At 55.7% G+C, this 69,458-nt stretch overlaps 1 protein-coding gene, 1 long non-coding RNA gene and 2 other non-coding genes across 7 annotated transcripts; 3 read left to right on the forward strand and 1 right to left on the reverse strand.

Annotated features, from left to right (window-relative positions):
* Positions 1-725: 725 nt before the first annotated feature.
* On the forward strand, positions 726-12,075 carry LOC129010508 (uncharacterized). The gene is made up of 3 exons (XR_008493014.1): positions 726-886; positions 9,375-9,455; positions 11,350-12,075. It is a non-coding gene; the product is annotated as an uncharacterized LOC129010508 (long non-coding RNA).
* LOC129011017 (U6 spliceosomal RNA) lies at positions 6,987-7,090 on the reverse strand. Its single transcript, XR_008493160.1, has one exon. It is a non-coding gene; the product is annotated as a U6 spliceosomal RNA (small nuclear RNA).
* Positions 12,076-16,890: 4,815 nt separating the features above from the next.
* Positions 16,891-16,994, forward strand: LOC129010972 (U6 spliceosomal RNA). Its single transcript, XR_008493122.1, has one exon. It is a non-coding gene; the product is annotated as a U6 spliceosomal RNA (small nuclear RNA).
* Positions 16,995-23,019: 6,025 nt separating this feature from the next.
* MMP17 (matrix metallopeptidase 17) lies at positions 23,020-46,819 on the forward strand. 4 transcript variants are annotated; one of them, XM_054444807.1, is made up of 10 exons: positions 23,020-23,283; positions 32,630-32,762; positions 33,046-33,175; positions 35,125-35,408; positions 36,165-36,341; positions 38,521-38,605; positions 39,706-39,788; positions 39,885-40,037; positions 44,856-45,113; positions 45,978-46,819. In XM_054444807.1, exons 1-10 carry the CDS (start codon positions 23,122-23,124, stop codon positions 46,322-46,324), a joined length of 1,812 nt encoding a protein of 603 aa, XP_054300782.1. In that variant the 5' UTR covers positions 23,020-23,121; the 3' UTR covers positions 46,325-46,819. The 4 variants fall into 4 exon arrangements, with proteins under 4 accessions (XP_054300782.1, XP_063502902.1, XP_063502903.1 ...); XM_063646832.1 differs by lacking the exon at positions 23,020-23,283 and adding an exon at positions 25,267-25,309; XM_063646833.1 differs by lacking the exon at positions 23,020-23,283 and adding an exon at positions 26,738-26,756 and having other exon boundaries at positions 32,630-32,766.
* The last annotated feature ends 22,639 nt before the right edge of the window (positions 46,820-69,458 follow it).

Genomic DNA, 69,458 nt, shown 5'->3' on the forward strand with positions numbered 1-69,458 from the left:
TATGTGAGGAACTCTTACAATTCAGTAATAAAAAGAAAATAACTCAATTAAAAAATGGTCAAAAGATCTGAATAGACATTCCTCCACATAACATATACAGATGCCAATCAGCACAGGAAAAGAGGCGCAACATCATTAGCCGTCAGGGAAGGGCAACGCAAACCGCAGTGAGGCGCCGCCACACACCCGTTACGACGGCCGTAATCAAGCAGACGGCAGTGAGGCGCCACCACACACCCGTTACGACGGCCGTAATCAAGCAGACGGCAGTGAGGCGCCGCCACACACCCGTTACGACGGCCGTAATCAAGCAGACGGCAGTGAGGCGCCGCCACACACCCGTTACGACGGCCGTAATCAAGCAGACGGCAGTGAGGCGCCGCCACACACCCGTTACGACGGCCGTAATCAAGCAGACGGCAGTGAGGCGCCGCCACACACCCGTTACGACGGCCGTAATCAAGCAGACGGCAGTGAGGCGCCGCCACACACCCGTTACGACGGCCGTAATCAAGCAGACGGCAGTGAGGCGCCGCCACACACCCGTTACGACGGCCGTAATCAAGCAGACGGCAGTGAGGCGCCGCCACACACCCGTTACGACGGCCGTAATCAAGCAGACGGCAGTGAGGCGCCGCCACACACCCGTTACGACGGCCGTAATCAAGCAGACGGCAGTGAGGCGCCGCCACACACCCGTTACGACGGCCGTAATCAAGCAGACGGCAGTGAGGCGCCGCCACACACCCGTTACGACGGCCGTAATCAAGCAGACGGCAGTGAGGCGCCACCACACACCCGTTAGGACGTCTGTAATCAAGAAGACAGCACAGGTGTTGGCAAGAGTCGGGGGTGTTGGAGAAATTGGAACGCTCATACACTCCAGGTGGGATGTAAAATGGTACAGTGCTTTGGAAACAGTCCGGCTCTTCCTCAAAAGGTTGAACATGCAACCTGGCAATCCTGCTCCTCAGCATCTACCTAAGATCCCATTTATGTGAAATGTCCAGAATAGGTACATTCATAAGCACTAGTGGTTGCCTAGGGCTGGGGGGATTGGGGAGAAATGAGGAGTGACTGCTGATGGCTGCAAGGTTCTTTTTGAAGTGCTAAAAACATTCTAAAACAGGCTGGTGATGGTTGCACAACTCTGTGAATACACTGAAAACTTTTTTTTTTTGAGACAGAGTTTCCCTCTTGTCACCCAGGCTGCAGTGCAATGGCGCGATCTTGGCTCACTGCAACCTCCACCTCCTGGGTTCAAGCAATTCTCCTGCCTCAGCCCCCTGAGTAGCTGGGATTACAGGTGCCTGCCACCACGCCAAGCTAATTTTTGCTTTTTGCTTTGTTTTTTTGAGATGGAGTCTCCATCTGTCGCCCAGGCTGGAGTACAGTGGCACAATCTCGACTCACTGCAACCTCCGCCTCCTGGGTTCAAGGGATTCCCCTGCCTCAGCCTCCTGAGTAGCTGGGATTACAGGCCGTGCCACCCCTGGCTAATTTTTGTATTTTTAGTAGAGACAGGGTTTCGCCATGTTGGTCATGCTGGTCTCGAACTCCTGTCTGCATGATCCGTGTGCCTCATAATAAACTTTTTAAAGAGACATTTGTGGCTGGGCGTGGTGGCTCACACCTGTAATCCCAGCACTTTGGGAGGCCGAGGCGGATGGATCGCCTGAGGTCAGGAGTTCAAGACCAGCCTGGCCAACATGGTGAAACCCCGTCTCTACTAAAAATACAAAAAATTAGCTGGGCGTGATGGCGGGCGCCTGTAATCCCAGCTACTCAGGAGGCTGAGGTGGGAGAATCACTTGAACCCGGAAGGTGGAGGTTGCAGTCAGCCGAGATCCCACCACTGTACTCCAGCCTCGGTGAGTGTGAGACCCTGTCTCAAAAAAAAAAAAAAAAAAAAGAGAGAGAAACATTTGTATTCGATCTTTTAACTGTTTCCAGTTGGCGTCTTAGAAACGTTACTCAAGCCAGACAGAACCTTCTCGGTAAAGCATGCACCCCGCCGGGACCTGGAAACAGAAGGCTGTGTGGGTGGCGTGTGAGGCAGGGGACGACCCGCCCTGAGCTGCCGCTCCCTGCCCGGGCCTCTTCCGCCTCAGTTTCCTCAGCTGCAGGGAGCTGCCTGGACAACCTGGCGCCTCCCAGTTGCTTTCGCCTCCTGCGTTGTCCGGGCAGAGCCTCGCCGCTGCCCCCCTTTGACTGGAGATCTAAGCGCTGCCTTAGGCTCCTTTCCCGTGAGCAGCAGAAGCCAGTTCTCCTGCCCCAACCACGGGAATCACCGCCAGGCGCGGGCGGTTCCCTGGAGGGCAGGGAGGGCTGGGGCCCCGGCCGCTCCAGAGGGTCCCAGAGCAGGAGGGACGCATCGACGACCATCCCAGCACCGGTGCAGCACGAGGCCCAGGCTGCCTACGCCTTTTTTCAACTCCTTTCAGAATTCAAATTGCAGGAATCGGGCTTTCACTGAGCACAATACGGCCTCTCTTCCCCTGGCTGAAAGCAGCCAGCACCCTGGTGTACCTCGTGGGGCCAGGTCAGCCCCCAAGAAGGTGTTCCCGCAAGAAGGTGCACAGCGTCCTGGAGGGCCAGCCGTTCTTCCCACTCCATAAACACGAGCGTCAGGGATTGCACACCTGCTGCACCGGGCTGGGTTCCAGCCCCGGACTGAGAGCCCGAGCGGGTGGTGGAATGCGGCTCTTCACCATGTGAAAAGTTGCTTTAATTACAAGTTCATTAGCTATTCAGCCGGGGCAGCTTAGGGAAACATGAAAGTCAAATGTTGAAAAAGAGTTTGAGAAAGCACTGCAGACGATTTTCCGTTGATTCACATCTCAAACTCTGCAGAGCTGAGCCACCTCTGTCTTCCCCTTGGACGGATTCTGCCGTGGGTTACCAGAGGACCATGGAAACAAGGCCAGCTGATGCTGGCTTTAACCTAATCTGGAAATAACCCAGGTTTCTTTCCGAGTACAGCAGGTCCTGCCAGCTCTTGAAAAATTGTGCGGCCTGGTGCGGTGGCTCACGCCTGTAATCCCAGCATTTTGGGAGGCCAAGGCAGGTGAATCACCTGAGGTCAGGAGTTCGAGGCCAGCCTGGCCAACATAGTGAAACCCCGTCTCTACTAAAAATACAAAAACTAGCCAGGCATAGTGTCGGGCGGCTGTAATCCCAGCTACTTGGGAGGCTGAGGCAGGAAAATCACTTGAACCCGGGAGGCGGAGGTGGCGGTGAGCCAAGACTGCACCACTGCCCTCCAGCCTGGGCAACAGAGTGAGACTCCATCTCAAAAAAAAAAAAAAAATTGTGCAAAAGCAGAAACAAGCTTGCAGTAGCCAGTGTCCCTTTCGGCCACCACCACCCAGGACCCACCAGCTTCTGGAGGGTGGCAGGTCTGTTTTCTTCGGAGATTGGCCCCAGCTCCCAGGAAAGCGGAGAGCCTGGCACCCCGCAGGGGCTTAGCATGCATGCGGATGAAGTGCCCTCTGGGTGCCAGCCAGGCACCACCCGGCCTCCATTCAGCTGACAGATGGATCCCAAGCATGTCCTTTCCCCAAGCAGTATCCTGGGAAGATAGGGACGCAAAAGAGGGCTCAGCCTCAGGCCTGCGTGTGCTTCAGAGAGCTCTCAGAATATGCTTTCGGGAGAGCAGGGTGGGGAGGCTGGAAGCAGAGAGGCCCGAGTCAAGTCCACAGCAGAGGGGGCCTGGGCAAGAGTGCACAGAGCAGCGGGAGGCCCCAGAGGGACTCAGAAAGCTGCTTCCTGGGCTCCACAGTTGGGAAGAGGGGAGAGCAAGAGAGAGGGACAAAGAGACTCCCAGGGTGGCGGATAAGCAAGGGGAGAGGTTAGCATGGTCCATGTGGTGATGCAGGAGGGTTGGAGACGTCAGTGCGAACTCATGTGCAGCTGAACAGAGCTACAGGTGGTTGCACAGGAAAATATTTGTGTATGTGTATGTGCAGGGCTTAGTACACACACATTTCTTTCAGCTGACCAGTGAGGTCCAAGCAGCAACAAACACACCTAGTGCCGAGATCTTGATTTTGTGAAAGTTGTTGTCAGAATCACTTCTGTTTTAAAAAACCAAATAAAACCAAACACTCTGGCAAACAGGCCTCAGGAAGACCATGAAGAGACAGGCTCTCGTGCATAAATGCCTGAAAACAAAAACTATCAGAAAAGACTGCAAAAATGGACTGAGATGGACTCATGAAAAAAACGAAAAGAAAAAAATGAAAAAAGTGCAAAAAACACAACCTTGCTCAAAGGCCATTGAAACCTTACACAAAACTATTGTGAAAATATCTACCCAGCAATTGCCTGTCTAATCTTGGACTGGCATTGCCTTTGTTATTGATCTTTGTAGCCAAAGATAATTTTTTTTTTGAGATGGATTTTCACTCTTGTTGCCCAGGCTGGAGTGCAATGGTGCAATCTTGGCTCATTGAAACCTCTGCCTCCTGGGTTCAAGCGATTCTCCTGCCTCTGCCTCCCAAGTAGCTGGGATTACAGGCCTGCACTATCACACCTGGCTAATTTTGTATTTTTTAGTAGAGATGGGTTTTCTCCATGTTGGTCAGGCTGGTCTCGAACTCCCGACTTCAGGTGATCCGCCCACCTCAGCCTTCCAAAGTGCTGGGATTACAGGCGTGAGCCACTGTGCCCAGCCCACCAAAGATAATTACCTCAAAACAATTATGTCATCTTCCTCATTCGTTCTGTAAAGGCTTCATCTTCCTTCACCCCCACCCCCCACCCCCAATAATGCACATAGTTCACTATGGCACACGTATTCCCACTGGAATTCCCCATTCCCAAATAAATATCATTTTCATGCCAGGCATGGTGGCTCACACCTGTAATCCCAGCACTTTGGGAGGCCAAGGTGGGTGGATCACCTGAGGTCAGGAGTTCGAGACCAGCCTGACCAACATGGAGACACCCCATCTTTACTAAAAATACAAAACTAGCCGGGTGTGGTGGTGCATGCCTGTAATCCCAGTTACTCGGGAGGCTGAGGCAGGAGAATCTCTTGAACCCAGGAGGCAGACGTTGCAGTGAGCCAAGATCACGCCACTACACTCCAGCCTGGGCAACAAGAGTGAAACTCCATGTCAGTTTTCTTTTAAAAAGCCTCTCCCTGATATTTCAGTTGAGATAAATGGTGTCAGAAGTGGGACCTGAAAAGTGGTCACTGTTGGAAGGAAGCCATGGCTCTTAGAACTGGCAATTCCCACCTGAGCTGTTCACTTCTGCCTCTTGCCTTTTCTGCCCTGCTGAATCTTCTCTCAGGCCAGGCCTCCCTCTTTTTAGGTAGAAGCTCTCCACTGTATTCCAGATTTGGTTTGGTTATAAGGTTGCCTTAATAAAGGCCCTTACATTCCTCCTAGGATCAAAAAAGAAAGACAAGTGTCTTTCTGGTTTCTAGAGAACTCAGATTCTGTCTGCAAGGTGCGAGGTGCGAGGTCTTCTCTGGTAAACTCACTTTTGGTCACTGCTCCTAGCTGAATATTTCATTTGATCTACATGCCTGGGTCAAAATTTTTTGCAAATCCTGATTATAGTTTGGTTACATGCATGATTTGGCCATTTTCCCTTCTTTGTTTCTAAAAATCTTCCAAGAACAAAAATAAACATTCTAAATGGTGGGCACAGGGTGGCTAATTAAAAACCACTGGGTTCCACATTGAATTCATAATTGGAAAAAATATGTACTAGAAGATACAAAGAAAAAACTTTTTTAAAGCTGCTGGGCCAGTCACCACCATCTAAAACACTGGTCAAACTCCAAACATTCTCTGACAGGATTTACAGAATTTTCTTTGCTCTAAAGATACTAATAAGAAACAGAATGGGATTCTTAAATATGAAGACATGCCAAGTTTTCTGGGACTCCAGACACCTACATATTATAGCCTATTCTCATGCACATTTTTTTAACTGGTGGACAAATTACATCAAGAAAAATTAAAAGCTCAAATTATCATTATTCAAACAGTCTCATAAAAAAAAAAAGCCTTCAACTATAGAGCTAACGTGGAGAGCCTTCTAAGTTCCCTATTTTTTTCTGCTTACTTTGAATCTGCTGACTTTTCTAATGGGGTTGAGATAAAACTCACAGCTTTGGCATTCCAGCCAATATTTTTTGTAATTGTTGTAAGAAAGACGAGTGGGTGTGGCAGCTCACACTTGTAAACCCAGCACTTTGGGAGGCTGAGGCAGGAGGATTGCTTAAACCTGGGAGTTTGAGACCAGCCTGGGCAACATAGTGAGACTCCATCTCTACAAAAAATAAACAAAAAATTAGCCAGGTGTGGTGGTGCACAGCTGTTTGGGAGGCTGAGGTGGGAGGATCACTTGAGCCCAAGAGGTGGAGGTTGCAGTGAGCTGAGATTGCAGCACTGCATTCTAGCCTGAGCAACAACATATTAAGACCCTGTCTGGAAAAAAATAAACAAAAATAAACAAAAGGTTACATCCATGTAAACTTTTTAAAAAAACTCTTTTTTTTTCCTTGAGACAAGGTCTGGCTCTATTGCCCAGGTTGGAGTGCGGTGGAGTTTAGGACATTCACGAGGTGGCGTCTGCACAACCTTGTAAATGTCCTAAATGCGTGGAAGTGTACACCCTGAAATGGTGAGTTTTTTTTTTTTTTTTGAGACGGAATCTCGCTCTGTTGCCCCAGCTGGAGTGGAGTAGCACAATCTCTGCTCACTGCAACCTCTGCCTCCTGGGTTCAAGCAATTCTCCTGCCTCAGCCTCCCGAGTAGCTGGGATTACAGGTGCCCACGACCACACCTGGCTAATTTTTGTATTTTTTGGTAAAGATGGGGTTTTGCCATGTTGCCCAGGCTGGTCTCAAACTCCTGACCTCAGGTGATCCACCCCCCATTGGCCTCCCAAAGTGCTGGGATTACAGGAGTGAGCCACCGCACTTGGCCAAAAAACAATTTTTTAATATTTATAATTTTATTATTTTAAAAAATATGGAAGTCTTCACGAATTTGCATGTCATCCTTGTGCAAGGGCCCTGCTAACTCCTCTGTCGCTCCAATTTTAGTGTCTGTGCTGCCGCAGCCAGTGCTGTATAACTATCTCTGTCTTGCTTTCAAAGTCTTTTGATTATCACTTCAGTGAAATAAACGACTGTTATTTCAGAATGACCTATGATCACGTTTCGTTCAATTGTTTTAAACCTTCTGACATCTTTAGCAGCTTCTCCAAGAACAAAATTCTAAATTAAGTTTTTCTGACCTAGGCTTAACTTTGGGATTTTCTAGTTGGGCCCCAGGAGAACCTTAAAAACTTCTCTCATTTTGTAGAGGCATTAAATGATTAGGCTTATTTAGTAAATTATGTGAGAGACATTATCAAATAATAAATTATATTAGGCATTCTGTCAGTTACATTTATGTTATTAATACAAATGTTTCATGGCTGGGCGTGGTGGCTCACACCTGTAATTCCAGCATTTTGGGAGGCTGAAGTGGGTGGATCACCTGAGGTCAGGAGTTCAAGACCAGCCTGGCCAACATGGTGAAACCCCATCTCTACTAAAAATACAAAAATCAGCCAGGCGTGGTGGTGCACACCTGTAATCCCAGCTATTCAGGAGGCTGAGGCAGGAGAATCACTTTAACCCGGGAGGCGGAGGTTGCAGTGAGCCAAGATTGTGCCACTGCATTCCAGACTGAGCGACAGAACGAGACTCCGTCTCAAATAAATAAATAATGTTTCAAAATTGTATAAAACTTAAAATCTAATATCATTAGTCATAATTTTAGCTGTTATAGTAAATCTTCTTTAAAGTTATATTTATGTAAATATATTAATGTGAATATCCTATAGATTATGTACAGATGATCAGTCTGACGGCCCCACATGAACAGTGAGATTCGCCATTCCACAGTCTTCATTTACAGCAATCTGCAGTGTTGAGAGCCTCCAGCCGTCACACTCACTCACAGGCAAGTCTCTTAAAACCTGATTTCCTGCCGGGCGCGGTGGCCACACCTGTAATCTCAGCACTTTGGGAGGCCAAGGCAGGTGAATCACTTGAGGTCAGGAGTTTGAGACCAGCCTGGCCAACATGGTGAAACCCCGTCTCTACTAAAAATACAAAAATTAGTCAGGTGTGGTGGCAGGCACCTGTAATCCCAGCTACTCGGGAGGCTGAGGCAGGAGAATCGCTTGAACCCGGGAGAGGGAGATTGCAGTGAGCCGAGATCGCACCACTAGACTCCAGCCTGGGCAACAACAGAGCAAGACTCCATCAAAAAAAAAAAAACCTGATTTCCTGCAACAAAAATGAAATGACTCAAGAAATTACAACTGGCAGAGAACAAAGAGGGTAGAGAAGTGGATATTTTGCAGAAGTCACACAAGGCCAAGCTCAGTGTAGAAACATGGAAAAATACAGTATCTGACGCCAAACTAACCAGGAGCATGTCCTAACAACAGCACTCACTACCTACAAAACTATGGGCATGGCGCTTTTGATATCATTCTGTGATAAAAACCTCAGTGAGGTCAGGCACAGTGGCTCACAACTGTAATTCCACTGCTTAGAAAGGCCCAGGTGGGAGGATGGCTCAAAGCTAAGAATTTGAGACCAGCCTGGGCCACAGAGCAAGATCCCAACTCTAAAAATAAAATTAAATTTAAAATTTAACAAAACAAAACAAAACTTGGCCAGGCATGATGGCTCACACCAATAATCCTAGCATTTTGTGAGGCTGAGGTAGGTGGATAGCTTGAACCCAGGAGTTTGAGACCAGCCTGGACAACGTGGCAAAACCCCATCTCTATAAAATTTAAAAAAAAAAAAAAGAGCAGGATGTGGTGGTGTGTGCCTGTAGTCCCAGCTCCTTGGGAGGCTGAGGTGGGAGGATCGCCTGGGCGACAGAGCGAGACCCCACCTCAAAAAGAAAAAAAACTTAAACGAGCTGTTGGGTAAAACTTTCAGTGTAATGGAAGGAAGATACACCAGGCTGGAAATCAGAATGCTTTCCAGGCACTCACTCATCCTGGCGTGGGGCTCAGGCTTGGCTCTGCCGCAGTCCACACCATCTCCTCAACACAGAACTATGGCAGCCCCCGACCCAAAGCCAGCAAAGCCCCTCAGCCAGAGCTCCCTTCACAGGTACAGGTGGTGGGAGTTCACCGTCGGCTCATCATCCCAACAGTCTAAGGAGGGCACAGCAGCCTGGACTCCAACGGGAGGTGCAGTGAGGGAAAGCGCACTCGCCCAGGCTCCCCCAGTTGTGGTGATGGAAATCCAAGCGTGGGGCCATTTAAAAGAGTAGTCGTGACAGCTTAGGAAGGAGTGACTGAAGTTTTCTTTCTTTCCTCCCTGGCAATATCTTTAGGGGCCTCTCCGAGTTTCTTGCTGAAGACATCCACGGGTCTTAACGAGGCCGGTCCACCGCAGTCCTGTGATTCGAGGCACAGTAAGTGGCCCCTTACTTTCCTTCTCTACTTGACTTTTCTGGATTCGAAAGAGCGTTTGTCAAACCTACAAAAAGATGATGACTGATGGTTTCTACAAGGATGTGAACCATGGAGAGTGATCCCATGCCACCCAGGATGGGGTTGAACATTGACATTGCTACAGACCTCTATTAGGTGGAAATAGCACTGAACCCCCAAAGGAATCTAACAACATGTAAGACAGGATATTTTTTGGCCGGGCGTGGTGGCTCACGCCTGTAATCCCAGCACTTTGGGAGGCCAAGGCGGGCAGATCACGTGAGGTCATGAATTCGAAACCAGCCTGGCCAATATGGTGAAACCCCGTCTCTACTAAAAAATACAGAAAAAAAATTAGCCGGGCGTGGTGGCAGGCACCTGTAATCCCAGCTACTCGGGAGGCTGAGGCAGGAGAAGGGCGTGAATCCGGGAGGCAGAGGTTGCAGTGAGCCGAGATGGCACCACCGCACTCCAGCTCGGGCAACAGAGAGAGACTCCGTCAAAAAAAAAAAAAAGACAGGATTTTTTTTTTTTTTTTTTTTTTTTTTTGAGGTGGAGTTTCGCTCTTGTTGCCCAGGCTGGAGTGCAGTGGCGCTATCTCAGCTCACTGCAACCTCTGCCTCCCAGGTTCAAGCGATTCTCCTGCCTCAGCCTCCTGACTAGCTGGGATTACAGGCGCCTGCCACCGCACTCGGCTAATTTTTTTAGTTTTTAGTAGAGATGAGGTTTCACCATCTTGGCCAGACTGGTCTTGAACTCCTGATCTCAGGTGATCCGCCCACCTTGTCCTCCCAAAGTGCTGGGATTACAGGCATGAGCCACCGTACCTGGCCCCACATGGTCAAGGCATTGACTAAAATGTGATATTTGAAAATGTACACAGGGCCAAGAGCAGTGGCTCACGCCTGTAATCCCAGCACTTTGGGAGGCTGAGGCAGGCGGATCTCCTGAGGTCAGGAGTTTGAGACCAGCCTGGCCAACGTGGTGAAACCCCCATCTCTACTAAAAATACAAAAATTAGCCGGGTGTGGTGGCGCATGCCTGTAATCCCAGCTACTCAGGAGGCTGAAGTAGGAGAATCCCTTGAGTCTGGGAGGCAGAGGTTGCAGCGAGCTGAGATCGCGCCACTGCACTCCAGCCTGGGTGATGAGCGAGACTATATCTCAAAAAAAAAAAAAAAAGAAAAGAAAATGTACTTAGCATGCCTGGCGTCCAGGACTCTCAGCCATATGGTGAGTAAATGAAAACAGTCACATCCCGGCAGGCCCAAAGCCTTAAGACTGTGAATAAAATCTGTCTTGGCTTCCTAGTCCCAGGAGGTTTTTAAATCTGAGGTTCCTATATGACCAATGAAGGGAAAAAAGTTCTGTTTCTGAAGAATTGCTATTATATACCTGCTATTGGAGATTGCAGTCCTATACATCATTTTCAAGTTCTTATTACCTACTTGTAGACTACACTAAACACTAGTGTAAGGTCCTCTGAGCTGGGCGCATCATGGTCAAGCCATCGTGACATTCCCCCACCCTTGTGATAATGTACTTTGTGATATTCCGTGTCCTTGTGAATGTACTTTGTAACATTCCTCCCCGCCCCTGTGACAATACACCCTCCCGCTCTTATGAATGTACTTTGTAACATCCTCCCCTGCCCGAAAAAATTGCTGCTGACTCCACCACCTATCCTATCCCAAACCTATAAGAACCAATGATAAGCCCACCACCCTTTGCTGACTCCTTTCTGACTCAGCCCCCTTGCACCCAAGTGAATAAACAGCCTTGTTGCTCACACTAAGCCTGTTCAGGTGGCCTCTTATACAGACGCGCGTAACACCTACATTCTTCTAGATTCATCTAATCTAACTTTCTTCCATAGAATTACTAAAAATGGAAACTTCTCTGTTCCTGAAGTCCTATCAGCTAAAACTAGATGAATTCTCCAAAAGGAGCCTTGCGTCTGATGTGTGGGCCACACAAAAAGTTCACTGTACCCCCCAGTGCCATAATCAGAGACATTCAAACGGCAAACCAGGTCGCGAATAGGACGTTTCATGCTGTAGACGGCTTTCCCCAGACGCCAGAACAGGACTCCTGTCACGATGACGCTCGTACCCATCTCAGTGCCCACCTCTCCCATGGGGCAGGACAGTGGTGTCGCTGAACTTCCACGATCCATGGCTTCTGCTGGAACTCCACAGAACCTGACCCAGGAGATCCCTTAGTCTCTGCTGGTTAAGTAAGGAAATGCCTGTGCTGTTGCTAACACCACGTGCTGTACCTGGAGAAACTCCTCTGGGAAAGCTGAGACCCACATGCACAAAATAAGAAAACAGGCCACAGGGTCGTAGCCGGTGTCACCCACCATGTGGTCATCTGATTTATTCCCTTGGTTGCCTTTACGCCTGGGTTCGTGACAAAGCCATTATGCAAACTGGGATTGCCACATTACTATTAATTTTACCTTGCATTTCCCCTTTTTAAGCTTTGCGTTTGTTCCTTGTTAAATTTTGAAGTACAACTCCTAGCAGAATCATGCTGGCCCAGCGCGTCAAGATGACAGCAAGGGACTCCAAAGCAGACAAAACTGAACTCAGTAACGGGTCCCAGGGGGACTTAGCCCAGGAACCACACCCTCCAAACCTCCCTTATTGCTCAACTGTGGCTAAAAGGGTTTTGACATTGACTCCTAGTCACCACCCGCCGTAACTCCACCCGATGTGGGGCAAGACCAGCAACCAGGACACCCTGGGACATCAAAACCTAAGTACAGGGCCGGGCACGGTGGCTCATGCCTGTAATCCCAGCACTTTGGGAGGTTGAGGCAGGCAGATCACCTGAGGTCGGGAGTTTGAGACCAGCCTGACCAACATGGTGAAAACCCATCTCTAGTGAAAATACAAAACTTAGCCAGGTGTGATGGCGGGCGTCTGTAATCCCAGCTACTCAGAAGGCCAAGTCAGGAGAATCGCTTGAACCCAGGAGGCGGATCGGAGGTTGTAGTGAGCCAAGATTGTGCCACTGCACTCCATCGTAGGTGACAGAGTGAGACTCCATCTCAAAAAAACAACAAAAAACAAAAAAGCTAAGTACAGGAAGACTGATCAGTGATGCCTGAGAAAGTTTTTTTTTTTTTTTTTTTTTAAAGGAGTCTCACTTTGTTGCCCAGGCTGGAATGCAATGGCGCGATCTTGGCTCACTGCAACCTCTGCTCCGCCTCCTGGGTTCAAGCGATTCTCCTGCCTCAGACTCCCAAGTAGGTGGGACTGCAGGCACGCAACACCATGCTCAGCTAATTTTTGTATTTTTGGTAGAGACAGAGTTTCACCATTTTGGCCAGGCTGGCCTCGAACTCCTGACCTCAGGTGATCTGCTTGCCTCAGCCTCCCAAAGTGCTGTGATTACAGGCATGAGCCGTCTCGCCTGGCTTTTTTTTTTTTTTTTTTTTTTTGAGACAGTCTCGCTCTGTTACCCAGGCTGGAGTGCAGTGGCGCAATCTCAACTCACTGCAGCCTCTGCCTCCCAGATTCAAGAGATTCTCCTGCCTCAGCCTCCCGAGTAGCTGGGACCACAGGCGCGCACCACCATGCCTGGCCCGTTTTTGTAGATTTAGTAGAGATGAGGTTTCACCATGTTGGCCAGGCTGGTCTCAAACTCCTGACCTCAAGATCCACTCGCCTTGGCCTCCCAAAGTGCTGAGATTACAGGCGTGAGCCACCACATCTGGCTGCCTGAGAAAGATCTTGATCAAAGGGGGAAATATAGCCAAGCACAGTGTCTCACACCTGTAATCCCAGTGCATTGGAAGGCTGAGGCAAGAGGATCTTTTGAGGCCAGGAGTTCATGACCAGCCTGAGCAACATAGTGAGACCCCTGCCTCTGCCAAAAAAAAAACCTTAAAAATTAGCTGGGTCTGGGGGTGCACACCTGTGGTCCCAGCTACTTGTGAGATGGAGGTGGGAGGATTGCTTGAGCCTGGGAGCTGGAGGCTGCAGTGAGCTATGATTACGCCACTGCACTCCAGCCTGGACAACAGAGTCCCCTGTCTCAAAAAAAAAAAAAAAAAATTGCCTGGGTGCAGTGACTCACACCTGTAATCCCAACATTTTGGGAGGCCAAGGCAGGAGGCTCCCTTGAGCCCAGGAGTTTTAGACCAGCCTGGGAAACATAGGGAGACTCCATCTTTATTTATTTTTTAAAAATTTAAGAGGCCAGGCATGGTGGATCACACCTGTAATCCCAGCACTTTGGGAGGCTGAAGTGGGCAGATCACAAGGTCAGGAGCTTGAGACCAGCCTGAACAATATGGTGAAACCCCATTTCTACTAAAAATACAAAAATTAGCTGGGCGTGATGGCACACACCTGTAATCCCAGCTACTCAGGAGGCTGTGGTAGGAGAATCGCTTGAACACGGGAGGCGGAGGTTGCAGTGAGCCGAGATCATGCCACTGCACTCCAGCCCGGGCAACAGAGCGAGACACCATCTCAAAAAAAATTAAAAAATATTTTTAAAAAGGGGAAAGAGAAAAGTTTTCAGAATCAAAATGGAGTTATTACTGTAAAAAAAAAAAAATCACCTGACAAATATAGCCACAGGGAAGATTATGAAGGGAGGGTTCTCAGCCTTGTATGCCTGATAAAAACTACCACGAAAGACTGCAAAAAACACAACTTTGCCCAGAAAATACTTCTGCAAGGAAATCTGCCCAGCAACTGCCTGTCCAACCCTGGACTGGCACCATTTTGTCATTCATCCTCGTAGCCAAGGATAATCATTTCAAAACAATTATGTCATCCTCATTTTCCTTTAAAACCCTCTTTCTTCCTTTACCCCCTTTAATATACACATTTCAAAACAATTATGTCATCCTCATTTCCCTTTAAAACCCATTTTCTTCCTTTACCCCCCTTAATATACACATTTCAAAACAATTATGTCATCCTCATTTTCCTTTAAAACCCTTTTTCTTCCTTTACCCCCCTTAATATACACATAGTTTACTATGGCACACATATTCCCTCCCAAATAAATATTCATATCCTCTAGAGAGCCTCCTTCTGTTTCATATTTAGGTTGGGAGGTTCTAATTCCATTCTCCAATACAAGGAACCCAGGGCCAGGCATGGTGGCTCACGCCTGTAATCCCAGCACTTTGGGAGGCCAAGACAGGAGGATCACTTGAGCCCAAGAGTTTGAGACCAGCCTGGGCAACCTTGTCCCTACTAAAAATAAAAAATTACCCAGGCATGGTGGTATGCACCTGTGGTCCCAGCTACTCAGGAGGCTGAGGTGGGAGGACTGCTTGAACCCAGGAGGTCGAGGCTGCAGTGAGCTATGATCATGCCGCTGCACTTTAGTCTGAGCAACAAAGCGAGACCATGCCTCAAAAACAAACCAACCAAAAAAAAGCAAACCAAACAAACAAAACACAAAACAAGGACTGGGGCAGGAAACACACAACCTTATAGTTGCAGAAAGTAAGAATGTGCTCAACACAAACAAAATCCCCAGTTGAGGGCCGGGTGCGGTGGCTCATGCCTATAATCCCAGCACTTTGGGAGGCTGAGGCGGGCGGATCACCTGAGGTCAGGAGTTCAAGACCAGCATGGCCAACACAGTGAAACCCCATCTCTACTAAAAATACAAAAAATTAGCTGGGCGTGGTGGCGGGTGCCTGTAATCCCAGCTACTAGCGAGGCTAAGGCAGAAGAATCACTTGAACCCGGGAGGCAGAGGTTGCATGAGCCGAGATCATGCCACTGCACTCCAGCCTGGGCAACAAGAGTGAAACTCTGTATCAAAATAATACTAATAACAATACATTTTATAAATAAATAAATGTCACATGAGATCCAGACGGGGCCCTGGCACAGAAAAAAAGGACATTAGAGAAAAACTCAGGGAACCTGAATAACCTGCGGATTATGCTTAATGACAATGTATCATTACGGTTCATTCACTGCGACCAGTGTACCATGATAAGATAAAAGGTTAATTACAGAGGAGAGTGGGTGTAAGGTGTATGGGCACTTCAGCCATTATGGAAATTAAAAATAGAACTGCCACAGGGCCTGACAGTCCTTCCCCTGGGCCTGTACCCGAAGGAATCCAGCTCACCACCCATCCAGGCGTCCACACTCACACGTCCACCACAGCACTACCCACAGCGGCCAAAGCGGGGAACTACCTGGGCATCCACCAGTGGCCGGACAGATAAGGAGACTGTGGTGTATATGATCATGTGGAGAGAGATGAGGGACTATTGTTCAGCCTTAAAAACAGAGGAGATCCTGCATTTGCCACATGGATGGACTAGGGGTCACGATGCCAGCAAGACAAGCCAGACACAGAAAGAAACATCACAGGAGCTCATTAATATGCAGAATCTTTAAAATAAATAAAGAAAGGCAGGCGGGGGCATTGGGTGCAGTGGCTCACACCTGTAATCTCAGCATTTTCGGACGTCAAGGTGGGAGGATCACTTGAGCTCAGGAGTTTTGAGACCAGCCTGGGTAACATAGCAAAACCCCATCTCTACAAAAATGTTTTTAAAATTAGCTCAGTGTGGTGGTGTGCACCTGTGGTCCCAGCTATCTGGGAAGCTAAGGCGGGAGGATTGCTTGAGCCCAGGAGGTTGAGGCTGCAGTGAGCCGTGATCGTACCACTGCACTCCAGCCTGGGCAAGAGAGCAAGAACCTGTCTCAAAAAAATAAATAAATAAATAAAAAGGTGGGGATCAAATATATAAAGACAGAGAATAAAACAGGGGGCGACAGGGTGAGCCCCTTCAAAAGGGCTTGTGTGCACCTGAGGGCTACAGAGAATAATTATGCTCCAGGTGTTTGCTAATGCATGGATCACGGCTGCTCTGGCTACGGGAGAAGACAGGTGCCTGTGAGATGATGCAAAACCCACCCGTTCCGCTGTGGTCACCAATTTACTGCATATACGTACCCTACAACATCACAATGTACACCTTAAATGCACACAATAACATTTATCTTTTAAAAAGATACACGCGGCGGGGCGCAGTGGCTCACGCATGTAATCCCAACACTTTGGGAGGCCAAGGCGGGTGGATCACCTGAGGTCAGGAGTTCGAGACCAGCCCGACTAACATGGAGAAACCCCGTCTCTACTAAAAATACAAAATTAGCTGGGCGTGGTGGCGCATTGCTGTAATCCCAGCTACTCGGGAGGCTGAGGCAGGAGAATTGCTTGAACCCGGGAGGTGGAGGTTGTGGTGAGCCAAGATCATGCCATTGCACTCCAGCCTGGGCAACAAGAGCAAAACTCTTCTCAAAAATAAAAAATAAGATAAAAAATAAAAAGATACGTGGGAACTTTTCTATCTTTATAGATTTTCTGTAAATTTAACTTCTAAAAATTTAGAACTTTATTTTTAAAAAACAACAGAGTGCTCACTTCAGCAGCACCTATACTCAAATTGGAACGACACAGAGATTAGCATGGCCTCTGCACAAGGATGACACAAAAATTCATGAAGTGTTCTGTATTTTCATATTATAAATAGAAATAAAAAATAAACAATAACACACACACAAAAACTGTGCCTCAAAAGATGTCATCTAGGGGCTGGGTGCGTTGGCTCATACCTGTAATCCCAACACTTTGTGGGGCCGAGGTGGGTGGATCACCTGAGGTCAGGAGTTCAAGACCAGCCTGGACAAGATAGCAAAACCCCCATCTCTACTTAAAATACAAAAATTAGCTGGGCGTGATGGCACGTGCTACTCAGGAGGCAAGAGAATCACTTGAACCTGGGAAGCAGAGATTGCAGTGAGCCGAGATTGCACCACTGCACTCCAGCCTGGGCGACAGTGAGACTCCGTCTCAAAAAAAAAAAAAAGAAAGCTGTCAACTAGGAACACCTGTGTTCTGTTCTGCCTGTGTCTGCTACAAGGACACCTGCCCCCAGCCTGCCGGGGTGTGGCTGAGCTGCCTAAGCCTCCACCCACCTGCCCAACCTGCTCGCACACCACAGCCCGTGGGTCCAGTGGGAAAGCACCTCAGGTGCAGTGAGGCCTCAGAGGCCGACCTCAGTTGCACACAGGTGGGTGACAGGGCATGCAGCGTCTTCTGCAGAGCCCCGGGTGGGCACTGCCTCCCATGGTCCCTCTGCCGCAGGGTTTCCCAGGATGGGGCTTCAAAGCTAATTTCCCCAAATGCCATACGAAGTGACAGTAGATTATTTCCCCTGCAACAAACAGCTGAAATTAAGGAACTTGAAAATTTTACACAGGCAATATTTGTTAACTTTAATAAAGTCAAGATGAAGAGATTTTGTTTTCTCATTATTGTTCTGAATGAGCACTTCTGGGATAAAGGCATATTCAGACATCCTGAAATAAATACACACATACATACACACACACATACATACATACATACACACATACATACATACACACATACATAAGGCACCCAGGCTTCTAGGTGGAGAGCATGAAGAGAGGCGGCTGCGCTTGGACTCCGGTGTGAGTGCCCGGTCTGCGGCTCACCCTGGGATGTCCAGGGAGCCTGGGCTGCCTGGGCACCTCCGCTGGGCTGGAGGGGACAGACCTAGGCAGCGCTCGGCCAGCAACAAGGAGCTGGTGGGTACAGCTCTAGTGATGGAGACCAGCTCAGGGGACGCTAAGAGCAGGGGGCCCAGAACCCACTCATGCGGGGCTACAGGGCGTGGGGTTGATGTGGTTTGGTTCTGGGTCCCCGACCGAATCTCATGTTGAAATGTAAGCCCCGTGTGTTGGAGGAGAGCCTGCTGGGAGGTGATTGGCTCGTGGGGGGCAGAGTTCCCCCTTGCTGCTCTCGTGGTAGTGAGTTCTCACGAGAGCTGGTTGTGTAAAAGTGTGTAGCCCTTCCCTCTTCGCCTTCTCCTGCTCTGGCCGCGTGAGACGCACCTGCCTCCCCTTCACCTTCCGCCTTGAGAGTTTCCTGAGGTCTCCCCAGCCACGCTTCCTGTACAGCCTGTGGAACTATGAGTCAAACCTCTTCTCTTTATAAATTACTCAGTCTCAGGTAGTCGTTTGCGGCAGTGTGAGAACGGACTCATACAGGAGGCAGAGGCTGCAGTGAGCTGAGATCGCGCCACTGCACTCCCACCTGGGCGACAGAGCGAGACTCCATCTCAAAAATAATTAATTAATTAATTAACATTTAAAAGTCAACAACAAGGGGCTGAGGACCTCCATTGGTGTTGTTTGTGGCAGCAGGGAAGCTAGGTACCAGTGCATGAGGATGTGGAACCAGGACTTCGAAGACGCTGGGCTGAGGAGAAGACTGACCAGGCTGGGGCTGGCATAGGGTCCAGGGAGAGCCCATCTCTGAAATGGGTGACATAAGCCAAACATAGTGCTTTGTGCTCAGGCCTCTCTGCACTGGGCTTCCTGTCACTTACACCCAAAGAGCCTTGAATGGAATTCACCCTGAGCGATACAACCAGGGACACAGCACCCCCTCCTCACTGCCTGACACGAGGGTCCTGGGTCCCCACAGGAGCAACCGTGGGCAGGGCCACCTGGGGGCTGCCCATCGGAGTGTCTGCACCCGGATGGCTACAAACCAGGGCTGGGCACCTCTGGCTTTCCTAGAACCTTCATGTCACAGCTAGGAGCCCCAAGTGTGTGCCCCACAGAGCTCCAACAATAGTGCCCACCTGTCATTTGCCCATCTTTGTGGTCCACAGACAACGCTACCTGAGTCTCCAGCCAGGGGCTGGAAATGAGCTGATGGGCCCAGCCTGGGTTTAACGCTCCAGGCATGGGGCAGCATCACTAAACCCTGGGCTGACAGGGACAAAGGTGGCTTTTCTAAAGGAAATTGCAGGGTAAGGGAGATGGATAGCAGGCAAGGCTGGATCAAGGGGCTCAGAAGATGTGATGCAACGTGTGTATGTGTGCACGTGGTAAACATAAATACAATATATGGTTATTGTGGGTCTTCTGCTTTCTGCTTTTCTTGTTTCTCATAAATTGTTTAATTTGCTCAACAATATGTCTGAGGCTGGGCACGGTGACACACCTGTAATCCCAGCACTTTGGGAGGCCAAGGTGGGTGGATCACCTGAAGTCAGGTTGGCATTTGAAACCAGCCTGGCCAACATGGTGAAACCCCGTCTCTACTAAAAATATAAAAAGTAGCTGGGCATGGTGGCAGGTGTCTGTAATCCCAGCTACTTGGAAGGCTGAGGCAGGAGAATCGCTTGAATCTGGGAGGCGGGGATTGCAGTGAGCCGAGATCGCACCACTGCACTCCAGCCTGGGTGACAGAGCAAAACGCCGTCTCAAAAAAGAAAAAGATCCAGCAATATGTCTGAGTGGCCCTGCTGATACACTTGGATCAAATCCCTTCTTCCTGGCTTCTGTCTTTGGGTCATATCCCAGTGTTGTCAGCCCAGGACAGCCACCAGCTTACACAGCAGCTTTGTGGGTCTTGGAAAGGTGTCTGATTCCTCATGTGCTATGGCCCCACGGTGAGGCCATGGATCCATAAACAGGGTGCAGGTGGGACTCCAGCCCCTACCCATGCCCTTGGCCACAGCCAGCAGGACACATGGCCCTGGATCAGCCAGTCGGCCATGGGGGGGCACGTGGGCAGTTTCCGAATTCTTTCCTATTACAAATCACGCTGCAACACCATGCTTGCATTAGCCTTCCCGTGCAAAGACGGAAGTGTTCCTCTAGAGCAGACACCAAGAATTCTGGCCGCAGAACATGTGCTTCTTGAATCATAATAGCTGCTACCTGGTGGCCCTCCTGAGGGGCTGTACCAGGAGCCTGAGTGCCCACTCCCCACACCCTCCTCCGCAGATGATAATACGTGATTTTTCTTTTTCCTTCCTTCCTTCCTCCCTCCCTCCCCTCTTTCTTACTCTTTTTCTTTCTCTTTCTCTTTCTCTTTCTTTTTCTTTCTCTCTCTCTCTTTCTTTCTCTCTCTCTCTTTCTTTCTTTTTCTTGGCAGGGTCTTGCTCTGTCTTGCTGGAATTCCTGTGCTTAAGTGATCCTTCCACCTCAGCCTCCCAAGTAGCTGGGACCGCAGGCACACACCACCATGCACAGCTATTTTTTATATTTTTAGTAGAAACATGGGTTTCGCCATATTCATCAGTCTGGTCTCAAACTCCTGAGCTCCAGCGATCCGCCTGCAATTCAGCCTCCCAAAGTGCTGGGATTACAGGCGTGAGCCACCGCGCATGGCCTCATCCGGGATTTTGACCAAGTGCATCAGGACAACCTGGTTTCCAGAGCAGAGACCCAGCCAAAGCGGCTGTAGTCAAGGAAAGGAAGCGTATGGGTAAGGGCTCAGGAAACGGTGGCGTCCCAGCGTGTGCCAAAGTCAGGCAGGGCTGGACCAAGTCGCACAGCAACAGCGTCAGAACGCGGTTTCTCTCACTCCATCCTGTGTGGGGCAAAGACAGCCCAGGGCAGTTCCCGTGCATCCTTCCCGCTCAGCAGGCCCAGCCAGAGACAGACTCTTTCTCAACCAACGGTCCCAAGGCCACCTCTCTCTGGATTCTGGGTCAGGAACTGATCATGGGGCCAGGGGCAGGGAAGTGAGCTGAAGCCCTGGGCCGGAAGGGATTCTCTACAGGAAATCAGAGGTGCTGAAGTCAGAGGAAAGGAGGGTGGATAGCAGGCAAAGCTGGGTCGAGGGCTCAGAAGAGGCAATGCGGCCAGTGCCCCCACTGCGTCACGGGGCTCATACATATCTGACACTTGGAACAGGACGCTGTCGAGGGGCTGTAGCTCGGTGCTGGCAAGAGGCTTCACCGCGGGGCTTGCTGGCAGTGAAGGGAGATGGCTTGTTTATAGAGCTTGGGCGACAGTGGCTTGGGGTGTACAAACGTGAGAAGGGCCTTACAGGCAGGCCACGGTTCTCCCCAGAAAGGCCTGGTGGCGGCTGGTGAACTGGAGATGCTTGGTTAGACGTCGAGAATTTGACCTTCCTCAAAGCAGCTGCCTGGCACCATGGCTGCTGTGTTCCCTTCAAGCCTGCCACCCCATTCAGACATCTGAAAGCGGCTGAGATCCAAGCCCCACAAGAAATCATTCTTCCCCCATCAGCTTTGCAACGCTGAAAAATCATGGCCGCACGGTGGCTCAGCCAAGGCAGGCTGATCACCTGAAGTTCAAGACCAGCCTGGCCAACATGGTGAAACCCTGTCTCTACTAAAAATACAAAAATTAGCTGGGCACGGTTGTGCACGCTTGAAATCCCATCTACTCAGGAGGCTGAGACAGGAGAATCATTTGAACTTAGGAGGCAGAGGTTACAGTGAGCCGAGATGGTGCCACTGCACTCCAGCCTGGGCAACAGAGCAAAAAAAAAAACAATCCGGGATGTGCCGTGAAAGTCCCCGCACTCCAGGGCTCCTCCTACAGGTGATCCCATCAGTCCGAACTAAGGTCATCTGAAGCAGGTGTGGAATCTCCCTGTTCAGACCGGGCCAGGGAGGCTCTGAGGGCAGCAGGGACAGGATGGGCCAGAGTACCCAGGGAAGGAGGTGGGGCGGGGGGGTTGGCCCTCACAGGAGGGGAGGGGCACCACTTCCCTGAGACCGGTTCTGGTAAATGGGGCCGAGCCTCAGTTTCCCTGTCCGTAGAATGAGACCTCAGTCCTGACAGTACCAGCTGCAATTTGGGGTGGTGGAGCAGGAGGCCTGGGAAGGAGGGGAAGCCATGCTGTCCGGCACGAGGAGAAGCTGAATAAAGGCAAGGGTTACCCTTGAACCTCACCCCCTGCCCTCTCCCAAGATCTCCCACTCGGGGGGGGCAGCCTGTACGCAGCTTGCACGAGTTCAATCCACACCAGCGCCTGCTCGGGCTCTGACCCTGGCTCTGCCACTTGCCCGCTCCAGGACCTCCCATAAGTTACTTCATTTCTTTGGGCCTCAGTTTCTTTGTCTGCGAAATGGAAATCATAGTTTTCATCTCATAAAGGTTGTAAGTAAATGAAATTATTCATGTAACTCCTGGGCATGTGCCAGGCACACGCTGCGCTCCAACAAACATTACAAGTTAACATTCTTGCTCCCAGTCCCGCAAGGACTGCAGAGCCTCCGCCGAGGACCCCAGCTCCCCCAACACCCGCCCTCGCCCTCCAGTCCCCTGCGCCCCCCAAGCCCTACCCTCCCTCTCCTGCGGTCCGCGGGCTCCACCAAGCGCCCACCTGCTGCGCTGCGGCGGCGGCTCCGGGGCCTGAACCCGGGTCTGAACCCAGGACTCGGCGCCGTGGGGGGTGGACCCGGGAGAGGCGAGTCAGGGTCAGCTCCCCGCAGGCGCCCGGACTCCCGCCCCCGCGCCCACCCCGCGCCCACCCCGCGCGTCCCCGCCGCCCCAGGAGCGTCCCGAGACACCCGGGGAAAAGCCTTCCCGGTGATGCCGCGGACCCAGTCCCGTCGCGGACACGGCGGGGCGGGCCGGGGGTCGCAGCGTCCGGGGCGGCGCGGGCCCTTTAAGGCGGCCGGCCTCGTTAGCATACATTTGCATGGCTCCGCCCCGCCGCTTGAGGCTGCCGCGCGGGGCTCAGTCCGGCGGGGGCGCCGCGGAGAGCTGAGGGCGCCGGGCTGCGGAACGCGGTGCGGAGGGCGCGGGACCCTGCACGCCGCCGGCGGGCCCATGTGAGCGCCATGCGGCCCCGCGCAGCCCGGGGACCCGGCCCGCCCCCCCCAGGGCCCGGACTCTCGCCGCTGCCGCTGCCGCTGCTGCTGCTGCTGCTGGCGCTGGGGACCCGCGGGGGCTGCGCCGCGCCCGCACCCGCGCCGCGAGCCGAGGACCTCAGCCTGGGAGTGGTGAGCGCGCGGCCGAGGGCGCGGGGCGGGACGGGCGCGGAGCTCCTGGGCCGGAGCCGGGGGTCTCCGCGGGCCGGGTGGCGGGGACCGGGAAGACCCCAGCAGTGCGCGTCGGCGTCGCGCGGGAGCCCTGGCGCCCTGGACCCATTTTCTGGGTGGGGAGACTGAGGCAGGGACGCGGGCTGAGCGGCCGGGCGAGCGCACGCGAGTCCTGGGGAGGCGCCGGCTGCCGTCCGGGCTCCGTGCGCTGGGAGAGCGCCGCAGCCGCAGGAGCCCGTGGAGTTGTGAGGGGGTCGCCCACCCGGAGCCCGGGTCGCCTGCTTGCAGCAGCCCCAGAGCAGCCGGGGTGGGCGGAGCAGGCATCGCGGCCGCCCCGAGCCCTGCGCGCTGCGTGCGTTCCGGGTGGGAGTGGCGGGGGCAGGAGCACTCACCCACAAAGCGAGGAAGGGCAGGGGCTACGGAGTGGGGGCACCCCGAAAGCCTTGAGCCCCCGAGTTTGCTCAGTTGAGGGTGTTGGGGGCACAGGGATGCTGGCCCCCAGCTCCCCACTGGGCAAGGACCTGGCCCGCAGCCTCCTTCCCCTCCACCCCAGGTCGGCCAGGCTGGCCCTGCCTTGCCCTGGTACAGTGCTGAGCCGGGGGCGCGGGGAGAGCCTTCCTCACCCCACACCCAGTAGCTCCCGAGCTCAGCTTAGAAACCCTGCCTGGGGGCAGCGACGTGGCCTCTTCCCACAGCCGCCTCCTCTGTTCCGCAGCCGGGACTCGCGTCTCCTGTGGACCCGGAAGATTTAGAGCACACTTCGTGGGGTCAGCGCCCCCCCCCCCACCCCGCTGGGGCGGCCGGGTGGACTCGGGCTGGGTTCGTTGGTTCCTTCTGAGGCTCCTGCCCCACCGCTGCCTTCAATGGACTCCTACCCAGGGAGTCGGGCCGGGAGCCGAGGCCTCCCCGCCCCGCACAAGTACTCGGCCTGGCCCGCGTCCGCGGACAGTCTCCCAGTGGGGTCCTGGCAGGGCCCCTCGCCCAGCGCAGTGGACATTCAGGAGCTCCAAAACCTTGCGGTCCAAGCAAGTCAGCGCAGGTGTATTTCAGGCAGTCGAGGCATATGGAGGGGCCACTTGGGTGGCACCCGCAGCCCCTGTGGTTGGCAGGACTTGGGGGTCTGGACGGGAAGCCGATTTGGCCACCATTTGCCTCAGGCCCCGAAGCCATCCGGGAGGGTGCTGGCCACTGTCCCTGCTGCCCGCATCCAGGTGCCTGCAGGTCCCCACAGTGGCTTCCTTCCAGCCAGGCAGCCTGTGAACTTGGGGTGCCCCCCCTCCACCTCCTCAAGACCCTTTTGTAGCTGGGGATCTCCCGGATCCCCCACTGAGAATCACGCCCTGGGGGCCTGGCGTCTCCAGCTCTGGAGGGAGGTGAACCCAGGCTCGTCTTCCAGGTCCGAGGGTGCCGCAGAAGGGGCCGGGGCAATGCCAGGGAAGGACTGAAGGTGGGGCCCACACACTCAGGAGGATGGACCCCCGGCCGAGCCATGTTGGCTGATCAGACCCAGTGCGGTTTGGAAGTTTCTCGCCACCCACCTGCCCGCCTGCCGGGAGAGAGTGGGTCAGGCGCCCTCCTCTCGGCTGGTACCTGCGCCTCGGTCTCTCCTGGCACCCTGGAGGTCCCCCGCCCCGCGCCCTGCGACAGCACCGAGCGGAGGATGTGGCTCCCCAGCCTGGCCGGGGGCAGTGAGTGGGGCCCCGGTGTCCAGCCGGAGAGGGAGGACGCTGCGGGCAGCCCCCTGCCTGGAGCCCCTCCGGGTCCGGCTCGGCCTGGCGTGGAGCCTCCGTCCTACCGCGGCTTCCTGCTCACACTGGCGGTGCGGGGCGTCCTCTGCTGGCCCTCGGGGGAACCGCGGGCCGAGCTTAGGCCCAGGGGCGGGCGGCTTCCCCGCGGGGAGGGACGAGGAGGCCGGGATCTGGGCGGGAGCGGGGACTCCTCCACCGCCCGCACTCCAGAGGCGCTCCCGGAGCGGACTGATATTCAGGTCTGGGCGCCAGGGACGAGAAGGGCTCCTTTGTCTCGGAGCTGCAGACAGAACTGCACCCAGCAGGGCTGGAGCCGGGGCTGGAGGGGAGGGCCCGCCCCGGAGCGCCCCCCATTAGCACGTGAACAAGGCCGGGATTCAGGCTGCTGGGCTGCGGAGCCGGGCTTTCAGGAGCCCTCGGCGAGGACAAAAGAGCGCACTGTCCCCCCGGGGGTCCTCGGCGGGGCTGCTTGTCCTTGTGGGCCTGAGTTTTTTGTCTTCCTGTGTTTTGAGTACGACATACAGCGAGCAGCCCAGGGACTCCACAGGCGTCCGCCTCCCTCCCGCCCCTGGCTCCTGGGCACGGATGGGACGCGGCTCTCGGTGCCTTATTTTTGCACGGTGGCACCGTGGGCCGTGCTATCGCAGCTTCGCACGCTATCTGGAGTGTCTGTGCCGGAGCCGCCCGTCTATTCACCTGGTTCAGCCAGGCTCGGCCTGCAGCCTGCTTCTGGCCAGAACTTCCCGGACTCGCGGCGAGAGTGTCTTGGGATCTGGGTCCTGGGTGGCAGTTGTGTGGTGGCAGATTCTGACAAACTGCTCTAAAGTTTCTGCTCCATTTCTCCTCTCGGCAGCACAGCCTGCGGTTGTCATCACCGCGCCCACGGCACAGTGGCAGCTCCCTTGATCTGCAGGAGGTGGGGTGGGGTGGGGTGGGGTGGGGTGGGGCGGGTGGGGGGTATTGCTGAGGTTGTGGGATGCTGGGCCAGATGGTGCCAGGTGGCAGCCGCCCTCCATGACCTGGCTTCTGCCGGTGGCCTCTGGGTTCCTGGCCCTCAGGACCTTGTCATCGCCCTGGCTGGGGCCAGGGTGTCCCCTCTCACCCTGCAGCTGCTCCCAGAGCTTCAGGCGAGCACCCCCAGCCAAAACCAAGACGGGCAGGAGGGTTAGACCACGGCCTGATTTCGCCGTGAGAGACGTCTGAGTGTCCCTTGCTCCGCGGTCCCCTTCTGACGCTGTTTTCATGGCTCCGGGGATGTTGTTTCCCTTGGACATGAGCTTTGCACCCGACTAAGTGCCGGGCCTCAGTCTCCCTGTCTGCACAATGGGACCAGTGAGGACAGGCTGCCGTGCGATCAGCGGAGGTGCTTCCGATGGCTCAGGGACGGGAAGGGGGAAGGCTGGAGAGGATCTGGGGGGGACAGGAAGGGGGAAGGCTGGAGAGGATCTGGGGGGGACGGGAAGGGGGAAGGCTGGAGAGGATCTGGGGGGGACGGGAAGGGGGAAGGCTGGAGAGGATCTGGGGGGGACGGGAAGGGGGAAGGCTGGAGAGGATCTGGGGGCACAGCAGGGTGTTGCCCGACACAGTGTCTTCCTGGGGGTTCCAGGGGCACTTTGCGCATGCATGAGTTTGCCTCCTTGTTGGCAGCAGATCCGGTGGGACGCTTGCCCTGGCTGTGGACGCAGGGTAGGTGTCAGCAGATCCGGTGGGACCCTTGCCCTGGCTGTGGACGCAGAGTAGGTGTCAGACGCGTGCAGGGCGGTGCTTCTGTCACGCAGTGGCTGTGAGCCTCCTGGGCACCGTCTGAGTTCAGGACAGGACAGCAGGGACAGGACGGGGTGTGGAGCCCGGCTTCCCCTGTGGACCCTGCAGTAATAGGCAAGTCCCCTCCTCATGTTGGCCCCAAGGACTCCACGCAACCTGGCCCACCTCCTTCTCCATCCTTCCCCCGACTCTGTCCCACCGGCTCCTCTGCGCTGTGCGTTTCCCTGCCAAAGGGCCTTTGCACTTGCCGTCCCCACCACCGTGAGCATGTGAGCACCACCCCACGCATCACCTGGACGGCTCCTTCCATGTCCCCTGGGATGTTCCCTGAGCACCCATTTCATCAGCCCTCCAGCCCGTCCCTCACTCCCGCACAGCACAGTGGTCACAGGCGGAGACCCGGAAGCCAACAGCCTGGGCTGAGCTGAGGATACATGTCCGAACTCCCTGTGCCTCCGTGTTCTCATCTGTAAACTGGGAGTAATAAGAACACCCACTTCATAAGGTTAACCCTCAGTTGCCTGTGAGCACCTGCTTTGTGCCAGGCACCCTCCAGCAGGGACCACCCCAGCCTTGCAGTGCCTGAGGGACGTGGGCACGAATGACATGGGCATGGTTGGGTAGTGCGGGATCACTGTTGGCTGTTAGGTTACTGTTCAGGACATAATGACTGCCTGAGATGCCTGTATGTGTTCAGGTGTTTGCTATTTATCCGCCTCACAATCCCGTCCTCCCCTGTGGGCGGTGGGATGGGGTCCCGTGGTCTCGGTCTCTCCCCAGTTGCTCAGACAGACGGACTCAGGGGATCTGGCAGTGTCCCTGCGGAAGAGACTGGAGCAAGGGGGTCACTCCAACCGAGGGTCAGCCCCCAGAGGAGGCCGGTGCAGGAGAACCCTGCATGGCCGAGTGGGTCAGACATGGTTGCCGGGACCAGACCACGGCTCCATCACTGACCATGTGCTGTGTGACTGTGGACAGGTTATCCACACTCTCTGAGCCTTAGTTTTCTCATCTGTAAAATGGGGCTGATGACACCTGCTCTTCCCGCCCCCAGGCCTCGTGCAGGTTGGGTCACAGATGAGTTGGGGGTCGGGCCCTCATTCATCTGCAGGGGCCAGGGCCAGGCCCAGGCGCCACCGCCATGGCACAGCAGGGCCACAGATGCACCCGCCAGCCAGGGTGCCCTGGGCAGGAGGGACCGTTATAACCAATCAGTGCAACCCAGAGCCCGGGGACGGGGGCTGCACTCCATAAACTCCCTAAAAACCATAAACTCCCTAAAAACCGTCAAAGGGAATTCTGTGCTGTGTGCATTACGCCCCCTTAAGGCTGGAAACAGATACACATTGTGTCAGACAACAAGCATGGCTGAATGGTGAATCCAGAGTGGGCCTGGGCGGCTGCCTGCATCTGCGTCAGTCAGGGGCTATAGGTGCCCACTACCTGCCTGTGCCCCCCGGGGCAGGGCTCTGCCTCTGGCCTCTGTGTCCCCATCTTTGGTAATGGCCCAGCCCATGGGAGGAGCAGGAGAGCGGCCGCCTCTCCTAGGCGGCTCCAGAAACTAGCATCAGCCAGGGGGTGGCTGCCGTGGGTTGGGGCTCCCTGGAGCTCCTGGCAGCCCCCTCCTGCCTCCTCCCTCCTCCCTCCTCCCGGCAGCCCCTCCCCCTCCCCAGTGGCCTTCTGGAAGGTTCACCCTGCTGCTGCTGCAGCACCCGCCCGCCACAGCCACCGTTGCCCTGGAGACAGCGGTCTCCGTGGCGACAGCAGAGGGAGGACCAGGCGGCGGGTGGGCGCGGAGGGGGGCAGGTAGCAGGTTCCCAGGATCAGACGCCCCCCCACCTGCGTGGGATCCACAGGCTCTGTAGGTACTGGGGGCAGGGGGCAGGCAGGGGGACACCTGGAGGGGGGAGTCTGGGTCCCCACCCCAGCGGCCATGCTACGGCAGGCATCCCCCTACCCACTGTGGGTGGGAGTGGGTCAAGGTAGGGGCCTGGCGGGGGAGGAGGGATGGGGAGGGGCTACCACATTTGCCCTGAGGAGCTGGCTGGGGGCGGGGGTTTGCCCCAGGACAGTGCTCTGGGCCTGGTTAACCCCTACTCTCCTTAGCTAACAAGCCCACCTTGCTGCCGCCGCCACCCCATTAGCCTGGGTCAGCATTTCCAAGCCCTAGCCAGGAATCGGCCACCCCTTCCCAGATGGACCTGAGCTGCCTGGTGAGCTGCTTGCTGCCTCTTTTCCCTGCAGGCTCAGGCCTCCCCACAGCCACGCCTCCGCCCACACTGGGAGCACAGGACATGTCAGGGCTGGGCGAGGGCGCCTCATGGGCTCAGGAGGCCCCCTGGGGCAGGTGGCCACTTCTACCTGTGTCCACCCAAAGGCTGGTGGCTCCCAAACCTGCAAGGCTTGTTCTGTTGGGGTGTCCCTGGCAAACTAGGAAGTGATTCCCACCCTCCCACTCCGGCCCCTGAGACGGCCCCTCCCAGGATGCCTAGCCTGAGATTTGGGGTACAGCCCCCTGAGCACAAACTTATGTTAGGTAGGAAGCACCCACCAGCCCTGCCCCACAGACCCACCACCCCCCAAGATTCGATGCCATTCTATGCTCAAATTCCAGTGCCCCTGGGGCCACAGGTGACAGTACCTGTTAACCATGGGCGGGACTGCCCGTCCCGGGCTGGTGCTGGGGGCCCTGGTTCTACGAGTTGAAGCAGGCTGGCCACTCACACCTGCAACTAAACCACCTGCTTCCAGACATTGGGCCAGTGGGAGTGCTGCCTGCCAGGCCCGGCTCCACTTTCCTGAAATGCATGTGGCCCCGTGGCCAGACTGCCCAGCTCCCCAGGGACCGGGGGGGGGGTTGCCCCAACCCGCCGCCATGAACCCCACAGAGTAAATGGGCCACTCAGTGCAGCTACCAGCCATGACCCCAGCTTATAGACGGGAAGGCTGGGGGGTGGGTTGTCCTCCCAAGGGGTCTCAGCACCTGCTGGCCCAACCCAGGCAGCAGCTGGCCTGGGTGGGAAAGGCACCTGCCTGTATGGACCCTTCCCTGGTGAGGGGGAAGGGGGTCATCATCCAGTATCATAGATGGTGTGAGGAAACTCCAGAGCGCTTCCTGGAGGAGGTGACAGGCTGTTGTGAGCATGAGGCACAGTGGCCCTGTTGAGCTGTGATCTTAACAAAGGACTAAAAAGTGCAGAATGTGCTGATGGGCATCTCCAGCACCCAGAGTGGTGACTGGCCATGGGACACCGTCAGTAAACCCTGCGGGTGCACGGTAGTGTGGGGCCGAACGCTCGGGACCAAAGATCCCCACACCCTGTCAGTAAACCCTGCGGGTTCACGGTAGTGTGGGGCCGGACGCTCGGGACCAAAGATCCCCACACCCTGTCAGTAAACCCTGCGGGTTCACGGTAGTGTGGGGCCGGACGCTCGGGGCCAAAGATCCCCACACCCTGTCAGTAAACCCTGCGGGTGCATGGTAGTGTGGGGCCGGACGCTCGGGGCCAAAGATCCCCACACCCTGTCAGTAAACCCTGCGGGTGCACGGTAGTGTGGGGCCGGACGCTCGGGACCAAAGATCCCCACACCCTGGAGGTCAGGGCGGAAGTGTGAGGCCAGCTTGTCGAGGCCAAGGCTGTCAGCCCCAAGGCCCCTCCAGAGAAGCTGCCCACCCCAGTCATGAACGTCCACGTTGACGTCCTGTCGTGTCTATAGCCTTGGAGGGGCCCCCAGTTCTGTACACACTCTTGGCTTCCCTAAGGGGCTGAGGGGCTGGGCTGGGTCAGTAGGGTTTGGAAAGGGGGTAAAGGCACAGAGGGGGGCCCCGGGAAGGACTCAGTGCTTCCTGGAAGGGGGATCTCGGGGTGTGCAGATCCCATGCAGTGTGTTGTGAGGCCCCTCCTGGCGAGCACAACCTGTTGCTGATGCCCCTGGGACTTCCAGGATGGTGGCGCCTCATTCCTCTGAGCACTGCCTGCTGGTGGGCAGGAGGGTTGGCCAGGACCACCCCGTCACCAGCTCCTGCAGACCAGAACCCGGGGGCCCAGCAGGTGGCATAAATGAGTCGCAAGCATTATCTTTTTTCTTTTTCCTTTTTTTTTCAGGATTTCTTTAAAAAGTTATGTTGTTTTCATTTATGCATTTTTTTAGGTTAAGCCACATGAAACTACTAGTATTTATTTTAAATCAGAAATGGTCAAAAATGGGCACTTTCATATGATTTGGCCAATGAATACATGAGAGGTGGTAAATAATAGCCATTCACAAGCATTTTCTAAATGTCCACCAGAGAAAAAAAAAAGACAGGTCTGCAGGCAGGGCAGAGCCCCCAGCACATCACCCCTGGCTTGTACCTTTCTGGAGCCTGCCTCACCCCTGCTGTAGTTCCCTGGGCTGGCGAGTATCCACAGGGCGCAGCAGGAGCTTCATGGCAGCCTGCAAGTGGGCACAGGCGCCATTTGGCGGTTGAAGAAACTGAAGCTAGGGGTGGAGGTAGCCCCCACAGATGGCACCCAGGCCCCCCCATCCCCAGGTTCCCACGGATGCCATTCAGGCCCCCCCGTCCCCAGGGCCCCTCCAGGGTAGCAGAGATGACTGGGGCATGGGGCCAGGGCTTGATTTATGCCCAGGTTAAAGGGCTGCCCCCATTCCTGCTCCTGCTCAGCTCCGGTGTGGGTAGCCTCGCACCCACCCCAGTGGGCTGTTCAGAGCAGAGCTGTCCCCTGCGCCAGGTGCCGGTGTGAACATTTTCCACATCCTGGCTCACATCCTCACCACCAGCCTGCCAAGGACTCTGAGGAAGGAGCCCAGAGGGGTGGACTGCCTTACCCCAGGCACACAGCGGGGAGGTAGCTGAGTGGGATTTGAACCTGGGCAGCCTGGCTGGAACCTGGCTTTTGTTTCTGAGACAGGGTCTCGCTCTGTTGCAGACACAGCCTTCAACTCCTGTGTTCAAACGATCCTCTCGCCTCAGCCTCCCAAAGTGCTGGGATCTCAGGCATGAGCCACAGCACCGGCCAAGCCTGGGCTCTTATCTCCCCCATGAATGTACAGCATGGCCCAATTCCTCAAACTGGTGTCTGAGCCACAGCCTTTCTCAGCTGGGGTCCCAGACCTTGGGTGCTAGACTTCCCTGTCACAAGTCAGCTGAGAGCCTGCATTTGACACTGGCCACATTTAAGAGCCTTTTGAAGGTTCCCTAGCATTTTGTGGTCTCAGGAGGCATGGGGTGGGGCAGGGTTGCCATGAGTGGTTGTACAGGTCGTGCACGGCACAAGCTCACATCATCTAAGGGACATCAGGTTTATTTATTTATTTATTTATTTATTAGACGGAGTCTTGCTCTGTCACCCAGGCTGGAGTACAGTGGCGTGATCTCGGCTCACTGCAAGCTCCGCCTACCGGGTTCACGCCATTCTCCTGCCTCAGCCTCCCGAGTAGCTGGGACTACAGGCGCCCGCCACCACGCCCGGCTAATTTTTTGTATTTTTAGTAGAGACGGGGTTTCACTGTGTTAGCCAGGATGGTCTCCATCTCCTGACCTCGTGATCCGCCCGCCTCGCCCTCCCAAAGTGCTGGGATTACAGGCGTGAGCCACCGCACCTGGCCAGGGACATCAGGTTTATTAAGACACTTTTCCGGCAGCTGCCCAGGGAAGAGACAAGAGGTGCCTTGTGGGCAGATAGGGGGCTGGGAGGGGGCCTGCCCAGAAGCAGTGGTGGCCCATGGCAGGCTTCTCATTGGATAGGACCAGGCCCTCTGTTGCACCCCCTCACCCTGCTCTCTGCCCTCAGGAGTGGCTAAGCAGGTTCGGTTACCTGCCCCCGGCCGACCCCACAACAGGGCAGCTGCAGACGCAAGAGGAGCTGTCTAAGGCCATCACAGCCATGCAGCAGTTTGGTGGCCTGGAGGCCACCGGCATCCTGGGTCAGTTCTCCAGGGGGCAGCGGGAGCGCCGTGGCCCCCGTCAGGTCTGCGCCCGTCGGCCATGCCCCCTCTGATCAGGCACAGTCCCACCTTATGCTTGAATGAACCTGGGTCCTGGCCTGGTGTAGCTCAGAGCCTGGGGCTGGTCCCCCGAAGATGATGTGGGAGGAGGGGGCTGCTCGGAGGCTGGTGCCAGAGTCAGGGCTCCGCCCTTGGGGATGCTCGGGATCCTAGGGTGGGGAGCGAGCTGGGCTAGGCTCTGAGCTTCATGCATTCCCTGCAGACGAGGCCACGCTGGCCCTGATGAAAACCCCGCGCTGCTCCCTGCCAGACCTCCCTGTCCTGACCCAGGCTCGCAGGAGACGCCAGGCTCCAGCCCCCACCAAGTGGAACAAGAGAAACCTGTCGTGGAGGTGGGTGCGTGGCCAGGGTGAGGAGCAGGGTCTCCGTGGAGGTGGGCGTGTGGCCTGGGTGAGGAGCTGGGTCTCCGTGGAGGTGGGCGCGTGGCCTGGGTGAGGAGCTGGGTCTCCGTGGAGGTGGGCGCGTGGCCTGGGTGAGGAGCGGGGTCTCCGTGGAGGTGGGCGCGTGGCCTGGGTGAGGAGCGGGGTCTCCGTGGAGGTGGGCGCGTGGCCTGGGTGAGGAGCGGGGTCTCCGTGGAGGTGGGCGCGTGGCCTGGGTGAGGAGCGGGGTCTCCGTGGAGGTGGGCGCGTGGCCAGGGTGAGGAGCGGGGTCTCCGTGGAGGTGGGTGCGTGGCCAGGGTGAGGAGTGGGGTCCCCGTGTCTCTGTGTCTGGGCGTGCTGTAGATATCCACAAACCGGGGTATTTCAGACAGCAGCAGGAGCTCTCTCCCCACTCTGGAGGCCAGGAGTCCCTGCAAAGGAGTGGGCTGGATGGTGCCCTGGGGAGGTAGAGGGAGCATCTGTCCAGGGTTCTATCCAGCTGTGCAGTTGCTGGCAGCCCTCCGTGGAATCAGCAGCCTCTGCCTCCACCCTGCCCTGTCCGTGCGCAGCCTCCTCTCCCGTGTCTCCAGGACGCTCCTTGGATTTAGGGCCCGCCCTGACCCAGTGTGACCTCATGTCAACCCCTCATGACATCCACAAAGACCCTATTTCTTTTTTTTTTTTTTTTTTGAGACAGAGTCTCACTTTGTCACCCAGACTGGAGTGCAGTGGCGCAGTCACAGCTCACTGTAGCCCTGACCTGCTGGGCTCAAGCGATCCTCCTGCCTCTCGAGTAGCTGGGACTGCAGTTGCATATGACCACACCCAGCTAATTTTTTTCTTTTTCTTTGACACAGAGTCTCTTTCATTCAGGCTGGAGGACGGTGTTGCAATCTTGGCTCACTACGACCTCTGCCTCCTGGGTTCAAGCAATTCTCCTGCCTCAGCCTCCCAAGTAGGTGGGATTACAGGCATGAGCCACCACGCCCGACTAATTTTTTTGTATTTTTACTAGAGACAGGGCCGGGCATGGTGGCTCACACCTGTAATCATGGCACTTTGGGAGACCAAGGTGTGAAGATCATTTGAGGTCAGGAGTTTGAGACCAGCCTGGCCAACATGGTGAGACCCCGTCTCTACTAAAAATACAAAAATTAGCTGGGTCTGGTAATGTGTGCCTGTAATCCCAGCTATTCAGGAGGCTGAGGCAGGAGAATCACTTGAACCTGGGAGGCGGAGGCTGCAGTAAGCCAAGATTGTGCCATGGCATTCCAGCCTGGGAGACATAGTGAGACTCTGTCTCAAAAAAAATAAAATAGTAAAGACAGGGTTTCGCCACATTGACCAGGCTGGTCTTGAACTCTTGAGCTCGAGCAATCCACCCACCCTGGCCTCCCAAAGTGCTGGGGTTACAAGTGTGAGCCACCACACCCAGCCAACCCTATTTCCAAACCAGGTCATATTCTAAGGTTCCGGATGGACGTGAATTTGGCGGGACACTATGTGACCCATACACCTTCTGCTGTCCCCCGGAGTCAAAACTGTCTCAGATGGGCCCTGGCTAGTGTGAGGGCTGGTGAACTGGGAGATCCCCTTCAGTGGGGAGCAGGGGGATGGGACAGACGGGACGCACCGCAGAGGGCCCTGGGGCTGATGGCTCCATGTGGGAGCTGACGCTTGCCTGTGGCCTGGGGGTCTCAGCCTGCCTGGGCTCTCATTTCCCTCCCTCCATCGTCCATCCCAGTGAACTACTGGGACCGCCGTGGGTGCATCGGACGACTCCTGGCGCGGGGAGAAAGGCGGAAGATGGGGGAGACCCTCATAGGGGCACCCCCGGGCTGAGGAGGGGCGTTCAGGGAACCTCGGCCTGGGGCACGTGGCCTGTTCTCTGTGACTCACTCTGGGCTGACCCCTGCCCGCAGGGTCCGGACGTTCCCACGGGACTCGCCACTGGGGCGCGACACGGTGCGCGCACTCATGTACTACGCCCTCAAGGTCTGGAGCGACATTGCGCCCCTGAACTTCCACGAGGTGGCAGGCAGCGCCGCCGACATCCAGATCGATTTCTCCAAGGCCGAGCACAATGACGGCTACCCCTTCGACGGCCCCGGCGGCACTGTAGCCCACGCCTTCTTCCCCGGCGACCACCACACCGCCGGGGACACCCACTTTGACGACGACGAGGCCTGGACCTTCCGCTCCTCGGGTGCGTCTGAGGCAGCCCTCAGGGCAGAGTCAGGAGCCCCAGCGGCCTGTGAGGCCGAGGAGCAGCCATGGCCCCCCCATCCCCAACCCTGCGGCTGAAAACACACACAGCTGCTGCTGAGCACGGCTGGGCATTTCGCACTAGGCCGATCTCACAGCGTCTGTGCTCGGCCTGGCTGACCTCGCTGGGTGCTGGCCTCTCGGGCGGGGACATCGCCGGCTGAGCCGAGCTTGTCCTCATCACGTTCTCAGCACCCGAGGGAGGGAGTGGGAGGAGGCCTGTGAGTCCTCTGTGGCCCCGGCTCAGTGTCACTCCCGCTAAGTCCCGTTGTCTGCAGAAGTCACAGCTCTGCAGAGGCCGTTCCGACCTCTGGACTGTGGCCTCGGGGACCAGGCCCGTCTTGTGGGGCCAGGGGGCAGTGCCCACAGCATTGGGCCTCAGGTCATCTGGCCGACACATGGCCCCATGCAACCCAGGCCCCAGGCACACAGTGTTATCTGTGTGGCCTTGTGCAGAAAAGGTTATCAGCCCCTCCATGAATGGTACAAAGACCCCAGGCCTGGGAAGCTCAGCAGGCCCCACAGAGCCCCCAGGGGAATCGCGTTAATTCCCAGTAACCCTGCAGAATCCGTCTGGCGTAGCCGGCATCGAGGCATCCCCATGGGCACCCCATAGCATGGCGGGGGCCTGCTGGTCCCTCCCCGCGGGGACAGGGCCCTTCCTGCCCTTGGTTCACATGTTTCCCTGTGTCCCCAGATGCCCATGGGATGGACCTGTTTGCGGTGGCTGTCCACGAGTTTGGCCACGCCATCGGGTTAAGCCATGTTGCTGCCGCACACTCCATCATGCGGCCGTACTACCAGGGCCCGGTGGGTGACCCGCTGCGCTACAGGCTCCCCTACGAGGACAGGGTGCGCGTCTGGCAGCTGTACGGTGAGTGTCTCCCCGAAGCCAGACACGGGCCCCTGGAAGAGGGGTCAGAAACCCCATGTATCCCTGAGCAGAGCCCCACCGGAAGGGTTTGCTCTCCCCACTGTTCCCTCCACGTATGGTGCTGTACCAGCTGGGACGCTGTGGCCTGTCCACAGAGCCCCTGGGTCAGAATTCCACCTCTGTGCCCCAGACACTGGTGGAGTTACGATAGGCAGTGTTGATGGTGTCCCAGGCCTGTGCAAATCACATTGCAGGTCTTAAATCATCTGATCTTTGTGGCCATATAAGGTAGGACTACTGTCCCCACTTTACAGATGAGAAAACTGAGGCACCCAGAGGTACGTAGATTGCCCGGGAAACCCAAGAGTAGCCGAGTCAGGCACCAGGGACCCCTCTGCTGAGTTCACATCAGGAAGTGAGGCAGAGCCCCCGTCCTGGGAGCTGGTGCCCCAGGGAGACAGCACACGTGCATCAAAGGCCGACGCGGTCACCTCACTTATACCCAGCCCCAGCTGCCCTCCACACCGCCCCCCACACCCTGCAGTAGTGCTGCCCCCACCACCCGGACCCCTCCCAGCCTCAGCATCGTCCTTGCCGCTTCACATGCTCTGACATCCATGCATTGTTTCCACTGTAGTAAAATTCACATCCCATGCAATTGACCTCTTTGGCTGGATGCAGTAGCTCACACCTGTAATCCCAGCACTTTGGGAGGCCAAGGCAGGTGAATCACTTGAGGTCAGGAGTTTGAGACCAGCCTGGCCAACATGGTGAAACCCTGTCTCTCCTAAAAATACAAAATTAGCCAGATATGGTAGCAGGTGCCTGTAATCCCAGCTACTCAGGAGGCTGAGGCAGGAGAATCACTTGAACCCGGGAGGTGGAGGTTGCAGTGAGCTGAGATTGCACCACTGCACTCCAGCCTGGGTGACAGAGTGAGACTGCCTCAAAAAAAAAAAAAGAAAGAAGTTCACCATTTCAAGGTGTGTACTTCTATGCGTTCAGGACATTCACAAGGTTGTGCAGATGCCACCTCTATCTGGTTCCAGAACTTTTTCATCACCCACTACCACCGAAGGAGACCCGACACCCATCCCATCCCCACAGCCCCTGGCAACCCCTGACCTCCTTTTATCTCCATAGATTGGCGTCTAATGCAGCCATGCAACATTTTGTGTGTGGCTTTTTTTTTTTTTGGGGGGGGGGAAACAGAGTCTCACTCCGTCACCCAGGCTGGAGTGCAGTGGCGTGATCTCGGCTCACTGCAATCTCCACCTCCCAAGTAGCTGGGACTACAGGCAACCGCCACCATGCCCGGCTAATTTTTTGTATTTTTTTTTTAGTAGAGACAGGGTTTCACTGTGTTAGCCAGGATGGTCTCGATCTCCTGACCTGGTGATCCACCCACCTCGGCCTCCCAAAGTGCTGGGATTACAGGCATGAGCCACTGCGCCCGGCCTTTTTTTTTTTTTTTTTTAAGAGATGGGGTCTCACTATGTGGCCCAGGCTTGTCTCAAACTCCTGGGCTCAAGTGATTCTCCTGACTCAGCCTCCCGAACAGCTGGGACTACAGGTATGCACTACCACACCTGGCTAATTTTTAGATTTTTTGTAGAAATGGGGTCTCACCATGTTGCCCAGGCTGGTCTCAAACTCCTGGGCTCAAGCGATTCTCTTGCCCTGGCCTCTGAAAGTGCTGGGAATACCGGCGTGAACCACTGTGCCCGGCCCGGCTTCTTCCACTGAGCATAGCGTGTTCCAGGTTCACCCCGTGGTAGCATGGATCTGACCTGGATTTCTTCTCGTGGCTGAAAGGTTTTGTCATCATACAGCCTATAGCAGGCACTGGGTTGCCACCCCTGTTGGCTGCGGTGAACAGTGCAGTGAAGGCTGGTGTACGAGCTCCTGTGGGAACACCTGTCTTCAGCTCTTTAGGGCGTACCCCGGTGTGGAATTGCAGGGCAGGGCTCACACACTGAGTGTTTAACTCGGTGAGGGGTCTGACTCCCACCTCGATGTCAGCTCTGGGGGGGCAGTCTCGCTGATCGCAGCTGCGCCCCCACAGAGCCTGTCTGCTGAGTGGCCTCGGTTTCATCCCTGGGATTCAGAAGGGCCAGTGGGATGTGGGGGGAGGCGGGCGTCTGGGGTTTGAGGCCGTCCTCCTCCTTGTCTCCCACAGGTGTGCGGGAGTCTGTGTCTCCCACGTCGCAGCCCGAGGAGCCTCCCCTGCTGCCAGAGCCCCCAGACAACCGGTCCAGCGTCCCGTAAGCCCTGGGCCCATGGTCACCACCCACTGGGGTCTGTCTGTCCTCATCCCCTTCCCCATCACCACCCACTGGGGTCTGTCTGTCCTCATCCCCGTCCCCGTCACCACCCACTGGGGTCTGTCTGTCCTCATCCCCGTCCCACGCAACATTTGCCCCAAATCATGGCTCAGTGTCCTGGGAAACGCACAGCTGTGGGGCCGACTGAGCCCCCAGTGACGTTTTGTCTTTTCTTAAACCCCTTCTAATACCAGCCCTCCCCTGCCGGGGGCCCCCACACAGAAATGAGAACTTCAGACAAGGTTTCCTCTCCCCCTCATCCCTGTCAGCCACGTGACAAGCAGCCCAGCTTGATGAATGTTTCATCAAGCCCATGGATTCCTAGCATCAGGAAGTCAGACAGGGCCCGCGAGTGTCTGGCCTGTGCCCCCAGCGGGAGGGACGTTCACTGCCTGGGCGCACATCTGGTGCCAGGGCTGGGCCCAACTGGGACGGCCATCGGGGCTGCTCCGTGAGGCATGACCCTCCCACAGCAACTGGATTCCGAGTGAAGTTGTCCTGAGAGCTGGTATTGCCAGAGGCCGGTAGAAGCTGTGACCTTGTGTCACCCAGCCTCAGATGTCACAGGACTATACGTGTAACCCTCCGGGTTAAAGCTGTGAAGGAGCCACGCTCTGTGTCGAGTCATCTCTCGGTGGACATGCACCTTGTCCCTGATCTTCTGTCGCTACAGCCACGTCGCTGTGAACACGCTTCTTGTAGGACCGAATTCTAGGCCTGGGCTTGGGGTCCCGCAGCGTGGGTGTTTGGCACCCAGCCGGGCCCTGGGTGCTACACCAGTCTCCACCCCTGAGCTCCTGCCCTCCCCGCACCTCGCTGGCGCTCTGTATGCTCAGAGCGTAGATCTTGGCCCCCGCCCGGTGAAGCAGTGGACAGGCACCCCCGTTTTAATTCGCCTTTAGCAGACCCCCAGGCAAGGATAGGGGCTCCCCACAGGGATGCCCGTCCCATGCTGCTCAGGTCAGGGGCTCTGCCGCAGGATGCCCAGTCCCTCGCTGCTCAGGCCCCACCTCCCAGCCCACGTGGCTCTCTCCCTGCAGGCCCAGGAAGGACGTGCCCCACAGATGCAGCACTCACTTTGATGCGGTGGCCCAGATCCGGGGTGAAGCTTTCTTCTTCAAAGGTACCCCCAGGGTTCCCGTGGTGGTTGGCAGAGGGGCATGGCCCACGCTGGGTGCAGACCGTCTCTGCAGCCCGGCCCTCCCCTCTGTGCCCCCAGGCAAGTACTTCTGGCGGCTGACTCGGGACCGGCACCTGGTGTCCCTGCAGCCGGCACAGATGCACCGCTTCTGGCGGGGCCTGCCGCTGCACCTGGACAGCGTGGACGCCGTGTACGAGCGCACCAGCGACCACAAGATCGTCTTCTTTAAAGGTGGGTGGGCCTCACCGTCGCACTCCGGGCGTCCTAGGCCCTCTGTCCGCCTCACGGAGGAACGGAGGGGGTCCAGCCTGCGTCCTGCTGTGTGTAAGCCCTACGTCTGCCCAGAGGTTGGTCGAGCACAGAGCAGCTGGTTTGCTTGTGCACTCAGCAGATGCACTCTGAGCACCTACTGTATGCCCCGTCCTGAGGCAGGCGCTGCAGGCACGCAGAGGGCAAAATGATGGAAAGCCTTGCCCTCGTTCTAGTCGGGCCACAGTCCACCCACAAGTTAGGAGGAGCTGAGGCCAGTGCCGTTCGGTGTGGTCAGAAATGAAGGACAATGGGGAGAGGTCTCCTTTAGGGAGATGCTGTACAAGCAGAAACTAGAGAACAGTGTTCCAGCCCAGGGAATGGCCGTGCGAGGCAGGAGCAGTCCTGCCGAGTCCCGAGAACATCAAAGAGGCTGCAGCTGGAGGACCAGGGGCCTGGAGGAGGCTCAGGACAGAAGCGTGAGGGGCCGTGGCTGCTGGGGCCGGGCCGCCTCTCCCCGGTCGGCCCCTGTGCTCACCGTTCCAGGAACCACCTCATGGCGGTGTTGCAGGAAGCACTCTTTTTGCCTCCAAGTCTCCATGAAGGGCAGGAAAGGGAGTCAGTAGCAGGGGCAGGCGGGGGTGGCAGGGCTGCAGGACAGAGGCCCCCATGCTGGGCTGAAACACCCAGAGTTTCCCTCACAGTCTGGAGGCCACAAGTCTGAAATCAAGGGGTAGGCAGAGTGGGTCCCCGCTGGAGGCTGTCCCAGGCTTCTCCCACATCCAGTGTCACCCTCAGCCACATCCCTCCTGCACCACCTCTGTCTTCACCAGGCCGTCTCCTCCATCTCCGCGTCTTCTCTTCTAAGGAAGCCGGGCCTGGATTCCGGTTCCCTAATCCTATTTGTTTTTTGTTTTTTGTGTTTTTTTTGAGACAGAGTCTCACTCTGTTGCTCAGGCTGGAATGCAATGGTGTGATCTCAGCTCACTGCAACCTTCACCTCCCGGGTTGCAATTCTCCTGCCTCAGCCTCCCGAGTAGCTGGGATTACAGGTGTGTGCCACCACTCCTGGCTAATTTTTGTATTTTTAGTGGAGACAGGGTTTCACCATGTTGTCCAGGCTGGTCTCAAACTCCTGACCTCAGGTGATCCACCCGCCTTGGTGTCCCAAAGTGCTGAGATTTAGAGATGTGAGCCACCGCGCCCGGACTGCCTAATCCCATCTTAACTCAGCTTAACTAACACATCTGCAAAGACCCTCTTTCCAAGTAAGGTCACGTCCTGAGATTCTGGGTGGATGTGAGTTTGGGGGACATCATTCGATCCAATGTGGCAGCCACTCCCACAGTCACGGGCAGGACCCTGTTTCCTTGCCGAGGTAAAGGGTGTTCTGCGTGTCTGCCGGGGGAACCGCTTCCTGTCGCTCCATCGCCTGCCCGGCCCTTAGCGTTTGACTCCGTCACCCCCGTCACTTGGGAGCCCTCAGGTGACTGTTCCCGGAGGCCTGATCCCTCCTGAAGGGACAGAGGCTGCAGCTACCTGGGAGGCTGAGGCAGGAGGACCGCTTGAGCCAGGAGGTCAAGGCTGTACTGCACCATGATCGTGCACTGCACTCCAGCCTGGGCGACAGAGCAAGACCTTGTCTAAAAAAAAAAAAAACCAAAATGTCGGGCGCGGTGGCTCACGCCTGTAATCCCAGCATTTTGGGAGGCCGAGGCAGGCAGATTACAAGGTCAGGAAATCGAGACCATCCTGGCTAACATGGTGAAACCCTGTCTCTACTACAAAATACAAAAAATTTGCCAGACGTGGTGGCGGGCACCTGTTGTTCCAGCTACTCAGGAGGCTGAGGCAGGAGAATGGCGTGAACCTGGGAGGCGGAGCTTGCAGTGAGCCGAGATCGTGCCACTGGACTCTAGCCTGGGTGACAGAGCGAGACTCCCGTCTCAAAAAAAAAAAAAAAAAAAAAATCCTCAAAGACAGTACCTGGACTAAAAAAGAAAAAAAAAAATTGCTTGCAAACCTCATGCGCAATTGCTCCTAACCTCCCCCAGGCGACCTTGCCGAAGGCCTCAGGGTGCCCTGTAGAGCCTCCCCGAGCAGGGTCCCGTCACGTGCGGCTCGCCTGCCTTGCACGCATTAGAAGTGTTCGGGCCGCTTCCCCCAGGTGGACCTGTCTGGCGTCTCCTCCAGATCAGGTTCTGGTTTTGCACATCTGGCAGGAATGCCATCGACGGCATGTGTTCTGAGCCCCGAGCCGCCCTCCCTGGTGATGTTCGCTGTGGTCACCTGGATGAGGTGTGTCTGCAGGTTTCGCTACCATAAAGCCCCATTTCTGGGTGTGAGAGGTCGGTCACCTGCCAGGAGAGACTTGAGAACATGCGGGTCTCTTGCCACAGCCCATCTCACCCCTGCTCCCCCTCTGTCCCCTGTGTCCCCTGCCCCTGCCTGGTTTCCTACCAGGCGCATCTGTCCTGGTTCCTGCTCAGCTGTAGCAGGCAGGGCCCATCATCTCCTTAATCCCTCCCCTATTTACAGACATCACAGCCCTTTCCAGTCTCCAGCAAAGAACTTTTTCTGGTCTTTTTCTGTTACTTTTATTTTTAATTTTATTTTACTGTATTTTTTTGAGACAGAGTCTCACTCTATCACCCAGGCTGCAGTGCAGTGGCATGATCTCGGCTCACTTTAGCCTCGACCTCCCAGGTTCAAGCAGTTCTCCTGCCTTAGGCTCCTGAGTAGCTGAGACTACAGGCAGTCACCACCGTGCCTGGCAAATTTTTCGTATTTTTGGTAGAGACAGGGTTTCACCATGTTGGTCAGGCTGGTCTCAAACTCCCGACCTCAGGTCATCCACCCACCTTGGCCTCCCAAAGTGCTGGGATTACAGGCGTGAGCCACCACTCCCAGTCCTGGTTTTTTGGTCATTTTAAATTGTGGATGTGGTAAACACAATTTACTATTTTAGCCATTTTTAAGTCACAGCTCAGTGGCATGAAGCACATTCACGTTGCTGTGCAGCCATCACCTGCGTCCGCCTCCAGAAGATTTCCACCTTCCCAAACGGAAACACTGCCCCCGTGAAACACGGATGCCCCGCCCCTCTCCTGGGCACCCCCGCTCCACTTGCCGTCCCCATGACTCTGAGTGCTCCAGGGACCCCATGTCAGTGGGACAGACAGGATCTGCCCCTCTGTGCCTGGCTCGTGTCACTCAGCAGAAGGTCCTTGGGGCTCATACACGCGGTGGCACGTGGCAGGATGTCCTTCCTGGCTGAGGCTGAGCGGTGTTCCATGGCACGGACGGACTGCACCTCGTTCGCCTGCCCACTTGGGTTTCCTCTACTCTGGGCTCCTGTGAAGGACGCTGCTATGAGCGTGAGTGTGCAAACATCTCTCCAAGACCCTGCTTTCAGTTCTTTTGGATTTATACCCAGAAGTGGGAATGCTGGATCATGTGGTAATTCTATTTTTGATATTTTGGGGAGCCTACGTTCTGTCTCCCACAGCGGCTGCACAATTTCACATCCCCCCCGGCAGTGCCTGGCTCTGCCGTCCCCATATCCTCCCAACACGGGTGACTTTCTATGTTCTTGACAATGGGGGTGAGGGGGTGTCTCATTGTGGTTTTGAGGGTGTTTCTAGTGACGTTGACCATCTTCAAGTGCTCAATGCCATCTATATTTCTTGGGAGAAAAGTGTATTTAACGCAGGGCGTGGTGGCTCACACCTGTAATCCCAGCACTTTGGGAGGCCAAGGCGGGCGAATCACCTGAGGTCAGGAGTTCAAGACCAGCCTGGCCAACATGGCGAAACCCCGTCTCTACTAAAAATACAAAAATTAGCTGGGTGTGGTGGTGGGCATCTGTAGTCCCAGCTGCTCAGGAGGTTGAGGCAGGAGAATGGCTTGAATCCAGGAGGCGGAGGTTGCAGTGAGCCAAGATCACACCATTGCACTCCAGCCTGGAAGACAAGAGCAAGCCTGTCTCAAATTAAAAAAAAAAAAAAAAAAAGACTCACGCAGGCCTTGAGGGAGGTCCTTTCTCGTCTTTGCCATGAAGATGTTCTAGCCCCTTGTGCAGAAAGAGTGGTCGGCCAGGCGCATTGGCTCACTCCAGTGATCCCAGCACTTTAGGAGGCTGAGCCCAGGAGTTTGAGACCAGCCTGGGCAATGTAACAAGATTATTAAAAAAAAAAAAAAAAAAAAAAATGGTGGGGCACAGTGGTACACCTGTAATCCCAGCACTTTGGGAGGCCAAGGCAGGCGGATCACCTGAGGTCAAGAGTTCAATACCAGCCTGGCCAACATGGTGAAACCCCGTCTCTACTAAAAATACAAAAATTAGCTGGGCATGGTGGTGCGTGCCTGTAATCCCAGCTACAGGGGAGGCTGAGGCACGAGAATCGTTTGAACCCAGGGGCGGAGGTTGCAGTGAACCGAGAACAAGTCATTGCACTCCAGCCTGGGTGACAGAGCGAGACTCCGTCTCAAAGAAAATAATAATAGAATGGCATGTCGTGGGCCGCGGTTTAGCCCGAGTTGTTGTTTCCATCGGTAAAGGGGTGGCCGGCAGGGTCCACAGGCTGGATGGGACGGCCCGGGCTGGGCACAGTAGGTGCTCACTAAGTATCCATGTGGCTCCTGTGATGTGGGGTGATTGCACTGTGGCCGCTGTCCCATCAGGCCCAGGTGAGGGGCCAGGGCAAGGGCGGCTGACACAGGGGAGAAGGAAAGGCTGGAGCCCCCTGCCCTTCGGGGTGGGGCCGAGCCCCGGCCCACAGCTGTTTCTTTCGCCCCCAGGAGACAGGTACTGGGTGTTCAAGGACAATAACGTAGAGGAAGGATACCCGCGCCCCGTCTCCGACTTCAGCCTCCCGCCTGGCGGCATCGACGCTGCCTTCTCCTGGGCCCACAATGACAGGACTTATTTCTTTAAGGACCAGCTGTACTGGCGCTACGATGACCACACGAGGCGCATGGACCCCGGCTACCCCGCCCAGAGCCCCCTGTGGAGGGGTGTCCCCAGCACGCTGGACGACGCCATGCGCTGGTCCGACGGTGAGTGCCGGCTGGGGGGACGGGCCATGCGGCCTCGGTTTCCCCACCAGGATAGGGACATCACGACAGGGCAGCCAAGAGGTTCCCTGAAAGGAGGACGGCCCCGGTCGGTGTGGGCTCTGAGGGTCCCAGCCCCTCGCCTTGAGCTGCCGACCCTGCAGGCATCCCCGAGTCGCTCCCTGAAGGCCTGGCCCATGAGCTGCACTTGTTCTCCCTGCCCTCAGCACTCCCTCGCCCCTGCTGCTCCCCCAGCCACGCTCCTGCCTCAGAGCCTTGACACTTGCCATGCCTTGTCTGGACACACTTTCCTGAGATGTCCACACAGCCCCTCCCTCGCCGGCCCCAGCCCTGCCAAACGCCCTCCTGGGCATCACCCCTGCCGCGTCCCACAGTGTAGAAGAAACCTCCCCACAGGGTCAGCTCCAGGGACGGCAGCATCCTCTGTTTTGTTTTCAACGCTGCATCCCCATCACCTGGAACAGCCCTGCACAGAGTGGGCCCTCAATAAATATCCAGTAAGGGAAAGAGACTCTGAGGGTCTCCCGGTCCATCCCCTGCCCCAGCAGCCTCCTCTGGAGCTTCCCAGGCCTGTGACCATGCCTGCAGAGCCGCCCGCAGCTGAGCAGATGCTGACCCCATCTCAGATATTATCTGGGCGCCCCCTGCCATCTAGCACGAGCCGCCCCCCACCAGCCGTCTGGCCCGACCCCTGACTGCAGTCTAGCGCAAGCCCCCTGCTGTGTGGCCCGACCCGAGCCCCTCCTGCTGCAGCCCTCCCTGAGCCCAGCGCTCCCTCCTCGCGGTCTGGCCCGAGCCCCTCCTGCTGCAGCCCTCCCTGAGCTCAGCTCTCCCTCCTCTTCTCAGGTGCCTCCTACTTTTTCCGTGGCCAGGAGTACTGGAAAGTGCTGGATGGCGAGCTGGAGGTGGCACCCGGGTACCCGCAGTCCACGGCCCGGGACTGGCTGGTGTGTGGAGACTCACAGGCCGACGGATCTGTGGCTGCGGGCGTGGATGGGGCAGAGGGGCCCCGCGCCCCTCCAGGACAACATGACCAGAGCCGCTCGGAGGACGGTTACGAGGTCTGCTCATGCACCTCTGGGGCATCCTCTCTCCCGGGGACCCCAGGTTCGCTGGTGGCTGCCACCATGCTGCTGCTGCCGCCACTGTCACCAGGCACCCTGTGGACAGCTGGCCAGGCCCTGACGCTATGACGCACAGCGTGAGCCCGTGAGAGGACAGAGGCGGTGGGACAGCCTGGCCACAGAGGGCAAGGACTGCGCCGGAGTCCCTGGGGGAGGTGGCGTGGGATGAGGACGGGCCACCCTGGCACCGGAAGGCCAGCAGAGGGCACTGCCCGCCAGGGCTGGGCAGACTCAGGCGGCTGGGACAGAGCTGTCCACTAGCGAGGGATTGCGTTGACTGACGAGCCGAGGGGTGGCCGCTCCAGAGGGGTGCCCAGTCAGGCCCCACCGCCGCCAGCCTCCCCCGGCCCTGGAGGGAGCATCTCAGGCTAGGGGCCCGCCCCTCTGTGCCGGCGCCACCAACCCCACCCACGCTGCTGCCTGGTGCTCCCGCCGGCCCACAGGGTCTCCGTCCCCAGGTCCCCAGTGGGGCAACCCTCCCCACAGACGAGCCCCCCACATGGTGCCACGGCACGTCCCCCCTGTGACGCGTTCCGGACCAACATGACCTCTCCCTGCTTTGTAGCGGCTCGGTTGGGCTCCCTGGTGCTCCAGGGCCATGCGAGTGGGCGCCCTTGGGCCTCAAGGGGCTTGGCCCTGACCGGGGGCCCACGCACCTGCACTTGGAGTGGGGGCTTCCCAGGAGGTCTGGGCAGTCGCATCCCCCCTTGTTCATCAGCCGTTTCCGCGCTGTCTCTTCCAGTCCTCGTGCCCCGAGGGGTCCCCACGCCCCTGTCACAGATGGGAGAGTTGAGGCCCAGTGGGGGATGAGCCTCGGTGCTACAGGCAGGGGCATCACGGGCGGGCGGGGCGCCAGCTGGCCCAGCGAGATTCTCAGTGTGGGAGGTGCCCGAGGAAAGGCACTCAGTTGTTGGGTGAGCCACTTGGGATGCTGTCTGCCCAGCAGCACTAGACCATGATGCCCGGCCGAGCACTGGGACCTGGGTGCGCCCGAGAGGGAGGGCAGGTGCTCCCTGCGCAGGGCTGATTCTAGCTCCGGCCACTCTGTCGCTTGCTCCCTTTGCTCCCAGCCTCCGGATCCACAGCGGGGTCCCTCACCCTGCCCCAACTCTGGCCGGCAAGTGACGTGTCTGTCCTGCAGGACCCTCCTGTTCAGAGGGTGCAGCCGATGCCACTCTGCAGGGCCCAGTCCTCCCGCCGGTGCACAGTCCTCTGGTCTCTGCAGCACAGATGTACCCCAGGCCACAGATTCAGGGCCTCAGGCTCTGGCTCACCAGCATCTGCCCTGGGCTGTGGAGGGCCCGGGTGCCTCCTCAAACGTGGCTCAGTGAGGATGAGGAGGTGGCCGTTGGACTGTGGGGGATTCACTCCCACATAGCAGGAAGTTCCTGACCACAGGCCCGGCATAGGGAGCAGCTGGGGCCGCCCAGGGTGCAGGTGAGGCTTCCTGGCACCCAGGAGCCAAAGCCCACATCCCCCTTGTCCTGGGATGGCGTCCATCCCAGGACGAGGCTGCCAGGGCCGGGCAGGCAGGCCTCATGGAGCCGGGCCACCTCCCCGTGGAGAGAGGCCACATCCTCATGGAGCCTGGCCGTGTCCTCTGTCCCACCTGTTCACCATCTGCTCCCTGGAGCAGGAGGAGTCCCTGCCTGTCAGACCAGTCTGTGGAAAGACCGACCTCTCTCCTGTCCGTCGAGGACACCGGCTCTGCCCTGCACCAAGCGGTGTTTCCTCATCACGCTTAGTTGCCCAGCAGCCTGTGGGGTGAAGCCCCCTGTGCAGCTGGCCCAGCCCCATGGTCCCCACGCCCCGGGTCATGCCCCAGAGCAAAGCCGGCTGTGGGTCTTGTCTGCTGGGTTGGGCTCTCACCTCGGCGGGGCTCCCTGCGGTTTTAGAGTCCAAACACTCCGTGGTAAGCCTCTTCTGCCAGTTCTATCTGGTGAAGAGGTGAACCGTAGGCAGGCTGGGGGGGCTGCTCTGCACTTGCCCCTCCACGCTGCAGCCCACCTCCCTCTGGCAGTGGGGTGGCCGTGCTGGGTCCCGGGGCAGGGCCTGGAGCCCCGCCAGCCCATGACACATTTCATGAGCCCCCAGCTTTTGATACACACGTGCAGCTGAGGCTACCCTGACCCCACATTCAAAGTCGGAAATCCCCAAAACCCAAGACCTTTTGAGCACTGATGGGCTCGGGGTGCACACGGAACATTTGGGATTTCACTTTTTTTTTTTTTTTTTTTTTTTTTTTGAGACAGAGCCTGTCGCCCAGGCTGGAGTGCAGTGGCGAGATCTTGGCTCACTGCAACCTCCGCCACCCAGGTTCAAGTGATTCTTCTGCCTCAGCCTCCCGAGTAGTTGGGATTACAGGTGCCCACCACCACACCTGGCTAATTTTTGTATTTTTAGTAAAGACAGGGTTTCACCATGATGGTCAGGCTCATCTTGAACTCCTGACCTCAGGTGATCCACCTGCCTCGGCCTCCCAAAGTGCTAGAATGACAGGCATGAGCCAACACACCTGGCCAAGTGGCAGTATTTGAAAAAAGAAAAGCAGAGAAAAATGCTCAACCTGTAAGTATAACGCAAATATAGTGTCCAAACTCCAAACAATCTGAGCTCCAAAACAGTTTTCTGGTCGTGCGGGTCTCGGATGAGGAATACGCGGGCAGGGCGTGTTGTTTTGTGGAAAGGATCTCATGTTCATAGAAAGCTGCACCCGCAGAATGAGAGTCCTCTGCATCCTTGGGGAGGCGCTGACCACCCTGGGCTCGCTTCTGTGTCTCCTGGAACCCAGGTGTCCTCCCAAGGTCAGAGTTGGGAAAGACACGCAGCCAGTGGATCTCAGATCAGAGGATGCTGCAGGGACAGACCTCACCCAGGGCGGCCTTCTTCAGCCCAGCACAGCTCCCGGGCCTTCCCCAACCCCGTGAGCTCGGCACCTATGAGGGCTGCCGGCCCGTCCTTCTGTGGTCCACGCCCCCGGCCCATCCGCCTACACCTTCCTCGTGATGGGACCTCAGTTCTGTGTCTTCAGCAGGCAGTTTTCCATCTTCGCCTGAGTCACCATCTAAACACCTGGAGACTTCATGTGACATTCTGGATTTTCAGTCACTGCTTATACCTCAGGCTGTGCTGGCCCAACTTGGAGAAGCTGTGCCCCCAAGCCCAGGATGTAGGGCATCACCAGCCTGCAGCCACAGTCAAAAACCCTCTGAAGGAGGTCAGAGGACCCACACCACCCCAGTGAGGGGCAAGGACCTCTTCCCTTCTTGCTTCCACCCCGGGGAGGTCAGCCTGGGGGCCCAGGGTCTCTCTGAGCCACGTGGCCGGGCCCAGGCACTGGCTGCCCTCAGCGTGACCCAGCCTTTTGACCAAACACACACAGCCCCATGGGTGCTATACAACACCTCTGCATGGGAGACCTCCGAGGCCAAGACACACCCTCTCCAGCTGCCGTGTTACAGGGAGGGAAACTGAGGCACGGTGTCTTAGCTCAGCTTGCCGTGACAGGCTGCTGTAGACCGTGCGGCTTCCACGTGGGTGACCTCCGAGGCCAGGACACACCCTCTCCAGCTGCCGTGTTACAGGGAGGGAAACTGAGGCACAGTGTCTTAGCTCAGCTTGCCGTGACAGGCTGCTGTAGACCGTGGGGCTTCCACACAGGCATTTGCTGTCCCACTGCTGTGCAGGAGTCTGAGGTCAGGGTGCCGGCAGGGTCAGGTTCTTAGAGGCCCGCTTCCTGGTTCAAAGCCAGCACCTTCTCACTGTGTCCTCACAAGCCCGAGAGAGAAAGTGCTGGTCCCTTCACCCCCTACCAGGGCACCAATCTCATTGTGGGGGCCCCGCCCTTACGACCTCATCTAACCCAAATCACCTGCCAAAGGCCCCCTCCTAACACCATCACACTGGCGGTCATGGTTTCAAAATGTGACTTTGGTGGCTGGGCACAGTGGCTCACGCCTGTAATCCCAGCACTTTGGGAGGTCAAAGTGGGAGGATCGCTTGAGCCCAGGAGTTCAAGACCAGCCTGGGCAACACAGCAAGACCCCATCTCTACTAAAAACTTTAAAACCACACACACACACACACACAAAGATGTCTTTGAGGAGACACATTCAGTGCATAACATCCAGGGTGGATGGGCCAAGGCTGCCCAGTGGGTGGGTGGCCCCAGATCCCAGCCACACCTCTCCCTCCCTGCCACGCTCCTGGCCTCCCTCAGAAACCCTGTGGGGAGTGGATTGTGGGGGCTTAGGAGGCTCTGGCGGGACGCAGATCACCCCAAAGCATCATGAGTGACAGCTAACGTGCTGGGCCTGCCCTGCGATCTGCAACTGCAAACTCACCGAATCCTGGCAACGACCCTGAGCGGAGGGACTGGGTTAATTCTGTTTCCCAGATGAAAAAACTGAGGCCCAGAGGGAGCAGAGAGCTGTCCAAGCCCAGGCATTCAGGGAGGGGCAGAGCCAGGTATGAAGCCAGCGGGCACACTCTGAGGTCGGGCTGAGAGGAGCACATCCCGTGCCCAGGTGGAGGGACCGCAGGTGGCAGGACACTCTCATAGGAATCCTAAGGACGCCAGGGTACACCACTCCAGGGCAGCCGAGCTGGACCCACAGGTGTGACTACAGCGCAAGCCAGGGCCGCCCCTCCCAGCTCCTGGGCCATCTTTAGGGCGCCATGGCTGCAGGGGGGCAGCTGGCTCTGGGCTGCTTCACCCCAAGCTGTGATAGGCCAGGCTGGCTCTGCGCCCCGCCCTCCTGGGCCCAGGCCAGGCAGGCAGGAACCCCCACTGCGGCTGAGAAACGGGAGGAGCCGAGGACAGACCCACTGCTGGCCACACTCCACCTCCACCGGGTCAGGGTCCTTCCGCTGTGACTGCAGGACAGGACCCCCATGGCTTCTCCTCTTAGAGCAGCGGGATCCTCACCTTCTCGCTCGCTCTGTCACCCCCAGTCTGTTTCTCTGTCTCTGCCCCTCTCTGTCTCTCTCTGTATCTCTGTCTGTCTCTCCATCTCGGTCTCTATCTTTCTCTCTCCCTGTCTCTCTGTATCTCTGTCCCTCTCCCTGACTCTGTCTCTCCATCTCGGTCTCTATCTTTCTCCCTGTCTCTCTGTATCTCTGTCCCTCTCCCTGACTCTGTCTCTCCTTGTCTCTGTCTCTCTGTCTCCGCATCTGTCTGTCTCTGTCTCTCTCCCTGTCTCTCTGTATCTCTGTCCCTCTCCCTGTCTCTGTCTCTCTCTCTCTCTCCCTGTCTCTGTCTCTCCTTGTCTCTGCCTCTCTGTCTATATCTCTGTCTCCCCATCTGTCTCTCTCCCTGTCTCTGTCTCTCTGTCTCTATCTCTGTCCTTCTCCCTCTCTCTCTCTCTCTCTCCCTGTCTCTGTCTCTCCTTGTCTCTGTCTCTCTGTCTCTATATCTCTGTCTCCACATCTGTCTGTCTCTGTCTCTCTCCCTGTCTCTGTCTCTCTATCTCTGTCTCTGCATCTGTCTCTGTCTCTCTCCCTGTCTGTCTCTCATCCCCCTCCCTCTCTCTGGAGGTCGCCTGGCCGCCACTGGTCTCCCCCACACTTGCACGATGGTTGGGGGCCTGGCTTGCTCCTGTCGCGTGGCAGTTGGCGCTGGCTCTGGCGGGAGCCTCCATGGGGCCTCGGCTCCTCCCAGCACTCAGCTGGCGCCATGCAGGTGCCATGCGATCTCAGCTCACTGCAACCTCCGCCTCCCAGGTTCAAGCCATTTTCCTGCCTCAGCCTCCTGAGTACCTGGGATTACAGGCACAGGCCACCACGCCTGGCTAATTTTTGTATTTTTAGTAGAGAAGCTTTCACCATGTTGGCCAGGCTGATGTTGAACTCCTGACCTCAAGTGATCCGCCCACCTCGGCCTCCCAAAGTGCTGGGATTACAGGTGTGAGCCACCACGCCCAGCCTTCTGTCACTCTTTATTCGCTCAACAAACACCTATTAAGCCACAGGCACTGTTCCAGGTGCTGGGGCCACAGCCTTGAACGAAGCAGGCCAAATCCTTAATCTTGTGAAATCTTCTGTAAATCTTCCTGTATTCCAGTGGGGAAAAAAGGCAGCCAAGCAGATGGGGCTGTACCTGTGAGAGTGTGTTACCCGTGGGTGGAGTGTGCAGTGATCAGATGTTGGTAGGAGAATGAGGCAGGGGGGTGGTGTTTGTCGGGGAGGGAAGCTGAGTCTGCAGGAGCTGAAGGAGGCTGCGCACAGGCCCTGCAGCCAGCGGTGCTGGGTGCTCTGGAGATCGCTGGGTGCTCTGGGAGGTGCTGGGTGCTCTGGAGAGATGCTGTGTGCTGGGTGCTCTGGGGAGGTGCTAGGTACTCTGGGGAGGCACTGGGTGCTCTGGGGAGGTGCTGTGCGCTGGGTGCTCTGGGGCAGTGGTGGGTGCTCTGTGGTGGTGCTGGGTGTTCTGTGGTGGTGCTGGGTGCTCTGGAGAGGTACTGAGTTCTCTGGGGAAGTGGTGAGTGCTCTGGGTTGGTGCTGGGTGCTCTGGGGAGGTGCTGGGTACTCTGGGGCGGTGCTAGGTACTCTGGGAAGATGCTGGGTACTGTGAGGCAGTGCTCTGGGGAGGTGATGGGTACTCTGGGGTGGTGCTGGATGCTCTGGGGAAGTGCTGGGTGCTCTGGGGGTGATGCTGGGTGCTGTGGGGAGGTTCTGAGTGCTCTGGGGAGGTGCTGGGTACTCTGAGGTGCTCCTGGGTGCTCTGGGTCTTGCTGGGTGCTCTGCCCGGTGCTGGGTACTCTGGGAAGGTACTGGTTACTCTGGAACGGTGCTCTGGGGAGGTGCTGAGTACTGTGGGGTGGTGCTAGGTGCTCTGGGGCAGTGCTGGGTGCTGTGGGGAGGTGATGGGTACTCTAGGAAGGTGCTGGGTGCTCTGGGGAGGCCCTGGGTGCTGGGTGCTCTGAGGAAGTGCTGGGTGCTCTGAGGAGACCCTGGGTGCTTCAGGGACGTGCTGGGTGCTCTGGAGAGTCTGAGGAGATGCTGGGGTGTCAGGGATTTCTGTGTTTACTCTGCGGGCTCAGGGGAGCCACGGGAGGGTTTTTGGCAGAGTGGGGCCTGATGAGACGGAGCTTTCTGCAGGTCCATCTGGCTGCCATCCTGAGAATGGGTGGACGTGGGGCCAGTGAGGGTGCAGGGCTTGGATCTTCCAGGGAAAGACAGTGGCTTGGATGAGGGCTGTGAGGGAGACACATCTTGGTTGTATTTGGAGATCTGTGAGGACTATGGCAGAGCGATGAGACCTCCCCTGAGCATGGGAGGGCTGCGTTTGCTGTTTCTGTCTGCAGGAGGGCGGTTTGACGGTGATGGCCTGGTGATTCCCACGTGGGAGTCAGAGGTGTGCCGAGGGGATTTTCCACGACGGGTGTGAGACAGCTGGTCCTGCAGGGCTTTCTTAGACTTAACATGATGCTCCCGGTGCAGAGGGCGGATCTGTGTCCCCTGCTGAACACTGGCAGGCCCGAGACTTCGGTGGGTCCTTGAGGGCTTCCAGGGGAGGCAGATATAGCCTCCACTCAGTCCTCTGAAACGGGGAGAGAGTGTGTGTTATTTTTGTTTTGTTTGTTTTGTTTTGTTTTGTTTCAGATGCAGTCTGGATCTGTTGCCTAAGCTGGCGTGCAGTGGCGCAATCTCGGCTCACGGCAAACTCCGCCTCCCGGGTTCAAGCGATTCTCCTGCCTCAGCCTCCTGAGTAGCTGGGATTACAGCTGCGCGCCACCAGACCTGGCTAATTTTTGTATTTTCAGTAGAGACAGGGTTTCACCATGTTGGTCAGGCTATTCTCGAACTCCTGACCTCGTGATCCGCCCACATTGGCCTCCCAAAGTGCTGGGATTACAGGTGTGAGCCACCGCACCCGGCTGAGAGTCTATGTTTTTTAAAAGATGTGATTGAAGTCTTTTCAGACATGCCCAGGCTTTGAGAATTTCTTTGGCCATCTAAAGGCTATAAGAGCTTTGTTCTGGGTGTTCACAACCAGTTGTATAACAGAAGACTCCCTGTGTGTAAAGTAATTAATCATTGATCATGTGACTTGTCCTGCATTCTATTAAATACTAAAGAACAGGCTGGGCACAGTGGCTCACGCCTGTCATCTCAGCACTTTGGGAGGCTGAGGCAGGTGGATCACTTGAGGTCAGGAGTTCCAGACCAGCCTGGCCAACATGGTGAAACCCTGTTTCTACTAAAAATACAAAAATTAGCCTGGCGTGGTGGCGCATGCCTGTAATTCCAGCTACTCGGGAGGCTGAGGCAGGAGAATTGCTTGAACCTGGGAGGTGGAGGTTGCAGTGAGCTGAGATGGTACCACTACACTCCAGCCTGGGCCACAGAGTGAGATTCCATCTCAAAAAAAATAAATAAATAAAATAAAAAATAAATTAGCCAGGCATGCTGGTGAGCACCTGTAATCCCAGCTACTCAGGAGGCTGAGGCAGGAGAATCGCTTGAACCTGGGAGGCAGAGGTTGCAGTAAGCCGAGATCGCACCACTGCACTCCAGCCTGGGCAACAAGAGCGAAACTCCATCTCAAAAAAAACAAAACAAAACAAATGCAAGTTAGCTGGATGTGGTGGGCACCTGTAATCCCAGCTACTCAAGGAAGCTGAGGGAGGGGAATCGCTTGAGCCCAGGAGGTGGAGGTTGCAGTGAGCTGAGATTGTGCTACTGCACTCCAGCCAGAGTGTCAGCGAGAGACTCTGTCTCAAACAAAAGAATAAAACATACGCCGGGCGCAATGGCTCACGCCTGTAGTCCCAGCACTTTGGGAGGCCGAGGTGGGTGGATCACGAGGTCAGGAGATGGAGACCATCCTGGCTAACACGGTGAAACCCTGTCTCTACTAAAAGTACAAAAACAAAAATAGCTGGGCACGGTGGCGGGCCTCTGTAGTCCCAGCTACACGAGAGGCTGAGGCGAGAGAATGGCGTGAACCCAGCAGGCGGAGCTTGTAGTGAGCCAAGATCACGCCACTGCACTCCAGCCTGGGCGACAGAGCAAGACTCCCAAAAAAAAAAAGAAAGAAAGAAATCACTCCTTTAAAAAGAAAGAAAGAGAGAGAGAAAGAAAGAAAAGAGAAGAAAAGAAAAGGAAGAGAAAACAAAAGGAAAGAAGGAAAGAAAGGAAAGAAAGATCAAAACTAATCTGATCGGTCTCAGCCAAGCTGGGTCCTGGGGCCACAGGAGGATCCCTGCAGCCTGTTGTGTGACTCAATCAACCTTCCCTGGAACACAGCCAAGCCCATTTGTTTAAATAATAATACGCTAAACAAGGCAGCAGAGCGGTGGGCTGGCCCCTGGGAGAGGTGACACAGCAGCTTTTAGTTATCACAACACTCGTTTCCCAAGCACAAAGAGAAACCAAAGGACCCGCAGAGGAAGGGTGGTCTCCGGGCTGGGGAGGACCTGGGATGTGAGGGAAGAGGGAGGGAGCAGGGACGCATGAGCCGGGCTCTGGGGCTCCTGCACCCCTCGAGGCAGGCCGAGGCCGGCCTCGCCCGGGTTGCATCACCCAGGACGCCCTGGGGATCTCCAGGCCACCGTGGCAGCCGGGCCCCTGATGCAATCCACGGCTGTCTTGCGGCATGACCTGCCCCGGTCAGCCTGGACTCTGCCCTGCCTGGGGGCCCAGCCCTGACCGCAGCCTCCAGCGATCCCTCCCTTCCCAGTGTCTGTTGAGAGGCGCTTGGAGCATCAGGCCCATTTCTACCATGAACTCGCAGTGTGGTGCCCAGCAAGTGTCTCTGATCTGTAAACTGGGTGCGGTGGCATCTACCCTGTCTGTGGGGTTGCAGGAGCAAGCCACACGCATGTGGGGAGCCACGCCAGGCACACAGTGGATGCAACAGAGGAGCTGCTTGTTCTGACTGTATTTCACCATGTCTCTGATGCGTATCTTCTCACATGAAATCAGGATGTGTCTTAAAATTGACAGAGAGTAGAAGTTCAACTAGCAACATTGTGTGCTTCCTAGTGGCACACACATGAATGGTGGAGGCTCACGCCTCTCATCCCAGCACTTTGAGAGGCCAAGGCTTGAGGATCACTTGAGCCCAGGAGTTCAAGACCAGCCCGGGCAACATGGTGAGATCCTGTCCCTAAAAAAATTTAAATTAGCCAGGAGTGGTGGTGTGCACCTGTAGTCCCAGCTACTCAGGAGGCTGAGGCAGGAGGATCACTTGAGCATGGAGATTGAGGCTGCAGTGAGCTGTGATCCAGCCTGGACAACAGAGCAAGACCCTGCCTCTAAAAAACCAAGTTAATGATGGGTGTGTTGTGGACGGCACCCAGGTTGGAAGGAAAGCAGAAGTATTGCTACGAAGCTCAGCTGCACAGCATGTCACAGAACCCATCCAGGCAGGGGCTGGAAAGTGCTTTGTGAACCAGAACTGGCAATGATGCTTGGGTGGGCTGGGCCCTGCACTCCCATCTCCCACCCGGTTAGGTGCCCCAGAACAGGTCTGGGGTGCGCCAGGGGCTCTGTATCCCCTCATCCAAGGCTGCCAGGGGACCGGGCTTTCCTGCCATCTCAGGGACTCTGAGGAGCCATCGGACAGTCGGAGAGAGAAGAGAGCAAGTGAGAAAGTCACCTCTGGTGTCTGACATGAGACTTAGATAGTTGGGGTCAAGGTGGATGCTGGGGCACTTTAGATGGGTGGTCAGTGAGGGCTTCCTGGAGGAGGTGGCATTTGAGCTGGGACTTGCATGATGGTGCAAGCACTTGGGCAGAGGGAACAGCTAGTGCAAGGCCTCAGGCTGGGGAAACAAAACGAGGCCAAAGTTCAGGGTCCACAGCTCTGGTAGACAGAGCAAAGATTCAAACTCAGGCCACAGGTCCCCAGGGTCAGGGCACACCCCCCTGCACCTCACCAAGTTATCAACACGAGGATGGCGGGGAGGGGAGGCCAGTGTGACAGTGGGCAGGGGGCACTCTGGAGGCAGGGGTGGGCTCGCTCTGCTGCCCAGGCTGGAGTGCAGTGGCAGCATCATAGCTCACTGCAGCCTTGACCTCCTGGGCTCAAGCACTCCTCCTGCCTTGGCCTCCTAAGTGTCTGAGACTGTACAGGCCTGTGCCACTGCACCCGGCTAATTTTTTATTTTTATTTTGGTAGAGATGGGGTCTCCCTCTGTTGCCCAGGCTGGTCTTAAACCCCTGGGCTCAAACGTTCTTCCTGCCTCAACCTCCCAAAGTGCTGGGATGACAGGTATGAGCCACCACAACCAGCTAAGACTATATTTTTTAGAACAGTTTTGGTTTCACGGCAAAATTGAGCAGAAGGTAGAGGGAGTTCCATGTGTCTCCTGCACACACAGCCCCCCGCCATCAGGTGGCCACCCACGGTAGCCCTGCTCTGACAGTCATTATCACCCGGAGTCCGCAGTTCGCGTTGGGACTCACTCTTGGCGCTGTGCATGCTGTGGATTTGGGCAAATGTAAGAGGACACGGATCACCATGGTGCCATCACGTGGGGCAGTTTCACTGTCCCCAGATCCCCCGTTCACCCCTCTATTCATCCCACCCACTGGCAACCACTGCTCTTTTCCTGCCTTCAGGGTTTGGCCTTTCCCAGCTTGTCCGACAGTTGGAATCATCCATCGTCTGTGGCCTTTGCAGGCGGCTTCTCTCACTTAGTAACGTGCATTGTCGTTTCTTCTGTCTTCAGAGTTTGGAAGCTCTTTTCTTCTTGGTATTGAATAGCGTCCCACTGTCTGGATGCACCCCGCTGACCCACCCACTCACCAACTGCAGGGCATCCCGGTTGCTGCCAGGTTTGGGGGATGATGAATAGGGCTGCCACAAACCCAGCTGTCTTTGCTGACTCAGCAGTCGTGCCTGGGGAGGGAGGGGTGAAGGGGGACGGAGGGGTGAAGGCGGGAGGGAAGGGTGAAAGGGGAGGGAGGGTGAAGCAGGGAGGGAGGGGTGAAGGGGCTGGGCCTCCCCAGCTGACCCCAGACCTCTAGGCTGGAGCAGGGGAGTTTTTACCCACGAGCATGCGGGGTGGGTTTGTTGCTCAAAAGCATAAATGCACAGAACTGCCTTTGCCTGGGGCTGGAGAGATTTCGCAAGCTCTCCTGTCTCTGAAGGCACCTGGGTGTGAGACCTCAGGCCTGGAGGCTGTCTGGGGGCCTGGGAGGCGAAGGGGTTCCAAAGGCCCCACCCTCACCCCTGTGTTCCTGTAGGTCCAGAGGTTGCCCGGGCGAGGGACTCAGGAGTGAGGTTGGCTGCACCTGGTTCCTAGGGGTCACCAGAGTGGCTGGGGTCTGAGGAGGGGACACGTGGGCCAAGAGCATAGAGGAGAACACAGGACCACGCAGGCCCCTACTGCTCTGTGGCCGAGTGACCCCCTGCCAGGGCTGGCGTCTTAGGTGGGTCGATTCAGCGCCTGCGCCAAAGCTTCTAACCTGTCAGCAAGATCAAGACGGCCCACTCAGAGCATCTGAGATGAGTGCTTTGTGCATTTGGAAAACAGAGTATTTCCATAGCAGCCGGCCAGGACAGATGTCTGTTTTATTTCACAGGGTCATAAAGATGCCATGTCCCCATCTGTTGCCGCAGGTGAAATAGGGGCAGGGACAATCCAGGGACATCTTTCCTGGCATGCATGAACCAGAAATAACACCAGCGTGTCTGAGAAGAAACGGTGAAGAAATCCACCCGGGCTGTCGGGCAGCCCCAGCAAGGAGTCGAGTCCCCTTACCGCTGCGAATGAGCTGTCCTCCACCCCACGTCGGAGACCTCAGCGCCCGGGGCCCCGGCCTGTTAGCTGCATGCCTTTGACAGCACCCCCTGGCATATGCCTGGGCCTCACAGCTATTGGCGGAGCACCTACTCTGTTCCAGGCACAGGGCACAGTAGCAACCTTGACCCCCAGGGGTGGCTCCTCCTCCATTCCGGCTTCTTGCTGGAACATGAGCAGGCAATTCACACAAGAAGCCTGTAATCCCAGCACTTTGAGAGGTGGAAGCGGGAGGATGGCTTGAGTCTTCAGAGTTCAAGGCTGCAGTGAGCTGTGACTGCACCACTGCACTCCATCCTGGGTGACAGAGCGAGACCCTGTCTCAAAAAAAACAAAAACGAAAAAAAAAAAGAAAGAAAAAGAAAAAAAACCAACAGAATATTAAAATGAATATGTAAATGGAGGAAAATCTGTTTTTTTTTTTTTTTTTTCCTAAGAGGTGGGAGGAAAGACAATGGAACCTGTGTGGATAAGAAAGAATTTCTGTCAGTTGCCTCAGCCTACAACGTGATGTACAACAGCTCGAAGACAATGAAAGGCTAGAATCTGACAGCTCTGGAGTACCTGCTCTGATTTAAAATGCATAGTTTTCCTGTGAAACACAGGTTTTTTTTTTCTATACTATGGTGCTATTTTTAAAAAGCTTAAAAGCAAGCAGGCTGGGCATGGTGGCTCACGCCTGTAATCCCAGCACTTTGGGAGGCCGAGGTGAGTGGATCACAAGGTCAGGAGATCGAGACCATCCTGGCTAACACAGTGAAACCCCATATTAGCCAGGCGTGGTGGCGGGTGCCTGTAGTCCCAGCTACTCGGGAGGCTGAGGGAGGAGAATGGTGTGAACCCGGGAGGCAGAGCTTGCAGTGAGCCGAGATCGCACCTCTGCACTCCAACCTGGGCGACAGAGTGAGACTGTCTCAAAAAAAAAAAAAGCAAAGCTGGAAAAGATAGCTTCTAGGTATACACATGCACATACATGCTAAGATAGCTTCTAGGTATACACACGCACATACATGCTAAGACTGTTTAGTGAAAAGCAAGGAGATGATGCAGTCTCAGCGGGGAGTCTCGCAGCCGACAGAGGGTGAGTCCTGTCTGACTCCATTTATGTGTAGTCCGGGGATGGACACGCTAATGTCCAGAGGCTGAGATCAGGACAGTGACTCACTCGTCAGGAACGACGGGGCACCTGCCAGCTTCCTAGGGTCTGAGATGCCCTACATCTTGAGGGGCTGTGGTGACACAGGTGCGCATGTGAGCAAAAATGAATCAGGCTATGCCCTTCATATTAGTGTACTTGACTGAGAATCAGTTACACTTCAGTAGAAAGTAACAAAAAACAAAGGAATAATAAGCGCAAAACTCAGGTAGGAGTAGCCTGGTTGGGGAGGTTGGGAGGATGGGATGGGAGGACCACAGATGGCAATGAAAATGACTGGGCCGGGCGCAGTGGTCACACCTGTAACCCCAGCACTTGAAGAAGCTGAGGTGGGAGGATCACTGGAGGCAGGAGTTCAAGACCAGCCTGGGCAACTTAGTGAGACACCGCCCCCCATCTCTATAAAAAGAAAGAATAAAAATAAAATAGCCAGGCATAGTGGTGCACACTGTAGTCTCAGCTACTCAGGAAGCTGAGATGGGAGAATTGCTTCAGCCAGGGAAGTCGAAGCTGCAGTGAGCCAAGATCGTGCCACTGCACTCCAACCTGCGCGACAGAGTGAGACCCTGTCTCAAAACAAACAGAGGCTGGGCACGGTGGCTCACGCCTCTAATCCCAGTACTTTGGGAGGCCAAGGTGGGCAGATCACAAGGTCAGGAAATTGAGACCATCCTGGCTAACACGGTGAAACCCCGTCTCTACTAAAAAAAATACAAAAAATTAGCGGGCGCCTGTAGTCCCAGCTACTCGGGAGGCTGAGGCAGGAGAATGGCGTGAACCCAGGAGGCGGAGCTTGCAGTGAGCCGAGATCGCGCCATTGCACTCCAGCCTGGGCGACAGAGTGAGACTCCGTCTCAAAAAAAAAAAAAAACCAGAAAAATAAATTATTGGAGACGTTCTTAGTTTTGGGTGAGGGTGGTGATTTACAGGGTGTTCCTTATTTAATTATGCTGTTTATATGTGCTACGTATATTATTATGTATGTATTACATAGCAATAAAGAAAAAGGTCTGAGAAGATTATTTAAGTAAACACATAGGAATTCCCAGTATGTTATTTTTTCTTTTCTCATATACAGTATTTCTTCTTCGTGAAAATTTTCAAGCTTAGAAAGGAGTTGACTTGGCTGGGTGCAGTGGCTCACACCTGTAATCCCAGCACTTTGGGAGGCCGAGGCGGGCAGATCACCTGAGGTCAGGAGTTCGAGACCAGCCTGGCCAACATGGTGAAACCCCCGTCTCTACTAACAAATACAAAAATCAGCCAGGCGTGGTGATGGGCGCCTGTAATCCCAACTACTTGGGAGGCTGAGGCAGGAGAATTGCTTGAACCCAGGAGGTGGAGGTTGCAGTGAGCTGAGATAGAACCATTGCACTCCAGCCTGGGTGACAGAGCTAGAGACTCTGTCTCAAAAAAAAAAAGAAAAAAGAAAAAAGAAAGCAGTTGACTGGGCCTGGCGCTGTGGCTCACGCCTGTAATCTCAGCACTTTGGGAAGCTGAGGTGGGCAGATCACTTGAGGTCAGGAGTTCGAGACCAGCTTGGCCAACATGGTGAAACTCCGTATCTACCAAAATACAAAAATTAGCCAGGCAGGGTGGCAGGCGCTTGTAATCTTAGCTACTCAGGAGGCTGAGGCAGGAGAATTGCTTGAACCTGGGAGGTAGAGGTTGCAATGAGCTGAGATTACACCACTGTACTCCAGCCTGGGCAACAGAGTGAGACTCTGTCTCAGAAAAAAAAAAAAAAAGGAGTGGACTGTAATTCCAGCACTTTGGGAGGCTGAGGCAGGTGGATCACTGGAGCCCTGGAGTGTAAGACCACCCTGGGCAACATGGCAAAATCTCGTCTGTAAAAAAAATTCAAAAATTAGCTGGGCATGGTGGTGTACACTGGTAGTCCCAGCTACTAGGGAGGCTGAGGTAGGAGGATCGCTTGAGTCTGGGAGTTGGAGGCTGCAGTGAGCTATGATCTCTCCACTGCACTTTAGCCTGGGGCAACAGAGTGAGACCCTGTCTCAAAAGAAATTTTTTTAAAAGAAAATAGTTGAATGAACAGCCTTTTATAAGCATAGCACCTAGATTCCAGCATTGTGAGGGCTTTGGATGTTGCTTTATTTATTTTTGTGCTTGTTGTAGCAATTTTGAAATAATAACAGACATCATGACATGTCTCTCCTAAATATTTTCTCTCTCTCTCTAAGAAGGTGCACATTTTCCTACACAACAATATCACGATCACATTTGACAAAATTAACAATTCTGGCCCAGGCACCGTGTGTCATGCCTGGAATCCCAGCACTTTCCGAGACTGAGACTATAGGATCACTTGAGCCTAGGAGTTCAAGACCAGCCTGGGCAACATAGTGAGACCCCTTATCTAAAAAACACCAAAAACACAATGATTTTGTAATGTCGTGTCAGACTCATCCCTATTGAAATGTGTCCCGTCCCCACAAGGTGTCTTTACGTGGATTTGTTTGAACGATCACCCCATCCAGGGCCACGTGTGAGTTGTGTAACCCTCTTGATCTACAGTGGCTTCCTATTTCCCCCACGTTGTGAGTGAACATCGGGGCCAGTTGTCCTGTGATGGAAGCTTGAAGACATGTGGGCTGGGGAAGATGAGGAATACAGGGGCCCGGGAGGCATGGCTTTGGTTTAGGTGATCAGGGACAGCCCCCTAGGAGGGGACATCGGGCTGAATCCTAAAGTCACAGAGCGCCAGCCTCGTGCAGTTCCAGCGGAGTATGAGCCTGGCAGGGCCGAGGTAGGAGCTCACATGATTGAGCTTGGCCCGAAGTGTGGTAGGCATGGAAAGATGGTTAGAAGTTACGTCGTGGGTGCTGAACGAGGGAAGCGACATGAGCCCATCCAGGCCTGTGGCTGGCAGGGCCGCAGCTGAGTCACTTGCAGGCCAGGCTGCAGGCCTTGCTCTGAGCTCTCTGTGGCATCAGATCCTCCATCTTCGAGGCAGCCCATGGGGTTCCCTCCAGCGTGTCCAGGAGCCATGGCCACTCAGCCCCATGCAGGTCTGTCCCCTGCCCCACGGCCATGTGCGCGGACTGGGGTGCAGCTGAGAATGGTTCCCATTCAGGTCCAGGGCCCAGGCGTCTGACCCTCAGCGGGGCCACAGCAGGGTCAAGCAGCCGCAGGCCAAGCTCAGAGCTGCAGCCCGGGACACATGCACCCTCCACGGGGCGCCGAAGCCAGGCTGGCTACTGCAGGAAGGGCAGGATACCCACAGGCCCAGTGGTGGGAAGGCTGGATGCACGCTGGTGCCACGACCCAATCCACCAGGAGGGCTGCGGTGTGAGAAAGGCAAAGGGAAGTGGCCCAGGCCTCACGGCCCACAGTGGGAAAGACAGGGGGAGCTGGCCAGGGATGCCCACAGGTGTGAGGAGCAGGTGCGCTGGGTGTGGCCGCCCAGACACAGCCTGGCCTGATCCTGGGGCAGGAGTCCTCTCCCCACCTCAGAAGGCTGGGATCCACCACCTCCCCCTTCCTCAAGGCCGGACCACATCCCAAGTCCCTGCAGGGGCGGCACGGCAGGTGGGCAAGGGCCACTGCCAGGAACCCCAGCACTGCCAGGACCACGCATCAGCTCCCCCCAGCCTCCCTTTCCTGTGCACATTCTCTGTGCCCCCCAGCAGTGAGTGAGGTCTCCCATCTCAGAGCCCACAGTCAGATCCCCCCACCCCTCCTCAAAATCCTTCTGTTTTTTTAGGTGAGATTCACATAATATAAAATTACCCATTTTAAACATCCAACTCAGTGGCACTGAGCGCATTCAGTGTGTTTCACGATCACCACCTCAATCTAGTTCAAAATGCGCTGGAAAAGAAACCTGGTAACTGTCGGCCAGGCGCTATGGCTCATGCCTGTAATCCCAGCACTTCGGGAGGCCGAGGTGGGCGGATCACGAGGTCAGGAGATCGAGACCATCCTGGTTAACACTGTGAAACCCCATCTCTACTAAAAATACAAAAAATTATCTGGGCATGGTGGGCGGGTGCCTGTAATCCCAGCTACTTGGGAGGCTGAGGCAGGAGAATGGCGTGAACCCGGGAGGCAGAGCTTGCAGTGAGCCGAGATCGCGCCACTGCACTCCAGCCTGGGCAACAGAGCGAGACTCAGTCTCAAAAAAAAAAAAAGAAAGAAAGAAACCTGGTAACTGTCACCCCGCAGGCCCTGGCAGCCACTTATCTTTCTGTCTCTGTGGATGTAGGTATTCTAGATATTTCACGTCAACACAGCCATAGGATGTATGACCTGCGACCTTCCTTTTCCAAGGCTGCAGTGTATCAGAAAACAAAAATGTCTCGATATGGTTATACAAATTGTTCCTTAGAAGAAAACAATTCAATGGAACCAAACTTCAGGTGCATCCCTTGGATGGATGTAAATCCTGATTCTGGGCGTGCTCTCAGCGTCAGCCCGGGCTGCTTTTCTTTTTTTTTTTTTTTTCTGTGTGACAAAGTCTTGCTCTGTCGCCCAGGCTGGGGTGCAATGGCGCGATCTCGGCTCACTGCAACCTCCAGCTCCCAGGTTCAAGTGATTCTCCTGCCTCAGACTCCCGAGTAGCTGGGATTACAGGCTACCACACCTGGCTAATTTTTGTATTTTTGGTAGAGTCACTGTTTCACCATGTTGACCAGGCTGGTCTCAAACTCCTTACCTCAGGGGATCCGCCCGCCTCAGCCTCCCAAAGTGCTGGGATTCCAGGCGTGAGCCACTGCGCCCCACTGCCTGGACTTGTTTGATTTGTAGCATAATGAAAATCCGTGGGTTCAGCAGCCCACTCGATGTTAATCATGGCTGCCATCTGCCTCTGCGCCTTCCAAACCCTCGATCCCTCCCCAGGCGGCCACTGTCCTTGATTTGTGCTGCTGTCTCTTGCCTTCCTGTGTTGAAGGTTTAGCCCTAGGGACATGCCACACGTGTCCATCACAGGTGCATCACAGTGTCGGGTTTAGTTTTTAATTGTTTTTAACTTTGTAAAAAGGATGTCACACCCGCTGCCATCTCCTGGGTTCACTTTTTCCCACTCAGCATGATGTCACCTCAGAAGCATCCTGTGATTGCAGGAAGCTGTTATCCATGCATTTATTTATTTATTTATTTAGAGACGGAGTCTCGCTCTGTCACCAGGCTGGAGTGCAGTGGCGTGATCTCAGCTCACTGCAACTTCTGCCTCCCGGGTCCAAGCAATTCTCCTGCCTCAGCCTCCTGAGTAGCTGGGACTACAGGCACACACCACCATGCCCGGCTAATTTTTGTATTTTTAGTGGAGACAGGGTTTCACCATGTTGGTGAAGCTGGTCTCATACTCCTGACCTCAAATGATCCACCCTCCTCAGCCTCCCAAAGGCGTGAGCCACCATGCCCGGCCATGAGCCACTCCACCTGGCCCATGCATTTTTTTTACTGCTGCATAATACTCCACTGCAGAAAAATAGAACTGAGGATTGGGATCTTTCCACCTTTTTTTTTTTAAGACAGGGTCTCACTCTGTTGCCCAGGCTGGAGTGCAGCAGCAGGATCACAGCTCACTGCAGCTTCCACCTCCCAGACTCAAGTGATCCTCCCATCTCAGCCTCCTGAGTAGCTAGGACTACAGGCGCACCCCACCATTCCAGGCTAGTTCTCTATTTTGTGCAGAGACAGGTTCTTACTACATTGCCCAGGCTGGTCTCAAACTCCTGGGCTCAAACAATCCTCCCGCCTCAGCCTCTCAAATCACTGGGATTACAGGTGCCCATCACTATGCCTGCCTCTTTTCTAGTTTTTTACTATTATGAATAGTACTGCTACGAACATCATAAATTGATTTTTTTTTTGACAGGGTCTTACTCTGTCACCCAGACTGGAATGCAGTGGTGTGATCACAGCTCACTGCAGCCTCGACCTCCCAGGCTCAGGTGATCGTCCTGCCTCAGCCTCCCAAGTAGCTGGGACCACAGGGGCACCACCACACCAGGCTAATTTTTTAATTATTTGTAGAGATGGGGTTTCCCTTTGTTGTCCAGGATGATTTTGAACTCCTGGGCTCAAACAATTCTCCTGCCTCGACCTCCCAAAGTGCTGGAGTTACAGATGTGAGCCGCTGGGCCTGGCCATAGTTTTTAAATCCAACAATGTGGCCGGGCGTGTGGCTCACACCTGTAATCCCAGCACTTTGGGAGGCCGAGGTGGGTGGATCACAAGGTCAGGAGATCGAGACCATCCTAACACGATGAAACCCCGTCTCTGCTAAAAATACAAAAAAATTAGCCTGGCGTGGTGGCGGGTGCCTGTAGTCCCAGCTACTCCGGAGGCCGAGGCAGGAGAAGGGCGTGAACCTGGGAGGCGGAGCTTGCAGTGAGCCGAGATCGCACCACTGCACTCCGGCCTGGGCAACAGAGCGAGACTCCATCTCAAAAAAAAAAAAAAAAAAAAAAAGGAGATAACTGTTTATATGCAGATCTGGAAAGAACTTCAATATACATTGTTAAGATTTTTCTTTTTTTTTTTTTTTTTGAGACGGAGTCTCGCTCTGTTGCCCAGGCCGGAGTGCAGTGGTGCGATCTCGGCTCACTGCAAGCTCCGCCTCCCAGGTTCACGCCATTCTCCTGCCTCGGCCTCCCGAGTAGCTGGGACTACAGGCGCCCGCCACCAGGCCCAGCTAATTTTTTGCGGTTTTTAGTAGAGATGGGGTTTCACTGTGTTAGCCAGAATGGTCTCGATCTCCTGACCTTGTGATCCACCCACCTCGGCCTCCCAAAGTGTTGGAATTACAGGCGTGAGCCAGCACGTCCGGCCGTTATCTCCTTTTTAACAACTGTGTAGTACTCCATGAATGGGTACATCGTAATTTATTTAGTCAGTTTCCCCAAATGAATTTTTATTAAGCTGTTGCCAATCTTCTGTTACAACAAAAAATCCTGTATCAAAAAACTAAACAGGCCTGGTGCGGTGGCTCATGCCTGTAATCCCAGCACTTTGGGAGGCTGAGGCAGGCGGATCATGAGGTCAGGAGATCGAGACCATCCTGGCCAACATGGTGAAACCCCGTCTCTACTAAAATACAAAAAATTAGCTGGGCGTGGTGGCGGGCACCTGTAGTCCCAGCTACTCAGGAGGCTGAGGCAGGAGAATGGCATGAACCCAGGAGGCAGAGGTTGCAGTGAGCAGAGATTGTGCCACTGCACTCCAGCCTGGGCAACAGAGTGAGACTCCGTCTCAAAAAAGAAAAAAAAAAAGAGAAAAAGAAAGCCTAGTGGTTGTGCTACCAAGGTGTCCTTTTTTGGATGATTCCTGGGGAGGATCAGTGAAGGAAATGCTACATTTCTGCTGGAGGTTAGCAAAAAGGAAGAGGTGACTCCCCAGCCACGTTCACAGGCACCCAGTGGCCAACCTTGCAGCCAACCTTGGTCTATGGACCCCTGGTGTCAGCACTTGACTAGGGGGCATCAGAGAGAGCTTTGAGAGGGCGTGTTCTTCAGTTGCAAAGAGGCTGTCAGTGCAAAGGCCCCGCGGCTGCCAGGTGCAGGGGATGGGGAGGAAAGAAGGGGCTGCCGCCATTAGGGGTCTGGGGTTGGTGCAGGTCAGAGATGACAGGGGCTCAGACACAGTGATCAGGGGATGGAGATAGGAGGGCAGGACTGGGGAAGGGAGGTGAAGGAGATGGGCATTTGGGCTGGATGTTGGGGAGGGAGGGAGGGAGGGCATGAGCTCAGGAGACTCACCTGGGCGTTGGGCCTTGGGTAGAGCTGCACCATTCACAGAGATGGGTGGATTCGGGGAGGGCAGGTTTGCCCGCCTACTTGGTGGAGCCAGGGCATTGAGGATGTTGGAGGATTCCACGTTGGAGAGCAGAGGCGTGGGGAGCAGGAGCCTGCCGTGACCCTGATTCAGCCCTGCAGGGATTCTCCTTCCTGTGGCAGCTCTCTGCCTGCCTTCCAGACGTGCTGTGAGGCTGGTGACCTGTCTGTCCCATCGTGGGGCCGGCTACCGCTTGTGTCAGGCTGAGTCACAGGCAAGCTGCAAAGTCCCTGGGGCACTCTAAGGGCCTCTGCAGGAACCAGTCTGGCCGGCTGCAGGCTCCTGGCCAGCTCGGGCCTCATTTGGGAGCTGCTGAAGTTTCAAGGGCTGGAGCTCTCCAGGCTGGGAAGATGCTGGATAAAGCTTGGGTCCCTGGCCCTAGCAGTTCCGGTCTCCCACTGTCTTCAGGCCACACCAGCCACAGCTCCCAGCCCCCTCCGTCCCACCCTCACCTGGGCCTGGTGGAGAGGCTGCCGGGACTCCCACACTACTGGGCAATGGTGCTCAGGAAAAGTGACTTTAGCAAAAGCTTCCTATGCACCCTTTGTGCTCCTGTCCTCCTCTTTCCCTTCTTCCCCCTCCTCACATCCTTTTATATTTAAGTGAGACTCACATGACATAAAATCAAACATTATGAAGTGCACAATTCAGTGGCAGTGCACAGTGCTGTGCAACCATCTCCTCACGCCAGCTCCGAAACGTTTCATCACCCAAAAGGATATTGCACACCCATTCGCAGTCACTCCTTAAGCGCCGCCGCCCAGGCCCTGACAACCACTTTATTTTATTTTAATTTTCATTATTACTCTTTTAGACAGGGCCTCACTTTTTTTCCCAAGCTGGAGCACAGTGGTACAGGCATGGCTCACTGCAGGCTCAAACTCCTGAGCTCAAGTGATCCTCCTGCCTCGGCCTCCAAAAGTGCAGGGATCACAGGCATGTGCCACCACACCCGGCCCCACTTCGTACCTCTGTGGATTTGCCTGTTCTGGGCATCTCATATAAGTGGTGTCATACGTCATATTGCTACGGGCGGGTGGGGTTGGGGTCCTTGTGCTTAGAGCTCCCAAGATGGTGATGGGCTGTTTCCAAGATGGTGGCAAGCCTCTTGTTCTCTGACCTGAGGTTCTTGGCCTCACGGATTCCAAGGAATGGAATCTTGGGCCATGCGGTGAGTGTTATAGCTCTCTTAGAAGCCGTGGGTCACAGAAGTGAACCGTGGAACCCAGTGACTAGTGTTCAGCTCGATTAGGACGAACCAGTGCACTTAGCCGTGCGGGAACAATGCCAAGCCTTTAGCCCGATCAGGGGCGGCAATGTGCGCCTCGCTGGATCAGGAGCGCAGCCGACACCCTGCCGGATCCAGAGGGGTGGAAGTTAGCGGCGGGTCTGCAAAGGCAGCATTCAGCAGTGGTGGATGGCAAGCAAAAGCTCAGCTTGAGCTGTAACAAACACAGAACAGAAGAGTGTGCAGTTGCAAGATTTAATAGAGTGAAAA

The sequence above is a fragment of the Pongo pygmaeus genome, chromosome 10 (assembly GCF_028885625.2).
Source record: "Pongo pygmaeus isolate AG05252 chromosome 10, NHGRI_mPonPyg2-v2.0_pri, whole genome shotgun sequence".
In the NCBI taxonomy this organism is placed as follows: Eukaryota; Metazoa; Chordata; class Mammalia; order Primates; family Hominidae; genus Pongo; species Pongo pygmaeus.

Coding starts and splice junctions, on each gene's coding strand:
- MMP17 (XM_054444807.1), top strand. CDS start 23,122: ATGCGGCCCCGCGCAGCCCGGGGACCCGGCCCGCCCCCCCCAGGGCCC. Junction 32,763..33,045: donor GGAGGCCACCGGCATCCTGG/GTCAGTTCTCCA, acceptor CATTCCCTGCAG/ACGAGGCCACGCTGGCCCTG. Junction 40,038..44,855: donor CAAGATCGTCTTCTTTAAAG/GTGGGTGGGCCT, acceptor TTTCGCCCCCAG/GAGACAGGTACTGGGTGTTC.